The sequence below is a fragment of the Tamandua tetradactyla genome, chromosome 8 (genome assembly GCF_023851605.1).
Source record: "Tamandua tetradactyla isolate mTamTet1 chromosome 8, mTamTet1.pri, whole genome shotgun sequence".
Taxonomy (NCBI): Eukaryota; Metazoa; Chordata; class Mammalia; order Pilosa; family Myrmecophagidae; genus Tamandua; species Tamandua tetradactyla.
The window spans coordinates 43,893,753-43,965,841 of NC_135334.1; positions in this window are offsets into that span (position 1 = coordinate 43,893,753).

The window sequence follows — 72,089 nt, forward strand, 5'->3', positions numbered from 1 at the left end:
ACAGTATTACTCATTATGGAAAAACAAATCAGTACTGCAATAAGATATTACTTCACACCCACAAGGGTGGCTATTATTTAAAAAGCGAAAATTAACAAGACTGACAAGGTTGCATAGAATTGGAAACTAGTGCCTTGTTGGTGGTATGTAAAATGCTGTAGCCCCTGTGGAAACAGCTTAGTCATTCCTCAAATACTTAAGCATACAATTAGCACATAACATAGCAATTCCACTCCTAGATATACACCCAAAGGAAATGAAAACAGGGACTTTAAGAGAGATACTCTGAACCATAAAAATGAAGTTTAGGCCCTTGATAATGATCATTTCCCAGATTTATTGTAAGCAGTTCATTAGGGCACAAGACTGCTAGGTATGAACGATATAGTGTAAAGAACCTCACTCATGCACAAGGGATCTTATTATTATATTAATTCAACCTCCAAATCTACTTATTAAAGTAGTAGTAAGCCTTATCATATTTAATAAAATAGGAAATGTTTCATTTTGTGATGTCACTTTTGGTCATTTTTGAAAACCAGTAGGTTTTATTACTGAACAAAGAAACAGAATTTTCTTTTGGTATTCTTATTGACAAAGAGAAATATAACCCTATATCTTTTTTCATTAACATTGAGAAACTGCTATTAGTAGACAGGAGCACACCTTTAAGTATAAGTCCTTTCTCGAGGATTCCCTTTCTCAAGGGATTCATTAAGAACTGATCATGGCATATATATTATATGTCTCCTAAAACATGGAACTCTTGTTTCATTTTTGAGGTAAGTCTTTTAAGAAGGTTAAATCAATTAAAGTCAAGCTAATAGGCAGGGATTTGGAAATAAATGCTTGAATTGCTAGCTTAAATATGAGGCCTTTTTAAAAAAATACTCTGGGTATCTAAATATATTTCAAGATCTGTTTCTTAACCTCTATAGAAATGATTAGCAGAAATAATCCATCATCAGTAGCATATTTGAAAAATAAAACTCTGATGTCTTCATATGAATATGACTAATATATAGTCATTAGCTCATTTTTTACTTGCTGGAAGACTCAGAATGTGTAATTAAAAACAACCTCATCTACCATGGTTGCATTTCTGTCAAACAGAAAGCTGGTGGAAAGATTTGGCAGCTGTATAAATAAGATATACTCCAGGAATTGTGCTTCTTTTTTTTTTTTCCTTTTCTGCACAAACTCTTTCAAGAAATATGTATACTACATTTTTTATTAGCATATAAAAGGAGAAAAGCCTTTCTCTTGGAAAATCCACAGTCACACATAGTGGTATTTTTTTACTACCTAATAAAACCCAGGAGATTTGTTTTAAAGGACACATCATTATGGGTTTTTCTTGAAGAAAATGCAACAGTGAGCTTTAGTTAAACAAAGAATTATGCCTCTTCATTTCAAATGGATTTAGTTTAAATATAGTAATGTGAAGTATACATTTAGACAGAATTTAATTAACTTATGGGCCTGGAATGTACTTTTCAGTAATGCCGAGTGTTTTGGGTCTAGACTTGCAGACACTCAGTATTAATTTTAGCATGATAAGCAATCTTGTTTTTCATGCATTTTAAAGTCAAGGAAATAAGGTCCTCACTGAAACTAGTCATTTTGTATTTATTTTATATTTCCTGCATATTATGAACTGATCCACAAGTTAAATAAGATCCACATCACATATGACAAAGTTCCAAGTTAAAAGAAAACTAGAACATGGAGTTGCTAAGAGATAAGTGGTTTTTTTGGCTAACGTATCTCTATATCCAGGGAGAACTAAGATATAAGCATCCCCTCTATTTAAATTCATATGGTGCATTCCAGAGACATGGTGTTAATAAATGGTGATATACTAAGTGATCTATTAAATAAACAATAAGATAACTAACATTTATTGAGTATCCTTTAAATCTTTGTCAATGTGTTAAGTCTTTACACATTGTTTTTCAAATATTCACAAAAGACTTATAGTCTAGCATATTTTACAGGGAAGGAAATGAGACTTAGAATTCTTAAGAAATGCACCTAGACACATTCAGCTACAAAGTGACACATTCAAGAATCTGATTCAAACCTCTCTCTGTTTAGAGTCAAATGTTTAACCTATTTACTCTATTTCCAAATGCTATTTTTTTCAACTTAATATATTACTACTACTAGTAATAGAAAACATTTACTGCACATATACTAGGCACACTTCTAAAGGATTACATTAATTCTTGCATAGATTCTATTAGCCTGCCATCTACTGTCAGAAGGATTTATGGAGTTTATGTTATTAATATACAACTCTAATATATGCCTAACAGAAACATATATATATACACACACATATACACACAAATACACGTGTATCTATATTATACATATATATATTTATACACACATACACATACACACACACATATATTGAGACATAATTATGTGCTACAATGTTTGTAGCAGCCCTATTTGCAGTAGCCGAAAGCTGGAATCTAACTGAATGTCCAGCAATAGTAGAATGGATTAGTGGTTTGTTGCATATTTAAAGAATGGAATTCTATAAAAAACCATGTTGAATTTAAAAAAATAAAAAATATAAAATGAAAGATGCCAGACTCAAAAAAGAATATACTAATCCTGTTTTATGAAAAAGAAAACTAGGCAAAACTAACCTATGCTCTTAAAAGTTAAGATAATGATTACTCTTTAGGGTGGAGAATGTGATACAAGGGGAGGATTTGGAGGTCCTAATAATGTTCTTTTTTTTTAAAATGAGTGGTGGTTATAGAAGTATATTTAGTATGAAGTATTCATTAAGCTGTAAACTTATTTAGGTAGATACATATGCATATACCTATATTACACTATTATTGAATGTTAAAAACATATATAACCTCATATTTTCTCAAAAGACATACTTGAAGGGTGTAAAACAACAGGATCTAATGTTCTCAGAAAGAGAATAACAAAATTGAACCATTGCTACTGCAAGTGTGTATAAACAAAATAGATCAATGTAAAGAAAAGGGCTTTTAGTTAGATTTAGTTGTTTCATTTTCCAAAGTCATGATATAAACTCCTGATATTAGTTTCACATTTAATGGGCTTCATTTTTCTAGGTTTACTTTTTCTTACCCTATCCTCTCCCCATTTCACTTTTATTCTCTTGGTATCTTTGTTAAATTTAGGCACAAACTTTTGCTGGTCTTTAGCATTTTGAAAATATTATGCCTTTCTATTCATAAGGATAACCGAGGGCATTTTGAGAAAATTTTCATAAACATAAGAGGTTTAAAGTATCCCAAATAACTTAAAGTTTAAAAAACATTTAGATTTATATTTGCTTAATGTAATAGAAGGTCTCAAAAAGCATTTTTTACATTTTTACCACTCTCTTCAGTGTTGATTCTTCAGTTAAAGTTCATTTACTTTCATTCACTCTCTAACCCTTCATTCTTTCTTTAGCCATATCAGCAAAATAAAAATTTTATCAGCTTTCAGGAATTTGTTGTACAGATATCCCAGCTCCAAAGCATCTTTTAAAGACAGACGTGCATTTACACTAATAAACTGTAGAAGTACTATAATTATGTTTTTGGTTTTTTTTTTGGTAGCTTCTCTTTCTTTTCTGATTTTTTTTTATTCTCTCGCTCGTTTCGAAAGAACTTGTAATTGTTGAAACATTTTTTGTGACAGCTGCTTTAAAATCCTTTCCAGATAATTTCAGCATCTGATTCATTTGCTTCATCTTGGTATTGGCATAGTTACTTGTTTTTTTTCATTCAAGTTGTGGGTTTCTTGGTTTTTAGTTGATGGCTGATTTTTTATTATATCCTATACATTTCGTGTATTGTTTGGGAACTCTGAGTTCTGTTTCAGTCTTTTACTTTAGCAGAGTATCAATTTGTTTAGGTTGAACACACAGGTCTTTGCCTGCCCTTGTGGTATGGTTTCAATGGCAGTTTAATTTCAGAACTTTTGCAGTGTTATTTTTTTATTTTATTTTTTTACATGGCAGGCACTGAGAATCAAACCTGGGTCCTCTGGCATGGCAGGCAAGCATTCTTGCCTGCTGAGCCACTGTGGCCCACCCTTATAATTACGTTTTTAATCTTGCTAAGTTGCCGAAATGCTAGCATTACCATTTAGCTTACTGTTCTGCCATATCTTAAGCATTTTTGTTACTGGAGAAAAAAGTGGTGGATTCTTTGTCTGATGCACTCAGTGAGTAATTCCTGAAACACTGGGGCTTCAAAGGCAGAAAGAGTTTATTGCTAGGTGCAAAGCAGGAGATCAGATGGCCTATGGGGCCAAAAGTCTATCTCCCCAAACTGCAGTAATTCTGATAGTTTTACAGTTTCAAAAGATGGGCAGGAGGCGGCACAACAGTGGCTCAGGTGCAAAATCTTGTCTGCCATGCTGGAAACTGGGGTTCGTTTCCTGGTGCCTGCCTATGCAAAAAAAAAAAGAACAGGTTTTGGTACTATAAAATGGCCCCAGATGATGCAATCAGAGGTGATCTTATTATTGAGCATGCCCAGATTGTTTACAGCTTAGTGACAGGAAATATGTAAGAAAATAGCAGTCTTAACATGATGATGGGCATGATTTTTAATATTATAATGAGGGGTGATTTACAGATTCAAGCCTGAGATTCTGCTCATGTTTAAGAGGGCCTATTTTGTTAGATTCAGCTTCAGATATGGAGATAATTTTGGAATTGGGGTTGGTTAGTTCGGGGCTGACCCAAAACCTTTCACTAATATACATTATTGGCTGTCTGGTGATCACAAAACTCCGAGAGTGGAGAAACCAGATAAAATGGGTACAAGTGAGGATCAGTTACAAGGTCTTTACAATTACAAGGACACAAGGTAGAGATTATATAATAATTATCAGATGTCATGGTCAGGTTCGTGTGTCAGCTTGGCCAGGTGGTGTTACCTGTTTGTCTGGTTGGGCAAGTGCAGGCCTGTCTTTTGCTATGAGGACATTTCATAGAATTAAATCATGATCACATTGGCTGCATCCACAGCTGATTCCATTTGTAATCAGCCAAGGGAGTGTCTTCTTTAATGAGTGATCTTAATCTCATCACTGGAAGCCTTTTAAGGAGGATTCAGAAGAGCAGGCTCTCTTCCTGCTTCGGCCAGGGAGCCTCTCCTGGGAAGTTCGTCCAGACCCTCCATCGGAATCGTCGGCTTCACAGTCTGCCCTGCAGATTTGGGACTCTACGTCCCATGGTTACGTGAGACACTTGAGGCAGTTGGGTTACAGTTCAAAGATTTCAAGTATTTCCCTCTGTCTTCTCCAATAAACCGGAAAGCAAAAAGGAACATCTATATAATGATTCAGCAACCTTAATCATTTCTTAAATCCTAATTTCTCAGTTACATTTTTTTGTTATGATCTATGACCTTCCTCCAGGTTAAAAAAATATTAATTCAAAATATTTATTCCATGCAAAATAGGTGTCAGGCTGTCTTCTAATCAATGTTGAATAGTGAATAAAAGATACCAAAATCCCCGCCCTCTAGGACCTGGTAATATAATATGTGAGTGAATACATAATATTTCAGATATTAATAAGTACACTGGATAAAAATACAGCAGGAATTAGGAAGTAATAGGGTGAGAAAGGATTGCTATTTTAATATGGTGTTCAAGAAAGGCTACCTTAGTAAGGTGGAATTTTGGTAGAGACCAGGAGGAAATGAGGCCAGAACTAGGTAAATATTTGTGAGAAAAGAAATCAGAGGCAAGAGCAAGAAAAAAGCTTCAAATTGAGAGATAGGTTGGGAAGAGTTTTAGGATATGAGTTTAAGAAAGTAGCAAGTTGGCCAAATCTTTTAAGGCCTTATAGGCAATTATAAATACTTTGTCTTTTATTTTCTGAATTAAGCAGGAAAACAGAGGGGTTTGAACTGTAGATTGGCATGACTTGGATAATATTTTAAAAGGATCACTTAGGTTTTAATATGAGAATAGACCATGTGTGTGTGGTGGTGGTGGGACAGGATATTGTAGGCACAAATCATGGAGATAAATTGACACAATTGTTATAATCCGGTAAAGAAGAGGTGGTGGTGACTGGGACTTGCATATTTTAACAGTGAAGGAGGGAAGCGGTCAGATATTGAAAGCATTTTAAAAGCAGAATGTGTTAAATTTATCATTGTCTACCAAGAACTTTATATAATACGTATAAACTTCTCAGAAGACTTGACAAATGAAAACAAAATAGCCCTTCTCACAATTCTCTTCTTTTTAGTTGCCCCCAGTTGTGCTCTCAGGTCACTGTACATTTTAGAAATTTCCTTGCCATTACTCTGAGTTAATTTCCCTCGTGTGTATTTCTTCAGGATCTTGTGCATACTTTGATTAAAGTTCTTATCATTATGTCCTGGGTGCTAAGGGCAAAGTTGGAGAATCTAGAGCAGGGCTGTCCAATAGAAATACAGTGCAAGCTTCGCATAGCTATTCAATTTTCTGGAAACCACATTAAAGAATAAATAGAAAGAAACATAGTTAAATTTATAATATATTTTATTTAAGCCAATGCATCCAAAAATTATTTCTTTCAAAATGTAATCGATAAAAAGATATCAATGCTGTATTTTATGTCTTTTTTGTACTGTCATACAATCTGCCGTATTTTAACTTACAGCATACTTCAATTCAAATGCCAAATTATCATCCAATACACTTGATTTTATTTAGATTTAATAGAAGTTACAGTTGTAAAAGTAGATTTGAATAATCAACTTGTTTTGAGCATACTTAAAATTTCCTAATAACTGAATTAAGAAATAATTTTTAACTGCAAATTTTTCTTAAAAATATTAAATTCAAGCAAAATTTAAAACTCAGTTCCTCAGACACTCTAGGCATGTGTCAAGTGATCAGTAGCCACAGGTGCCTAGTGGTTGTCATATTGGCCACTGCAAGTCTAGGGAATCAGCTCCTGAACCTTCACACATAACATAAGTCCAGGAAAATAGCCAGGACAACACAGCAGAAAGAAACATGGTGATGTATGTGAGAAGCATGGGAGAACAGAATACCTGCTAGCTGAGTTTGTCAGTTATTTAAAAATTTTTTTTTTCCCAACCACACTTTATACAAATAAAATCATGCAGTAGGCAGAAAGATGGTTTTAATTAGGACTAGGGTTTTGCCTGGGTTGTGAAATGGAGAAGAAAAGCAAAGGATTTGAGTGGATAAGCAAGGCTGCAGTGGTAAAAACAGACCACAGGTTATTCTGGGTAAATGTGTAATACTCATGCCAAAATTATATAATCTAATGAGGAAACAATAGATCAATCTGATTCAGAAGACATTTGACAAAATAATTGCCCTATGCCATTTGAAACTTAAAGGTCATATAAGGCAAAGAAAGACTGAGAAAATGTCCCCAACTGAAGGACACTAAATAAACACAATATCAATATGTAATGTGTCATCCCAGATCGGATCTTGGATTGGTGAAAATTAGCTGTAATGGCCATTATTGGGAGAAGTAATGAAAAATTGGTATCTATTATAGATTGAGTATCAAATCAATTGTAAATCTCCTGATTTTGATCATTATACTACATTATACAAGAGAATCTCTTTGTTGTTAAAAATAAGGAATAAAGGAACACAGTGTCTGCAATTACTCTCAAATGGTTCAGAAAGAAAATGGAGCAAACAAGAGTCTGGCAGAGACAGCAAGAGTAAGAAACAAATGCTAAAGCAAATGAGGGAACTTGTTACTTGCTGATCTAGTTCAAGAGTATATGGGACTTATTTGTTATATTCTTGTAAAGTTTTGTGCATTTGAAAACCATATTAAATAAAATCATACAAAATTCAGAAAGAGTATCATTCACTCATTTATTCATTTAAGATACTTTCATTGCGTGATTATTTTGTGTCTGGTTCTGGTATGAATAGAGATACTATGTTACATCAGACACACATAGACAACTTTCTTACAGATTTTATAGTTTACTTTATCAACTGGACTTTATATTATTATTTATGATTTTTAATTTTGAATGAGAAAGTCACGATAGCCCAATAGGTAAGAAATATTAAGGTGTTATATAAGTGAGATAATTCTTTATAATAATGCTTATAAATAGAATGAAATTGATGCTAGGCAATAAAAATCCTCCTTTTAGAATAGATGCATTTATGCTTTATATATAATATTGATATGGTTGTTTTCTTCTTTTACTCAAATCTATCCCACGTACTACAGATTTACTAATGAGAATTCAGTTAATTAGACAGCCTGGCCCTTCTGCACTACTGTTCATAGATTGGATGTTAAAAACAAAAGCTAGCCTTAACATAGCACACATGTTGTGCAAGTACATGTATGTACTATTAGACAAGTTTGGCAATGTTTTCAGCCTGAGTATCCTGGCTTATAAAATAGAAATAACAATTCTTATCTTGCAGGAGTGTATAAGGAGTCAAGTGATTATACATATAATCCATCTAGCCTGTCACGGGATAGCTATTTATTTTATGGCAGTTCTTGTGGTATAAGGAAGGGCATGGATGACAGAAATGCATATCTGGAATCATAATTTCCCAAAGAAAGCAATGTATTCAAAGTGTGCCCTATGAAACACCAATCCAAGAGATATGGTTAGGCAACATAGATTACTGAGGAAAACACATCTGCTGCATATTACATTGGTTTATTGGATATTCATGGTGGAAATTCTCTTGATAAAGCTAATCAAAAGGCCTGAAATAAAGAAACCTGCTTAACCTTGTTCAGAGCAACATGTTTTTAAACATTTGGCCAAAGAATCCCCCCTTTTTTTTTTTGGTGGGGGTTGGAAGCGTTACATGGTCCGGAAATGAATCCCATTTTATAGTGATATTTTCTAGTGCTGTATCCATGGATACCTACAATGAAGAAATAATTCCTCCAAACCGTGGTTAAATTTGTAACTATTTGAAAAGTTTTGCACTTGGTAATCGTGTGCCTTTTTCAGGAAAGGAATTACTCGTTTTCAATATTGCATTAACATTGCTCCTCAAAATTGGAACAAATTACCATACAGTTTCAGTTTTGGTTCTTTCAGAGAAAATGTTGGGTTAGTTTGATGATATAGGAATCTGCAAAAATAAATTTTCTTTGGTTAATGTTCGATCACTTGACCTGCATACTATTTATGATCACTCTAGCAAATTTGTTGAATACAGAAAGATTGGATTAGACTTTCCTTTGTTAATAAGAGAAAACACACATACAAGCATAAATGTATGTATGTGTATTTGTGCACATTAATATATATATATATATATATATATATTTCTGAGTGCTTAATATAGTATTTGTTTTATGAATGAACTGAGTATATTTTAAGGAGTGTGAATTTATATGATCTAATGCCTCTACACTCGACATTTTTTTTTACTTAAGCAGTTGCCTATCTAGAAATAACTAGCAATTGATTCCTCTCTTGAATTTTCTTCACAGTTTCACTTCCTGTATTTTCTACTGGTACTGGGGTGAATTTGAGCATGAGAATTTTAGACACTCTGGCCTCCTAAAATGATTGAGGTGATTACAAGTTATATTTATATTAAATGATTTTTTAAAAATTCCATAAATAAGATACGAAAACCAATAATCAAATAAAATTTGACTGAACACACATAATACACAAACACAGTATTGCATTCCTCACAGAATGCTTTGAAACAGGAATATAAAAAACACAGCAAGTCTCTAATAAGAGATGATGAATATTTAGAAAAGATTTTCTTGAAAGAAATAAAAATAATTTATTTAAACAATTTATCATGAAAACTTGTAATATATATTCTTGCAATATATAATATTTAGGCATTGTAATACAACTTGCAATGTATATTCTTGCAATATAATATTTAGGCATTGACTTGAGGGATTTAATATATTAAATAAACTTTCCAGGTACTTGGAGTTAGAATGATCTATCCATACTACCTGAAACAGAAGGGATAAACTATTCCACATAACTCTAATAACCCTAAAGACAGTGTTTGTGACGTTTTCCAGACTAACTTGTAGATGAGAATTAGAGCCCCACCCCCACCCCAGAAGCAGAACCTAAAACAAGGATTCAAGTGGGAACAATTTAATTTGGAAGGTGAATAACAAAGGCTAGGGGAGTGGGAAAGTGAGGCAGGGGAAGGGAAAGGAACCAATATGAATGCGTTATTGAACCCGTTCTAACTCTGGGTCACTGAGCTTAATCATACTGAGATCCCCATGGGGCTGGCATAGAGCTTATATTTCAGATCTATCCTACCTGCAGACTAAGAGAGTTTGTGTTTGTATACCAACTCCCACCAGTCATTGACAAGGATTGCTCTTAGGTGGCATTAATTTCCTAGCACTTCTCGCCTAGAACACAGGAAGGCAAAGGGTGCTTAAGTGGATATAGAAAGATTTCGGACAAAGAAATACAGATCCTGGTGGAAGAAGTTTGGGCTCTGTGCACTAAAGTGATAAGGACAAACAGATTTATTGGACCATCTGCTACAGTTATTGACACCTTGTCAACTCTAGTGTTGGCGAATCATCATTGTTCTTTATTCTATTGTTATTATCATTATAGTAGAGTATATTATAGGATAGTCCATATTATATGTTAGAGAATGTAGGATGGAGAGAGATGCATTTATGTCTTTTGTTGAAGAAAACCAATAGCAGTATCATGCATAAGACAAAAAAAAATTTTAAAGTTTTTCTGATAAAGTTTAACAATTTGAATTGACAACATTTCTTATTTTCCTTTCAAAGGGCTCAGAATACAAATTAGAATTTTTCTGTTTTCCAACAAGAGAGACTGGAGATAGCTATAGATTGCATTCCCCAGAGAGGAAGCCCCACATAGATCTAGTGGATCAAACTGATGCCTGTAGGCGTTGGAGGCTTCAAGTAGATCTTAACAGGAGCAGACAGTTAATCTGGACTGTGATTTGCTTACCCAATAGAAGATGTAAAGGCTCAAAGTACATAAAGGACGTGAACAGAGATTCTGCTGTTTCAGCCTAAGAAACATCCTTTACAGTCCCTGATGTTCAACAATAGGCAAAGAATCTCCTCAAATGATTGAGAGACTATAGTAATGGATATTTGAAACACTTGTTGCCCAAAATGGAGATGATAAAGGCATGCAGGGCTGGCTTACATGCAGTCATGATTACGTTCTCACACTCAACGTGAGGGACGCCAAGGGAGGGTCCCCAATAAATAGATTCCTCTGCTTTTCTGGGAAATAGAGGGTTGGGGCATGATGATGGTATGACAATATCCAATGGGGGAAGATGGTGGTACAAGTATGCTTCTTTTTTCCCTTTTTCCCCCATATTATTATTATTTTCTCCCCCCCCTATTACCTCAACTTCTTTTTTACCCCTATCTTACACAGTGATCCCAGGAATAGGGCTGCAATTGTGGGAGCCAGATGCAAAGATGAATCCTAATCAACTATGCCTTTAAATATTTATATTAGTATCCTAAGTTCCTGATGGGATGGATAAAGAACAATTAAAATAGCAAAATAATAAATATCTGATTGATCCAAAAGCAAAAGGCAAGAACTGTGGTATAAAGTGAACGGAGAAAGAAAAATATAGTAATAACTAGAGTAATTGCATTCCAGGTAAATGGACTAACCACTATAATCACAAGTCAAACATTTTTAAAGTGTAAAACAACCAAAGCCAAAATATGTTATTTAAGAGAAACACTTCAAATATAAGGATGAAGAAGAAAGACTCAACATAAAGAAGGTGGTGGGAGAAACAAATATGCAAACACTAACAAATGAAAGCAAGTAAACCTTTATTAATATTCAGTAATGCAGATTTTTAAGGTTAGAAATGTAACTAGTGATAAATGGGACACTTCAAGAGAAGGGCGCATTTAAATAAAATATACGAAATTCTTAAATCTGCCTGTCCTAAACAACTAAGATTGAAAATATGTAAATAACTACATAAAATAAATATAATAATAAAGAAATCCATAATCATGTTGGAAATTTTAGCACATTTCTTTTAGTAACTAATAGAACAAATACTCAACAAGTGCAGAACAGATGCAACACGACAATATAGAGTATACAATATTTTCAAGGGCATATTAAGTATTTACCAAAATATATTCTCTGATCACAGTGGAATTAGATTAGAAGCCAACATTAGAGCAATATTGATAGAAAATCACATTTAAAAAATTCAGGCAAAAAAAATTCTAAATGGCCTTTGGTTCCAAGAAAAATAAAGAATATAAAACAGTATTTTGAGTTGATGTATAATGAAGCTTTCTTTTATCAATATCTTTGGGATGCAACTAAATAAGTGGAATTTATAGGTTTGCATATATATATCTTTTTTCATACATAATTTTTTAAACTTTTTTTATTGTATAGCATAACATATATACAAAGCAAAGAAAGAAAAAAAGCAACACTTTTCAAAGTATTCTTCACTAAATAGTTACAGGACTGATCACAGAGTTTGTCATGGGCTACATACAATCCTCTCCTATTTTTCCTTTTAGCTGCTCCAGAATATAGGAGGCTAGAAGGAAGAAATACATATTTTTTTATCATCACAATTGACTTTTTTTCCTTTCTTTGCAAAAAATAACATATATACAAAAAAGCAATAAATTTCAAAGCACAGCATCATAGTTAGTTGTAGAACATATTGCGGACTTTGACATGGGTTACAATTTCACAATTTTAGGTTTTTACTTCTAGCTGCTCTAAAATACTGGAGACTACAAGAGATATCAATTTAATGATTTGGCATTCACATTCATTTGTTAAGTCCTATCTTCTATGTATAATTCCACCATCACCCTTGATCTTTCTATATCTCTCTTTGGGTTGGTTGAGCTATGGAAATTCTAAATGTTTGCTATTGTAAGGATCTGTCACTAATATGGGTTTGGAAGAGGAACTATCTGGTATTCTGGAAAGGCTGGACTAGGTTTCAGGACTAATCTGGAGCAGGAACCCATCTGGATGTTGTAGGTTTCTGGAAAGTTACTCTAGTGCCTGGAACACTTGTGGAATCTTATGTACTGCCCTAGGTGTTCTTTAGGATTGGCTGGAATGGTCCTGGTTGGCGGTTGGCAGGTTATGACAGGTAGCAAGGTCTACCTGAAGCTTGCATAAGAGCAACTTCCAGAGTAGCCTCTCAACTCTATTTGAACTCTCTCTGTACTGATACTTTATTAATTACACATCTTTTTCCCCTCTTGGTCAGGATGTAACTGTTGATCCCAAGGTGCCAGGTCTGGATTCATCCCTGGGAAGTCACCAGGGAAACTTTCACCCCTGGATGTTGTGTTGCACACAGTAGGGAGGGCAATGATTCCACTTGCAGAGTTGGGCTTAGAGAGACTGAGGCCACATCTGAGCAACAGAGGTCCTCCAGAAGTAACTCTTAGGCATGCCTATAGGTAGTCTAAACTTCTCCGCTACCTACATAACTTTCATAAGAGTAAACCTCTTGATCGAGGGCATGGCCTATTGATTTGTGTATGCCTAAGGTTTGCTACAGTATCAGGGGATACCATGATGGTAAGGTTTAATAGTTCCATAGTCTTTCTCCCCTCCCTCAGGGGACTTTTCCAATATTTTTTGATTATCTGCTTAATTTACTTTAGGATATTTCCAGGCATTATGATAATCTATACAGGATTATTCTGTGCTTCCTGTGTTTCAGTTGTTCAAATAAGCTATAGAGATAGGTTGAATTAGATTACATGCTACAGAAAATTTCAGTTCCAGATCAAATAAACCTTTCTTCCATTAGTCTCAAAGAGTATATGTGGTTCTAAAATATAGACACTCTCTCCACCTTCACCAGCTCCTCTGCCACCGTCCTCGACAGCCTTGCCACCCTCACCTTTCCTCCTCCAGAACAGCTACTGGGGGAGTAGAGATGATACAGAGCAGCTCCCGGAGCCACGGCGGAGATCAAAGGGACGGCGTACCCCATCCTGGAATGGCTGACTGTCTGGGAGAACCAGCTCCGGTGAGATCGCCAAGGGGCGTGGGCTTTCCTGGGTGGGACGGCAAGCGGCCGGAGTCCCTCCCTTCCTCCTTCCCAGGCCAGCTGGCAGAATTGGGCAGGCGGTCCCCTTGGGCCGCGGCGGCTGGCGCCCCCACCACGCGAGGCCCCCCGGACCAACTGAGAGAGTTGGGTCGGAAATCCCCAGCCCGCGGAGAATGGTGACCGGGGGGGTCCCTTCCAAACACGTAACTCCCTGTCCGGCTGGGAACAGTGCACTCTCCCAGGCTGTGGTGGCTGGCACCCTCCCGCCACGCTTGGCACCCTGGGCCGACTAGGAAATTCGGTCGGGCGCTCTCCCAGGCTGCAGCGGCCGGCGACCCTCCACGTGTTCAGACCCCCGGGCTGGCTGGCACTCTTCCAAGCCGCTTCGGCTGGTGAACCTCCCCCACGGTGAGAGTTTTCCAAAGTTAAAGGACCCACAGCACCTTTTACTGGTGGAGCCCACAGAAAAACGTGTGCCATGAGCGCCACCTACTGGGCAGGATAAGAAAAACAGAACCCAGAGATTTCACAGAAAATTCTTTCAACCTGTTGGGTCCAACACCCAGGGAAATCTGACTAAATGTCCAGATGCCAGCAGCAGAAGATAAATGTCCACGCTCAGAAAATTGAAAATATGGCCCAGTCAAAGGAACAAACCAATAGTTCAAATGAGATACAGGAGCTGAAACAACTAATGCTGAATATACGAACAGAAATGGAAAACCTCTTCAAAAAAGAAATCGATAAATTGAGGGAGGACATGAAGAAGAAATGGGCTGAACAAAAAGAAGAAATACAAAAACTGAAAAAACAAATCATAGAGATTATGGAAGTGAAGGATAAAGTAGAAAAGATGGAAAAAAAAAATGAATGCCTACAATGATAGATTTAAAGAGACAGACAGAAGATAGAATTAGTGATTTGGAGGATGGAACATCTGAATTCCAAAAAGAAACAGAAACTATCAGGAAAAGAATGGAAAAATTTGAACAGGGTGTCAGGGAACTCAAGGACAATATGAACGGAACAAATATACGTGTTGTGGGTGTCCCAGAAGAAGAAGAGAAGGGAAAAGGAGGAGAAAAACTAATGGAAGAAATTATCACTGAAAATTTCCCAACTCTTATGAAAGACCTAAAATTACAGATCCAAGAAGTGCAGTGCACCCCAAAGAGATTAGACCCAAATAGGCGTTCTCCAAGACACTTACTAGTTAGAATGTCAGAGGTCAAAGAGAAAAGAGAGGATCTTGAAAGCAGGAAGAGAAAAACAATCCATCACATACAAGGGAAACCCAATAAGACTATGTGTAGATTTCTCAGCAGAAACCATGGAAGCTAGAAGACAGTGGGATGATATATTTAAATTAATAAAAGAGAAAAACTACCAAGCAAGACTCCTATATCCAGCAAAATTATCCTTCAAAAATGAGGGATAGATTAAAACATTCTCAGACAAAAAATCACTGAGAGAATTTGTGACCAAGAGACCAGCTCTACAAGAAATACTAAAGGGAGCACTAGAGTCAGATACGAAAAGACAGAAGAGAGAGGTATGGAGAAGAGTGTAGAAAGAAGGAAAGTCAGATATGATATATATAATACAAAAGGCAAAATGGTAGAGGAAAATATTATCCAAACAGTAATAACACTAAAAGTTAATGGACTGAATTCCCCAATCAAAAGACATAGACTGGCAGAATGGATTAAAAAACAGGATCTTTCTATATGCTGTCTACAGGAAACACATCTTAGACCCAAAGATAAACATAGGTTGAAAGTGAAAGGTTAGGAAAAGATATTTCATGCAAATAACAACCAGAAAAGAGCAGGAGTGGCTATACTAATATCCGACAAATTAGACTTCAAATGTGAAACAGTTAAAAGAGACAAAGAAGGACACTATATACTAATAAAAGGAGCAATTAAACAAGAAGACATAACAATCATAAATATTTATGCACCGAACCAGAATGCCCCAAAATACGTGAGGAATACACTGCAAACACTGAAAAGGGAAATAGACACATATACCATAATAGTTGGAGACTTCAATTCACCACTCTCATCAATGGACAGAACATCTAGACAGAGGATCAATAAAGAAATAGAGAATCTGAATATTACTATAAATGAGCTAGACTTAACAGACATTTATAGGACATTACATCCCACAACAGCAGGATACACCTTTTTCTCAAGTGCTCATGAATCATTCTCAAAGATAGACCATATGCTGGGTCACAAAGCAATTCTTAAAAAAAATTAAGAAGATTGAAATCATACACAACACTTTCTTGGATCATAAAGGAATGAAGTTGGAAATCAATAATAGGCGGAGTGCCAGAAAATTCACAAATATGTGGAGGCTCAACAACACACTCTTAAACAACAAGTGGGTCAAAGAAGAAATTGCAAGAGAAATTAGTAAATACCTAGAGGTGAATGAAAATGAAAACACAACATATCAAAACTTATGGGATGCAGCAAAGGCAGTGCTAAGAGGGAAATTTATTGCCCTAAATGCCTATATCAGAAAAGAAGAAAAGGCAAAAATGCAGGAATTAACTGTCCACTTGGAAGAACTGGAGAAAGAACAGCAAACTAATCCCAAAGCAAGCAAAAGGAAAGAAATAACAAAGATTAGAGCAGAAATAAATGAAACTGAAAACATGAAAACAATAGAGAAAATCAATAAGACCAGAAGTTGGTTCTATCAGAAAAACAATAAGATTGATGGGCCCTTAGCAAAATTGACAAAAAGAGGAAGAGAGAGGATGCAAATAAATAAGATCAGAAATGGAAGAGGAGACATAACTACTGACCTCACAGAAATAAAGGAGGTAATAACAGGATACTATGAACAACTTTATGCTAATAAATACAACAATTTAGATGAAATGGATGGGTTCTTGGAAAGACATGAACAACCAACTTTGACTCAAGAAGAAATAGATGACCTCAAAAAACTAATCACAAGTAAAGAAATTGAATTAGTCATTCAAAAGCTCCCTAAAAAGAAAAGTCCAGGACCAGACGGCTTCACATGTGAATTCTATCAAACATTCCAGAAAGAATTAGTACCAACTCTCCTCAAACTCTTCAAAAAAATCGAAGTGGAGGGAAAACTACCTAATTCATTCTATGAAGCCAACATCACCCTCATACCAAAACCAGGCAAAGATATTACAAAAAAAGAAAACTACAGACCAATCTCTCTAATGAATATAGATGCAAAAATCCTTAACAAAATTCTAGCAAATCGTATCCAACAACACATTAAAAGAATTATACATCATGACCAAGTAGGATTCATCCCAGTTATGCAAGGATGGTTCAACATAAAAAAATCAATTAATGTAATACACCATATCAACCAATCAAAGCAGAAAAATCACATGGTCATCTCAATTGATGCAGAGAAGGCATTTGACAAGATTCAACATCCTTTCCTGTTGAAAACACTTCAAAAGATAGGAATACAAGGGAACTTCCTTAAAATGATAGAGGGAATATATGAAAAACCCACAGCTAATGTCATCCTCAATGGGGAAAAATTGAAAACTTTCCCCCTAAGATCAGGAACAAGACAAGGATGTCCACTATCACCACTATTATTCAACATTGTGTTGGAGGTTCTAGCCAGAGCAATTAGACAAGAAAAAGAAATACAAGGCATCAAAATTGGAAAGGAAGAAGTAAAACTATCACTGTTTGCAGATGATATGATACTATACGTAGAAAACCCGTAAAAATCCACAACAAAACTACTAGAGCTAATAAATGAGTACAGCAAAGTAGCAGGTTACAAGATCAACATTCAAACATCTGTAGCATTTCTATACACTAGTAATGAACAAGCTGAGGGGGAAATCAAGAAACGAATCCCATTTACAATTGCAACTAAAAGAATAAAATACCTAGGAATAAATTTAACTAAAGAGACAAAAAGCCTATATAAAGAAAACTACAAAAAACTGCTAAAAGAAATCACAGAAGACCTAAATAGATGGAAGGGCATACCGTGTTCATGGATTGGGAGACTAAATATAGTTAAGATGTCAATCCTACCTAAATTGATCTACAGATTCAATGCAATACCAATCAAAATCCCAACAACTTATTTTTCAGAAACAGAAAAACCAATAAGCAAATTTATCTGGAAGGGCAGGGTGCCCCGAATTACTAAAAACATCTTGAGGAAAAAAAATGAAGCTGGAGGTTTCGCGCTGCCAGACTTTAAGGCATATTATGAAGCCACAGTGGTCAAAACAGCATGGTATTGGCATATAGATAGATATATTGACCAATGGAATCAAATAGAGTGCTCAGATATAGACCCTCTCATCTATGGACATTTGATCTTTGATAAGGCAGTCAAGCCAACTCACCTGGGACAGAACAGTCTCTTCAATAAATGGTGCCTAGAGAACTGGATATTCATATGCAAAAGAATGAAAGAAGACCCATATCTCACACCTTATACAAAAGTTAACTCAAAATGGATCAAAGATCTAAACATTAGGTCTAAGACCATAAAACAGTTAGAGAAAAATCTAGGGAGATATCTTATGAAACTTACAATTGGAGGCAATTTTATGGACCTTAAACCTAAAGCAAGAGCACTGAAGAAGGAAATAAATAAATGGGAGCTCCTCAAAATTAAACACTTTTGTGCATCAAAGAACTTCATCAAGAAAGTAGAAAGACAGCCTACACAATGGGAGATAATATTTGGAAATGACATATCAGATAAAGGACTAGTATCCAGAATTTATAAAGAGATTGTTCATCTCAACAACAAAAAGACAGCCAATCCAATTACAAAATGGGAAAAAGACTTGAACAGACACCTACCAGAAGAGGAAATACGGATGGCCAAGAGGCACATGAAGAGATGCTCAATGTCCCTGGCCATTAGAGAAATGCAAATCAAAACCACAATGAGATATCATCTCACACCCACCAGAATGGCCATTATCAACAAAACAGAAAATGACAAGTGCTGGAGAGGATGCGGAGAAAGAGGCACACTTATCCACTGTTGGTGGGAATGTCAAATGGTGCAACCACTGTGGAAGGCAGTTTGGCGGTTCCTCAAAAAGCTGAATATAGAATTGCCATACGACCCAGCAATACCATTGCTAGGTATCTACTCAAAGGACTTGAGGGCAAAGACACAAACGGACATTTGCACACCAATGTTTATAGCAGCGTTATTTACAATTGCAAAGAGATGGAAACAGCCAAAATGTCCATCAACAGAAGAATGGCTAAACAAACTGTGGTATATACATACGATGGAATATTATGCAGCTTTAAGACAAGATAAATTTATGAAGCATGTAATAACATGGATGGACCTAGAGAACATTATGCTGAGTGAGACTAGCCAAAAACTAAAGGACAAATACTGTATGGTCCCACTGATGTGAACGGACATTTGAGAATAAACTTGGAATATGTCATTGGTAACAGAGACCAGCAGGAGTTAGAAACAGGGTAAGATAATGGGTAATTGGAGCTGAAGGGATACAGACTGTGCAACAGGACTAGATACAAAAACTCAAAAATGGACAGCACAATAATACCTAAGTGTAAAGTAATCATGTTAAAATACTGAATGAAGCTGCATCTGAGCTATAAATATATATATATATATATATATATATATATATATATATATATATATATATATACACTCTCTTATTTACCCCTATGTTCTGAATTACTTTAGCCCCAAACTGTTCGGCTTCATTCTTATCTCTAAATATCAGGTTATATATATAAAACAGCCTCTCAAAATCCAGAAACAATAATCACCACTCTGGACTTAATGTGTCTGCTCTAAAAGCTTACAATCTAGGCTCCTGTTTTCTTATAAGCATTTTCTAAAGATGATCATACCATTGTTGTGTTTTTTTGTTCCTGGCTTATTTTGTCTCACCAAATAGCCCATATGTTCATTCACATCGTTGCATGCCTCACAAATTTGTTCCTTTTTGTAGCAGCACAACCTTCATTCATAAGTATATATCATCGTTTGCCAATCTACTTGTCCATCAGTGCATCCTTCAGCCACCTGCATTCATTGGTCATCGTGTAGAGGGTCCAAAGTCCACAGTCTATCAACATTATCATTTTAGATAATTTCATTATTCCCAAGAGACAGAAAACCATTAAACACACCCTCACCAAATGGGAAATCTAACCCTTCTCTTACCTCTTGTCCCTCACCCCATTATTTACCACTGCTGTTGCTGTGGTAGTGCTGATGGTTTCCTTTTGAACATAGCCCATAGCATGCAATAGCAACTTTCTCCCTGTACTCTGGACTTAAATGCTCTTTATATAAGAATCATATCTTCAAAGCAATTCTTACAAGAACTCATTGATATTTCTAGTGTGAGTCAGTGGGAAATGTAGGTCTATACAACCCCTTTCAATCTTGTTCATCTTCAACATCGTAATATTACTTCTAGACCCAATACAGAATCACCTTCACTCCTATCTATTCCCTTACATTGGAGTTCAACCTCTTTAGCTAACAGTTCACATACCTGTAGCTTCTATGTATCTCCAAGTCCCCTATATTCTGTATTATAAGTCTTTTATTGTATGTTTATGCTGGTCATAAAAGTGGAATCATATAGTATCTGTCCTTTTGTATCTGGCTAATTTGGCTCAGCATCATGTCCTCAAGGCTCATTCACCTCGTCGTGTGCTTCAGGACATCATTTTTTCTTACTGCTGCATATATTCCATCATATGTATATGCCACATTATGTTGATCTACTCATCTGTTGATGAGCATTTGATTAGTTTCCATCTTTTGGCAATTATGAATAATGACGCTATGAACCTCAGTGTGCAAATGTCTGTTTGTGTCGTTGCTTTCAGCTCTTCTGCGTATATACCAAGTAGTGTTATTGCTGGGTCACAGGGCAACATGATATTTAGTTTCCGAAGGAACCGCCAAACAGTCTTTCACAGTGGCTGCACCATTATACATTCCCACCAGCAGTGCATAAGTGTCCCAATTTCTCCACATCCTCTCCAACATTTATAGTTTCCTGTTTGTTTAATAGCAGCCATTCTTATAGGTGTGAGGTGGTATCTCATTGTAGTCTTGATCTGCATTTCCCTTATAGCCGGTGAAAATGAACCTCTTCATGTGCTTTTGAGCCATCTGTATTTGTTCTTCAGAAAAATGCCTATTCATATGTTTAGCCCATTTTATAATTGGGTTGTTTGTTCTTTTGTTGTTGAGTTGTATGATTTCTTTGTATATACAGGAAATCAAACCTTTGTCTGATATGTGATTTCCAAATATTTTCTCCCATTGAGTTGGCTACCTCTTCACCTTTTTGACAAGGTCTTTTGAGGTGCAGAAGCATTTGATTTTGAGGCATTCCAATTTTTCTATTTTTTTCTTTTGTTGCTTGTGCTTTGGGTGTAAAGTTTAGGAAGCTATCCTCCTCCTACTAGGTTTGAAGAAGTTTTACTACATTTTCTTCTAGAAGTGTTATGGTGCTAGTTCTTATATTTAGGTGTTCGATCCACTTTGAGTTAATTTTTGTGTAGGGTATAAGATACAGGTCCTTTTTCATTCTCTTGGTTATTAATATCCAGTTCTTCCATGCCCAATTATTGAAAAGACTATTGTGTTCCAGTTCAGGGATTTGGGAGCCTTGTCAAAAATCAGTTGATCACAGACTTGGTGGTCTATTTCTGGATTCTTGATTCGATTCCATTGGCCAATACTTCTGTCTTTGTGCCAGTACAATGCTGTTTTGACCACTGTTGCTTTATAATAGGTTTTAAAGTCAGGGTGTGAAACTTCCCTCTTCATTCTTCTTTTTTAGCATGCTTTTAGGTACTCAGGGTCTCTTTCCCTTCCAGATAAATTTGGTGGTTAGCTTTTCCAAATCTTCAAAGTAGGTTGTGGAATTTTGATTGGTACTGTGTTGAATCTGTAAATCAATTTTGGGAGAACTGACATCTTAACTATATTTAGCCTTCCTATCCATGAGTAGGGAATGTCTTTCTACCTATTTAGATTCGCTTTGATTTCTTTTAGAAATGTTACGTAGTTTTGTGTACAAGTCCTTTACATCCCTAGTTAAGTTCATTCCTAAGTATTTGATTCTTTTAGTTGCTATTTTGAATGGAATTTTTCTCCTTAACTGACTCCTGAGCCAGGGCATTGCTTGTGTGTAGAACTGTTGCTGATTTTTGCACATTAATTTTAATGTGCAATTAAATTTATCATTATTATCAATTATTAATTATTATTAAATTAATTCATTTTAATGTGCAAATCTTTTCCAATTTGGATGCCTTTTATTTCTTTGTCTTGCCTGATTCCTCTAGCTAGAATTCCTAGCACAATGTTGAATAATAGTGGTGACAGTGGGCATCCTTGTCTTGTATCTGATCTTAGGAGGAAGGCTTTCAGTCTCTCTCCATTGAGTATGATGCTGGCTGTCAGTTTTTCAAATATTCCCTTTATCATATTGAGATGCTTAACATTGATTCCTATCTTTTGGAGTGTTTTTGTCAGAAAAGGCTGCTGAATTTTGTCAAATGCTTTTTCAGCATCAATTGAGTTGATTGTGTAATTTTTCCCTTTTGATTTGTTAATGTGCTGTATTACATCAATTGATTTTCTTGTGTTGAAGCATCCTTGCAATCCTGGTGTAAACCCCACTTCGTTATGGTGTATAATTCTTTTAATGTGGTGTTGTATTCAATTTGCTAATATATTATTGAGAATTTTTGCATCTGTGTTCATTAGGGAGATTGGTCTTTAATTTTCCTTTCTTATAGCATCTTTACCCAGTTTTGGTATTAAAATGATATTAGCTTCATAAAATGAGATAAATAAAATTCGTTTTTCCTCAATTTTTTGGAAAAGTTTGAGCAGGATTGGTGTTAGTTCTTCATGGAATGTTTGATAAAATTCCCCTGTGAAGCCATCTGGCCCTGGGCTTTTCTTTGCAGGAAGATTTTTCATGACTGACTGAATCTCTTTACTTGTGATTGAGATCTTCTATTTTGTCCTGAGTCAGTGTCGTTTGTTTGTGTATCTCCAGGAATTTGTCCATTTCATCTAAGTTGTCTAGTTTGTTGACATATAGTTGTTCAAAGTATCCTCTTAATGATTTCCTTTATTTCTTCAGGGTCTGTAGTAATGCATCCCTTCTCTTTTCTAATTTTGTTTATTTGCATCCTTTCTCTTTTTTTCTTTGTCCGTCTTGCTAATGGCCCATTAGTTCTATTGATTTTCTCAAAGAACCAAGTTTTGGTTTTATTGATTCTTTCTATTGTTCTTTTGTTCTCCCATTCATTTATCTTTGCTTTAATTTTTGTCATTTCTCTCTCCAATTTACTATGGTGTTAGTTTGTTGCACTTTCTCAAGTTCCTCTAGGTTTGCTATTAAGTTTCTCAATTTTTTCTCTTTCTTGTTTTTTAATATAGGCATTTAGTACAACAAATTTCCCTCTTAAAACAGCCTTTACCACATCCCATAAGTTCTGATAAGTTATATTCTCATTTTCATTCATCTCCAGATAGCTACTGATTTCTCTAGCAATTTCTTCTTTGACTCACTGGTTGTTTAAGAGTATATTATTTAATTTCCATATTATTTGCGAATGTCCTTGGTCTTTGGTGCTTATTGAGATCCAGCTTCAACCCACTGTGATCAGAGAAAGGGCTTTGAATAATTTTAATATTTTTAAATTTATAAAGACCTATTTTGTGCCCCCAGCATATGATCTATCCTGGAGAATGTTCCATGAGCACTAAAGGGGAATGTATAACATTGTGCTTTGGGATGAAATGACCTACATATGTCTGTTAGGTCTAATTCATTTATTAAGTTATTTAACTTCTCTATTTCCTTGTTGATCTTCTGTCTGGTTGTTCTATCTATAGAGGAGAGTGGTTTATTGAAGTCTCCTATTGTTATTGTTGAAACATCTATTGCTCCCTTCAGTTTTGCCAATGTCTGTCTCATGTACTTTGGAGCTCCTTGATTAGGAGCATAAACATATGATTGTTATATCTTCTTAGTGAATTGACACTTTAATTGTATATAGGGACCTTCTTTGTCTCTTATGATGTCTTTACATTTGAAGCCTATTTTGTCTGATATTAGTATAGTTACTCCTGCTTTACTTTGGTTATAATTTGCAAGGAAAGTCTTTTTCAATCCTTTCACTTTCAATCTATTTGTATCCTTGTGTCTAAAATGAGTCTCTTGTATGCAGCATGTAACTGTATTATGTTTCTTAATTGATTTTGCCAATCTGTATCTTTTAATTGGTAAATTTAGTCCATTAACATTCAAAGTTATTACTGAAAATGTGTTTCTTGATTCCACCATCTTATCTTTTTAAATTTATTTGTCAGACCTATGTATTCTTTTCCCTTGTCTCTTTGTATTCTTTAAATTACCCTTAGTGGCACTCTCCAATTCTGTGCCCTCCTCCAGACCTCCCTCTCCTGTCTTTGTTTTTCAACCAGCAGAATTCCTTTTGGTATTTCTTTTAGGGCCAGTCTATTGTTGACAAATTCTTTCAGGACTTCTTTGTCTGTGAAAATTTTAATCTCTCCCTCAATTTTAAAGGACAAGTTGGCTGGGTACAGAATTCTTGGCTGAAGTCTTTCTCTTTCAGGATCTTGAATTTATCATACTACTGCCTTCTTGCCTCCAGAGTGCTAGTTGAGTAGTCTGAACTCAGTCTTATTTGATTTCCCTAGTATGTAGTAGGTTGTATTCTCTTGCTGCCTTCAGGATTTTCTGCTTCTCTTTGACATTTGACAGACTGATTAGTATGTGCCTTGTGGAAGGTCTATTTGGATTTATTATGTTTGGAGTTCTTTGGGCTTCTTTGACTTGTTTATTTATGTCCTTTATGAGGGTTGGGAGGTTTCCCTCCATTATATCCTCAACTACTCTTCCTAGCCCTCTACTCCTCTCTTCTTCTGGGACGCCAGGGATTCTTATATTTGCGTGCTTTGTTTGGCCTATAATTTCCCTGAGTTCCCATTCAATTTTTTTCCATCTTTTTTGTCATTTGCTCTTTTGAGTCTTCAAAGTCAATTATCCTGTCCTCTATATCACTTATTCTTTATTCTGTCTCTTCAAATCTGGTGTTGCATGCCTCTAGTATGTTTTTTATTTGGTCAACAGAGTCTTTAATCTGTGATTTCTGCTATTTTTCTATTTATTCTTTCAAATTCCTCTTTGTGCTCTTCTACTGTCTTCTTGATCTTGTTTATGTCATTTGCTATCCCACTTGTTTTATTAACTAGAGTTGTACGAGCATCTTTGATTCCAGCGTCTGTGTCTCCTCTGGTGCTTTGATTTGGTCATTAGGCAGGACTATATCTGTATGCATTGTGATATGCTTAGCGATCTTCTGCTGTCATCGTGGCATGTAAATATCTTGATTGACTTACTTTGGAAGTTGATTTTTTTTAGTAGTCTAAGGCCTAGTTTTTCAGGATGGTTGTACAGCAGGGAGCAGGACAAGGGGTGGTCACTTAGTGTGGTGACTTCTTTCAGGGCAGATATAGGTGCATGCCCAGGATGTTATGCTGATGCTTGTGAATTTGGGAACCCAGCGGCCAGGGAAGATAGAGCTGTGTGGGTGCACCAGTTTGAGGGGTGTTACCCTGGTGTGCACTGGTTTAAGGTATGGGGTGCTTTGTGTGCATGCATAGAGCTATGGCAGCAGGTCAGAATTATGCCTTCATGGATTGGGGCAGATATGATCCAACTGCACAGGTCAGCACTTTCTCAGAGCTAAGAAATGTGGCTGAGGGCCGGGTTCTAGGACTGCTGTAAAGAGTGGTTCCCAGAGCTGAATGATGTGCTCGGGGGCCTGTATGCAAGAGTCGACCTGGGAGTGACTTAAAGGGATGCACAGAGCTCAGGTGAGGCGAGGTAAGTCTGTGCAACACTATGGGGGTGGGGACAGAGATAGCCTAGATATGGAGTGCCACAGTCTTTATGTGCTGGCAACAGCCTGCAGGGAACAGGGAGGGGGAGGTAGTGCTCAGGAAGGGTATAGGAGAGGTGGGTTGGGCTGCACTTGGGGTGGAGGAGGGGGGCAGGTATGTGCTCTGGGGGCTGGTGGGATGCGGTCACCTGGAACATGGGAAATGGAAGTGGATGATGGGTTTGGGTGTGTGGGGTGTGGAGTGAGTCGCCGATCAAGGAGCTGCACTGGTAAGGGCAGTGCACCTAAGGAATGCAGCCTGGCTTACTTCCTCATCCCAGGCTCATGTCTGTGCACTCCAGCGGGTTCTGTGGCCCCATCCCTCCATGCCAGGCTCCAGCTTTCTGCCTCTCAGATCCTAGTCCTCTGCAACCAGGTCAGCTACACTCCTGAATTGCCACCTCAGTCGCCCTCCTTTCCCTTCTCTAACTTTTCTGTGGAGCGGCTCTAAGCTTGAGCTATTCTATTTTGCCATCTTCCTGGAAGCCCATACGTAACTTTTAAAAATGAAAAATCATCAAACTGCAAATAGAAGGAACATCCCTTAATCTGATAAGGATTACCTACCAGACATAATTTAATGAAGGCTACCTAATGTTTGAGCTTCCTCATTGGTAAAGCACAAACCATGCAGTCAGTTGGCTTAAACAATGTGATTTTATTGTCTCACTTGAAAGTCCAAAATCAAGGCATCATGAAGGTGATGCTTCCAGAAGACTACAGTATTCTGGGGCTGCCTACCAGTGATTCCTGGACTGTGACTTTTCTGTTAAATGGTAATGTGCATGGTGGTTTCTCCTGTCTTCTTCTTGATTCCATTGACTTCCAGTTTCTGCTGCTCCCTGTGGTTCTCCCTCTCTCTCTGGCTTTCCTTATAAGGCCTTTAGTAACAGAATTAGGATTCATCCTGATCATATTATACTACTGAAGTAACCTCATCAAAAGGTCCCATTCACAATGGGTTCACAGTCACAGGATTGGATTAATTTTAAGAACATATTTTTCTGGGGTACACAACTCCAAATCACTGAAAACAATTGTAACTACTTGGGGAAATATTTAATGGTTTCTTCCCAATTTTAGGAAAAACACAAGATGTCCACTGGCAGCACTGCTATTCAATATGTTTCTAGAAATACTGGAATGCTTCATAAGGTAAAAAGGAAATAAAGAGTATAGAAAGTGGAAAGAAAGAACTAAAACTATCATTATTTGTAAATGATACTGCTGGGGAAGTTACAGATATATACTCTCTGGCCATCTTCCAGCCTTCACCTACCTACTCTCTCTTTCTTTTCTATTGCTTCAGTCTGTTTCCATTCTGTGGCCTGGGAGTCTAATGAAAGGGCCTGATAATACCTTGAACCCAAAAACTGAAAACCAGCAACCCCAGCTGTTTCTCAATCAGGATATCCCAGTAGCCATCTCCCCCTTCCCCCGGCTTATATACATACCCACCCTTGGCAGCACAAATTTGTTTCTCCTCTACCACAAGAAGTGGGGTACATGGAGTTTCCATCCACTGATCCTGACCCAAGTGGTTTGGCCTCCCTTGGAGACCAGCCATAATGACATCTCTTCCCCTGCTCTTTTGGACCCTTTGTGCTGTGTAAATAATAAAGGGGTCATTTGCTGAAAGTTTCTGTTGTGCGTGAGCCTGTATTCTCATAACAGACCATGTAGCAACTTGCTTCACAGATCTGACAATATAATTAGATACTCCATGAGCTAATTAACAAAATGTTCATTTTTCATGATTACTGGACTAAACATACAAACAAAATTGTGTTCCTATATACTAGCAAAAACACTTGAAAATAACAATTCCCTATTGCTGTTAGAAAATATCAATCACCCTAATATCGAAAGGCACCAAATATCTAGGAATATATCTAACAAAGATATGAAAGATCTTTACTTTGAAAACAGTAAAAAGTTTCTGAGAGAAATGAAAGAGGACCTCAACAGAGTATGTAATAGTTCATAGGTTGGGAAACTCAAGGTCATAAAGAATTCAATTCTCTCCAAGTACATCTACAGATGCAATGCAATCATGTCAAAATACCAGAATGTTGTGGGTATGTGTGTGAATTATCTCCATATGACATTTGGACATTGAAAATTTGATATTTAAAAAAATTATTTAATGAACCCATAAAAGGAGATTTCTCTAAAAACAAATTGTTTAAATGTAAAGGGACTAGACTATCCAAGTCAATTATGGTGAGGAGGAAGAAAAACAAAGCTGGAAGATTTGACACTATCAAATATCAAGGTCTATTTTAAAGCTATACTATTGGCTAATTGTTGATACAAAATGTCACATAGTAAGGATACAAATAATATCAGTGACATACAAAATAATCATTTATTTAGCTCACACATCTATCTGTCTGCAAGGGTTGGAATGACCCATGCTCAGCTTGCTTGGAAAGTTCCGCTGATCTTGGCACAGCTCATTCTTGTATCTACGGGTCTGTTGTTAAAGACTTGGCCCAACTCAGGTGGACTGGGACAGCTCCTCTGCATCTCTCTCTCATCTTCTTTCTGGTAGTGAAAGGTTGGTTGGGGAACATTTCTATCGTGGCAATGGAGGAAGTACAAGATAGAAAAAGTACAAGAGAAATAGTCCAAGTGGAAAATATATATCCATCCTTTGCTTATGATATGCCTACTATCATCTTATAATAGGGAAAGTAGAGCCCCTAAAATGAGAATAAAATCCCTTCAAAATTATCTGCTAATATATGATTTTAATCTAAAACAATTACACCACTGATTTTCAGTGGGTAAAGATTGGTCTTTTCAGTAAATATGTTGGGTCACTTGTATATCTACATGAGGGTGGGGCTTGCCCTCTAGCTTATAATCAACACAAAATCACTTCAAACTGGATCATAATCCTATGTGTGACAGGTAATATGCTAAAGTTTACAAAAGAAAACACTGGAAAATAATGTCACGTTTTCAAAGCTAGGAAATAGTCATTTAACATGGAAAAAAATCTCTATCACAAAATAAAATATTGATAATTTTTATGTAATTAAAATTAATAAATTTTGTTTTCAAAAGGAAATCATTAAAAGAGCCAAAAGCCAAGCCACATACCAAAAAAAAGTCAGAGATTTTAAACAGAATATATAGAGAATTTCTACAAATAAGAAAGGTAACAGCTAAAAATGGCCGAAAAGACTTGAAGCATTGTTGACTCAAGAGTTATTCAAATGGTCAATACACCTATGAAAAACTGCTGGGCATCATTAGTCATCAAGAATATACAAATTAAACAATTATTTGTCACAACCCCTAAACAAGAATGGCTAATATTAAGAGGACTGATTAAACCAAAGTTTGATAAGGATGAGGAATGAGTGGAACTTTCTTTCATGGTTGGTAGAAGTGGAAATGAGAAGAAACTGTATCAGAAACTTATAGTATCTACTAAATTGTGTGTGTGTGTGTATACACACACACATATATATGACTATATACACATATATAATTAAATTTACATAATTATATATGTATGTATATATGCATATGTCTGCCTGTCTGTCTTATAATTTATCAATTCCACTCACAGTATCTACTGAACAGAACAGTGTTTATATTCACTGAAAGAGACATATATGAGTTCTCAAAACCACTTTGTAGATATTAGCCCAAACTGGAAACATCTCAAATATCCATCCAGAGTAGGAAAGGTAAAAATATTGTTGTATATCTGTATAATGAATTGTTACCCAGCAATGAAAAGACTAAATTATTTTAAAATCACTGCTACTAAAGCAACATGGAGGAATTTCAGAGATGAAGGTTTGACCCCAAAGAACCAAACATAAAATAGTAGCTATTGTACAATTCTAGTACAAAAAGAAGCAAATTATTTTATTATGAATGAAGTCTGAAATAATAGTTATCTTCAGGGTAAAGGGGTTGACTGGGAGGGGACATGGAGAAGTCTTCTTTGGAGTTTAAACTACTCTTTATCTTGATTATTATACAGGTAAATAACAATATATATAAATGTATAGAAGGTATGTCAATAAAATTTGGAAATTTATTGTACCTAATTTGTGTATAAATTACACACAAATAAGAACACTGAAATTATTTATAATTTTCTGATTATTTCACATTGCAATATGGGAAAAAATCCTCTGAACACAAAGATTAATATAGACTTTTCCCTTGAAATAATATCTAATATCATAAAACATTTGAAGTTCAATTGTATAACTTGTGTTTTATAAAGCCAAAATTTAAAATTATATAAACTCTCCTTGAGCTTAAATTATAGTAGGAAATGTTACAGTCTTTTAACAATTGAAAATAAAAGAATTAAATCCATAGTGACAGATTTCTCTTTCTCGTTCCTGTAAGTTTTTAAAAAATCCATTAATGATAAAAACAAAAAAATTTAATTTTGCTTATAAAACTAAAATCATTAAAGATAAGCTATGATCAATGGTACAACTTTACAACTTTTTTATATATGTTAAATCAAAAGCTAAAGAATTCTGTATTTCCATTTTCTGAATAAGTGATAAAAGTTCATAAATTACTTCTGGTTAACTGAGAGTTTGAAGAGGATAGGATTATTTTTTATTTGCTGGGAAAACATATTAATACGAACTGCTAGTATTTCTTCAACCCTCAAATTATAATAATACTGCAGCTATACTTGCAGGGCTGTTAATGATGATACATCATCACTGAGTACAACTCTGTTCAGTCAGGGGATGTGAATTTGAATTTGGAGTATATTACTTTTCAATTTAATAACTTGAATGGTCCAATTAGCCTCACCATGTCATATTTTGAAATATGGATGCTTACTAGGTATGTTTTTTATTTGGGGGTGGGAGGAGAGGAGGGATGGTATTTCAGTTTGCTACAGCTGCTGGAATACAATATACCAGAAATGGAATGTTGTTTTGACAAAAGGGATTTACTAGATTACAAATTTACAGTTCTAAGGCCATGAAATGTTTGAATTAAGACGTCATCAAGATGATACCTGGTGAAAAAAGGCCACTGGCATCTGAAACACTTCTGTCAGCTGGCAAGGCATGTGGCTGGCATCTGCTGGTCCTTGCTCTCAATTTGCTGCTTTCAGCTTCTGATTTTGTGGCTGGCTCTTTGTGTCCTGTGGGTCTTCTCTTAGGATTTCTGGTGCATTTCTCTCTCTAAGCACCCGTGGGTCCTCTCAGCTTCTCTGGGACAAACTCTCGATCTCATCTTTTAATTTAGCATCTCCCAGGGCATTTTCTGTCTCCAAGCATTTATCCTCTCTCCAAAATCTCTCCCCCTTAAAGGACACCAGTAAATGGATTAAGACCCACCTTAAATGGGTAGGGCCACATCTCCATGGAAACAACCTAATCAAAAGTTTCTACCCAGCAATGGGTCTGCACCCCCCACAAGAATAGAACATGGCTTTTCTGGGGTACATAAAAGTTGAAACAAGCACAGGGGATGATGAAAATATTCTAAATCATGACATAGTTGTATACCTCTGTGAATATACAGTGAATATATTAAAAAAATTGAATTCTGTATTTGACATGTGTGAATTGTATGGTATGTGAATTATATTTCAATAAAACTGCTATATAAAAAATATGTATGCTATTAATACCAACCTAATAGTCTTGATGCAAAGATCAAGTAAAGCAGTAGTCAACATATTTTCACTTTTTTAAAATCTACTCTAAAAAGTTCAAGGACATGATCCCACTTTCATTTCTGGGATATCATGTTGTTATTTTACAGATAACCCTTTCAAAGCAGACCCATTAAGAGAATCTTAAATTTTTAGAATTTCAGAGCCCTCTTTCTCCAGCATCTTTTCTTCTCACTTCAACTTTTTCTTTAATCTGTGAAATTTTACATTTTGTACACCAACACTAAAACAAGTTTCAATAAACTTCATGGGAGGCTGGCTTTGTTATAGAAGTTTTTGAGATGTGGAAAAATATAGGATATGATATCTAATTACAGTCTCTACTTTCAAGGAGCTTATTTTATAGATAATTATATCCCAAAAATGAGCTTAATGAACAAAAAATAACCATCTATTAGTTTAAAAATATTTTTTGGCATTATTTCATATAGCACTAACCTGAGAACAATAGAGGAACGAAACAAGAAAATGTATCTTCAGAAATTTTAATGAAATAATTCATCAAAACCCATTTGTTATTCATTCCCAAAGTGAGCATGTAATACGCATACCTAATGTTTTATAAAAAAAGAAGTGACTTCCTCTTCATTTATGTATTATTTTTATTTGACTCTCTTTCCTTGTTCCTTTTCATTTGCAAACTTTTTTTTGTGAAATATATCTCAGATGATAATATTGAGCTACATGTGTTTTGCCATGTATTCATAAAGCCTCACATTACCTCTTTCTAGCAATTATCATTAGGTATGGTCATCATTTAATTTTCCTTTCTGTTTCCCACATTAAATCTCATTGAAGCAAGACCTGGTCTATGTGTTTTTTCTTTTTTTGCTATTCATCATTTGTGTCTAATATAAAGCACTTAATAAGGACTTTTAAAAAATTAATGAATAAGCTTTATGGTTCATTATGTGGTTTCTCATCTCCTTTGTTAAAATGTACTGTTCACTATAACTAAAATGATTCCATTTGACTCGTTATTTGTTAAATTCCATCTCTTCATTTGGACATTTCCAGAATCCTTTGACTATAAGTCCTTTACGACTAATTTCTTTCCTAATCACTGAGTAAATTTTCCCACTTGCCCTTTTTTGTTCATACAACAGTTCATTGTAATTAGCTTTTTCCTTTTAAATTAGACTTTGTTCCCTGAAGGCATGTTTTCTGACTTTTAGAACTTTATTTCTTGCAGACCTGGGATAGAGCCTTGTAGGTGAAAGATAATCAATATATTTTCTTAGACGAATGATGAATAAATGAAATGGTAAGGAAAGAAAATGAAGATAGGATGTAAAGATACCTTTAATAATATTCAAGTGATTCATTAACTTCCATGTTAATTTAAAATGGTTTCAAATTTATCAGAAAGCACTATAAATTTTTGAATAAATAACACATTCCCCTATAGAAAACAGGTCCCTTCAGACTGACTTGATACTTTTCCATTTGAAATTGCATCCCAGATTGCCCCCTCTGTCACTTTTCCAGAACATTGGAATGCTTCTCTTTTTCATAATTCTCATAACATTTTTTTTTTTTTAGATTATAGAATCCAAATTACATTTTATTTGTTCTCTTCTGAGAACTGCTTAATGGGAAATTTTCTGGGTTTTTTTCCTACAAAAATCTTTAATTCTTGGCAAATCTAAATCTTTAGGTCAGTTTTATCTTTAACCCTCTTTCTGTGTTTCTTTTTGTCTTTTTGTTTTGTTTTGTTTTCCAGCTTCAGGCTCTGAGTCAGAATGTGTATCCTACTCAGGGCCTAAGACCCTCTTCTATCTTCAATTGATTCTCTCATATCTCTCTTAAATTTGGGATACATTTTCTCAGTGTGTTGATATCAATAGGATTACTTTAATATTAATTATTCAGAACCGTCCCTTGACTTGATTTTTATGCCAACTCTTCAGTAGCAACAGTTGAGATTTGTAGATTCAGAATAGCCTCAGTTTGGCTGTTCTTTCCTACTTTCTACCTCTTTCTGTCTCCTTTTTTTTTCACCAATAAAAACAATATGTATACATTATGCCAAGTGCAGAAGATTAAAAAATGAGTAAAATGTGGATATGTCCTAATCTCAAGGTCTGATTCTGAATATATGGTAGATTAGGAAATATCCACATCACCGAAAGTTAAATCAAAGTCTAATTTGAGACACTGTCTCAGACACAGAAGAATTTAGTATCTTGTTTTATTCATAATAGCGAGAGTCAGGATTGACAGCTGGGTTAGCTAACTTTTAGCTGTTAACATCTCCAGGCATCCCATAGATGTTATGCTTGCAGAGCAAGCTGGGAAAAGAAGTGCTGTAAGATTTGGATCTTAAAGCATCTTAAAGGAAGATCATCTTCTTTCCTGGTTTCTCCTACATGTGACTGTCTTACTTTAAATACTGTGACCCCTTAACCCTAGAGTTTGGGCCTCCTATTAGCAGAAAAGATTGGTGTTTAATTTCATCTTTTTCTTATTGGATATAGTTTTAATGAAGAGTAATTTGTCCTTCAATTCATTGTCAGACATTTAAGCATACTTTGAGGTATAAAGAGCTTTTAAAAAAATATACCCAAAAATATAGTAAGGTTTTTCTTCATATTATTGACCATAATGCTGTATTATATTAGAGCTATTATTTCTCATTAGTCTGAGCTGACACAATGGGAGTATTAAAAATCTTCACTTTCAAGTTATAAGTATCTATCTATATCTATAATCAATCTATCTATCCATCTATCTTCCCATCCATCCATCCATCTAATCATTCATCCATCCATATATCTATCTGTATGTATGTATAATGGAGAAAATTCATTATAACTTTAGATATAAAGATTTAACTTTAATTAATTTTTATTAAAATTAATGCTAAATTAATGCAATAGCAGGTCAAGAAGTAATATAAAATGTTCAAATGTATAAATATATACTAACAATTATCAAATTATTGTATAATTTTATGACCTTAAGTTTTAGCTTTTCTGTTCAGAAATAAATTACTTGTCTCACAGTTTAACAGTAATTTGAGCCTCTTTAATTTTGTAAAGTTACTATTTTTAAGATACAGGTTTCATCTTGTTTATTCAAGCTGTTAGATATTTTTCCCTTATTTTTAATCTTAAATTCAAGCTCTCAAAGCACAAACTATATACTAAAACCTTCTGTCCTTTAATTCCCCTATGATATTCATTATCCTTATCTAAAAGCTTATTATAACTTTTAGAAGATGATTTTATTGCATTGCCATCATAGGTAACTTAGTCTGAATGTTTGCATTAGCAAAGTAATATCATGGAAGTTGTCTCTGGATCATTTGGAAACTATTGACATCATGTTATTAAGATGACTGCCCTGTCAGAAAGTTTTACTTCTAGTCACAATAGTGCATGACCTGTCTTTCCAAGCTAACATATATTCAATCAATGTACCATCAGCAAGAGATACATGTCTTGTTTTAAGTCACAGAAAATTAATTTTTGTTAGTTTTACTTCTACTGTAGCCTATTGATTAAAAAAAAATTTTTTTTCCTGGGGCTTTGTAGATAAATAATGGCTACTGGAGCTTCCCTGGATTTATGTTAGTTCTTTGTAAACTTTTTTCAGGTAATAGCAAGGCTTTTTTTTTTTTTTTTCTGAATTAGTATGGAATATTTTTAACATCATGAAACTTGAGGAAACTAAAGTTTAAACATAATTTATTAGGTTATGTTTTGTAATAAAATATACTTCCAAATTATTTTATGCATTCATTATATATAGCCTTTATGTTATTTGAATGGTTTTATAAATATGTTAATATGATATTATAGAGTACGATATAGATTCATATACACTATTTGATTCCCCACTACAATCTCTGTGGGGTAAAAAGCATGTATTGTTTTGTTAATTTAACCAATAGTTGCTTGGGAAACCCCAGGTCCTCAGAATACATTATAGATAAAATATTATTTAATTGAAAATGGCTTTAAAGCACATTAAATCTATGGTGGGGAAACCCAGTGCCTTTTTACTCCAATATCTCCCAGAATTCTCAAAAAGCTTGAATGTCTCCTACTTACTGCTGTCCAAAATTTCTAACCTCCACTGAATGCTGGATTTTATTATAGCTCATATCCTGTGGTTACTTACTTCTCTTTGCCCTGCAGTAATTCTGAAGGGAAAATACAGGGTGTTTTTGTTTGGTTGACTTATTGAAGCTTTAAGGACAATAGTTATAAAGCATCGTTACACAGCAGCAACTTAAAGTAAAATATTCAACATCCTTGTTTTTAAAAGTCCTTTGGCCATTTTTGTTCTCTTAACTTAATTTTCCTTTTAGCCCATGTTGTCCTGGTGTCTTGCCCTCGCTTTCTCTTTTCACCTTTTCTCTCTCATTTACCTCCTGTTCCTTAAGGAATACCTTCCTGAACCCACTTTATTTTTTTAAACTTTTTTATTGTATAGTATAGCATATATACAAAGCAAAGAAATGAAAAAGCAATAGTTTCCAAATCACTCTACAATAAGTAGTCACAGGACAGATCCAAGAATTTTTCATGGGCTACCATACAATCTTCTCCATTTATTTTTTTTATGAGGAAATTTTGAGCTTCTACTTCTTGGCTCACAACCTTTCTTTGCATATCAAATGGTTAATAAATATACTCTAGTGAAAAGAGAGTCATTTACCCCAGGTCTAACAGTTCAGCACACAGAAGATCTGGCAAAGACTTTGGAATTTTGGTCTTCCCTTTCTCCTCCTCTACCAGTAAGTGGAATGGAGCAATAGAGAGATTTATTTTCTCACTGCTATGAAGTATGCCTATCCTGTTAGCAAGAAGAAACAAAGGTGATCTTTTTATTAGCCACAGTTTTTATCTTTCAGCTATATCCAATTTTAGTTTGAAGAAATGATGGAACTAGATTAAATTGAAAGACATTGTAAAAAGTATTTGGATATAAATCTTAGTGCCTTTCCCATTGGATCTTTCTTCCTGTTTAACTCTTAAAATTGACTTTCATGGACACTAATACAGATAGAAAAGTGCCATGCATATTTAGATCTTCGTAAATATAACATACACAAAAATAATGTTAAATATGCGTAAGAAAGTGCACTTTTTTGTATCATTACTTTAAAATTATGTGGAAAATGCTTCAAATTTTCCCAAAGCAGCTTTTGTCCATTTAAAAATAATTGCTATCACTATCAGTCTGGTAGACAGTGCAAGTGCTTCCTTACACTCCCTTACAGAATCAGAAGGATGTGAACTGTTTCTATCATGTGTGACATTGATTTGAATTGCTGAAGAAAAAAAGGGTCTAGAAATCTTTCTTTCATGTAGTAAAGCAATATAAATAAGGGAACCAGGGGAGATGTACCGGAGAGGCCAGGGACATTTGTATATTCTCTTGCTATTCAATAACTTGTTTCTCTGAATGATTAGTGGAAAGCAATCATGAGAAGAGTTGGTGGCAAGGATCATCTGCATTTTCACTGGTCTTTGGAAAGCTAAATCACAGTGGAGAATCATCCATCTTATCCTGACTCACTTTTTCCAAGTCAAGAAATACCACTAGGACTCAAGTGAAGTATGATGAAATCTGCCAGGAGGCTGGATCCAGAGAAGAGTACGCAAGGAGAGCTGTCTTGAATTTTGAACTAATTCCCAAGGTTGGCTACAGTGGTCTAGACTGTGCGTTTGGATGAGGGACTCCGTGTTTTTTGAAGAGGAGTCCAAGGCATTTTGTATCATTGGACTTGGAAGATTTAAAAAATGTACATTTCTGGCTCAGAAACACATCTTTCTAATCCAGAATCTATACATACAAGGGATCTACACTTTTAGAATGATTTCTATGTACTAAAATGTGAGGACCACTGATGTAAGTAAAGTTTCTGAATTGCAGTTGAGCAGAGCTGAAGAAAGCTAATTTTTGTAACTTCAGAGAGAAGTATAAAGATGTTAGTAAATAACTGAGACTTAGATTTTAACAAAGTTAAGGCAGCTAGGCTAGCAGATTAAAACATCAGAATTCCTGAGTGTGAGAAAGCAGCGAGTCCCTAAGTTAAAAAGTGATGCATGTGCAAACTCGAAAATAAAAATCCAAGTGATATTTGGAGGGAGAATGAATGTAAATAGGATCATGTGAACACACCCATATGTAGATGAGATGTTCTAAGGAATTCCTTAACCAGAGAATACAAAACATTGCTTACCTGATGACATCAGGCTGATGCATTATTGATGAGATCATGAATATACATAGACAACAGAGACAGAAACACCAAGTGGAAAGGTGGTTCAGCCACCTTTCCACTTGGGAAGTAACCAAAACAAACAAAGATACAGGAAACAATGGCACAACAAGCGAGAGAGCACTTCATTATTAGCTTACAATTTGACAATTTTTGTATGCTACTCTGGCATCTGGAGAGAATTTTCTTAAAAAGTCTAGTGGGTATAATCAACCTGAAACCAAAATAGACTGTAAAGTCTCCTCCAAGTCCTTTACTTATTTTGACATGCTGCTAAGTGGAAAATAGCTGATTCAAATAATCAGCTAAAGGAGGAAAAAAGAGTTTGTTTCAATGCTTAATATCTAAAGCGAAGGTAGGTCAGGACTACAGTTTTCAAGCTTTAAAAATCAAAATCTAGGAAGAACAGTATCTCCAGCATAGAGGATGTTTGAAATTTTCCTGTAGGGAATGAACTAGAAGGCTAGAACCGGGCATTGAGAATAAAGGTATGGGGTTGAATGGAAGAAAAATAAGTGGCCTCTTTAGATGAAATCATGGAAAAAATAAGTGAAAGCAGATCCATGGTCACTTTGTGAATACTGTTAGTGAATATAATTACAAACATTTCCATTTTTCCGGAGAGGTAAAATAAGTATTTTCCATCAGAATTTTCTATCTTTTGGAAAGCTGTGGAGTAACATTTTAATATGTTACTTAATGATTCTTATATACAAATCTGCATGATCAATATAGGCTAAAATTGGTGTTAGGAAATAAATATCTGTTCTAGTTTGCAAGCTGCCAGAATGCAATACACCAGAATCAGAATGGCTTTTGAAAAGGGGAATTTATTAAGTTGTTAGTTTACAGTTCTAAGGCTGTGAAAATGTCCAAATTAAGGGAAGGCTAGGGAAATGTCCAATCTAAGGCATCCAGGGAAAGATACCTTGGTCCAAGTAGGCCAATGAAGTTTGGGGGTTCTCTCTCAAGCTATAAGGGCACATGGTGAACATGGCTATGATGTCTGCTAGCTTTCTGCCCAGGCTTCTTATTTCTTGAAGTTCCCCCAGGGACATTTTCCTTTTGCATCTCTAAAGGTCTCACTTTGAGGCCACTGTGTGGCCTCTGAAGCTCTTTCCCAAATGGTTCCCTCTTACAGGGCTCCAGTAAGCAGCCCCACCTTGAATGGGTGAAGACACATATCCATGGAAACCCTCTAATCAAACGTTACCACACATAATTGGGTGGGTCTCATCTCCATGGAAACAATCAAAAAGCTCCCACTCAGAAATAATGAATGAGGATTAAAGGATATGGCTTTTCTGGGGTACACAACAGACTCAAACCAGCACAATATCCTTGCAGAAAAAAATGCCATGGTTTGTTGTTTGGAAAATAATAACAATATATATGCCTCTGTTTTTCTTTTTTTACCTTAGTTCACTTGAAGCTATAACTTTACAAATGTGCTAATTTATATTCACTTTCTTCATAAATACCTGAATAACATTTTTTACTTACATTTAATATTTATTTAAACATTATAAGTCTCTAGTATTTTTGAGTTAAAAGTGAACCATTTTATTTTTAAGTAATGATAATCAATTAAGATCTTTTTTCTTAGTTAAGCACATTCAATTGTCATGTCATTGATATTTTACTTTCTTTCTGCTTCAGCTGCTTGGTTTATGAGGAGGAGTAATGCATCTGAGTGTTGGTTCAGAGCCACTCTGATTAGATAAAAAACCAGTAATGATCACCACTGATAACTTACCTAGATGAAATTTCAACTTGTGAAGACAATGCAGTTTAATGAGTTAGTAGGACAAAGGCTCTCATGGTAGATTTTCTCCATTCAATCTTGACTATAATAATAATTTGTGTATGTGATTTACTTAACCTCTCTACACTTGTTTCCCATTCAGAAAAATGGTAATGGAAAAATAGCACTTGTCACTAAAGGTTGTTGTGAGAATAAATATAAACCCATGCAAAGCACTTAGCACTGGGTCTGGCATTTATCAGCTTGGGAAAATTATGGGGAAGTCTCACAATCGGTTAGTGAGAACATCTACATGAAGTCTCAATGTAATTACAAATCATATTTAACTTCTTTATATAACCACATTTCTTTTATAAATTGAACATTTTGAGGGTAGGACTAAAATTTTTCTCTGACTTAAAAAAATGCTCATTTCAATAGATAAATTTGGGAACTATAGAACAAACTGACCAATGATAATTATCTTTCCCATCTCTCAGAGATAATTAGTGTTACTAGTTGGTGTTTTTACTTTAGTTTTATTTTCTATGTAAATGGAAGATTATATATATGTATATATATATATAAACTATATATATAAATTGAAAGCCTACTGAACAAATGGTCTAATGTATGCCGTCACTGATGATGCATGATGAAAGGACAGGTAGACAGGGCCCTTGCTCTCCTGTTCCTTAAAAACCTATAGCTAGTCTTCAGCCAGCACACACGGGGCTTTTAGCTTGAGCATTTCTCCTGAAATCACCCTCAAAGCCACACATGTAGATGCAATACTTTCAGGTATCTACCACCACCACTATTGTGTTTCCTCAATATGTCCTGTTTCACTTTTTGCATCTATATGCTGTTATTTTCTTACCCAGAATATCTTTTCCACTCTTCTCTACTTACACGTGCTATAGGGTAGACTTTATGAAATATTTTGTAACTTCATCTTTCCAGTTAAGATGCCCTCAACCTCCCAGAGCTTCTCTTAAATCCCATGTCTATGCCTACCATGGAGTCTGATACATTCCATTGCAATTATCTGTAGCCTGGGTTAATATATGAAAGCAGGGCATATAAAATACTTCTAATGGATTCTATTTTTGGCAGATTAGATATAAAGTCCCTGCAGCAGCATATTACCTAAAAACCCTGAATTAAATTGCAAGATTATAGAAGTGCCTGTCACGTCAAGTTCAGATTGTGGATGGAACTGATTAGACACAGTAGGTTTACTTAGCCCTAAGTTTACTTTGCCTTAAGAAAAGATACAAGAAAGGAGTGTGTGAGCATAATAGAATGAAATCAGCAAGCTTTCAGTGTCTTAATTACATAGTATGCAATTTGAAATCGAGAGCTGAAAAACTTAAGTTCAAGCAGATCATTTCAGACCAAGTAAATTCCAACACAAAAATGATGCAGCTTGAATATGGTGTTACTTTTACAGTATTTGGAAGGCAGCATGCCTAACTCTCATTATTTGGCATAGTTATGGTCCATTTATTATAGTTTTTACAATAAACACTCTTAACACTTCTTAACCTTAGCATAAAAAAAAAATCTTGAACCATCAATCAGTATATAGTTATCTTAGTAAGATTTTCACAAACCCCAGTGTACACGCTCTTTGAACTAATATTGTAAAAAGTTCAATATAAGGGTTGTATTTTCCTCATTTATCCATGGGTGAAACAAAAAAGATTTTAAATTCAGATGTTAGTCCTTTTCTTCTAAAACAAGATCCTCAGGTGCCAAAATTGAAATAAAAATCAGATTGAGATGGCTAAATGTGCACTGAGGGTAGAGACATTTCTTAGGGTATTTGCCCATACCCAGTGACAGTCTAAATTTTAAAAGCAGTGTATAGGGCAGACAAAAAGGTTAGGTGCTGCACAAAGTGAGAAATCTGGTCAGAGACCTCACAAAACTGGGACTCCTGAAAATTTACATCATTATGTGAAAGAGAAATAGAAAAAAAGTTGTGGTATCTCTAATAATTTGATACCACATGAGCTTGTGGTGTGAGTTTTTATTCCACCTAAGCCATCTAAAATAATAGAAGTTGTGGGTGGGCCACGGTGGCTCAGCAGGCAAGAATGCTTGCCTGCCATGCCAGAGGACCCGGGTTCGATTCCCAGTGCCTGCCCATGTGAAAAAAAAAAAAAAGAGTAAAATAATAGAAGTTGTGAATGCAGATTAAAATTCTGCCTGGAAAAACCAATACCCTCTTAGGAATGTACCATCAGATCAGATATCACAAAAAATACCACAGTTAAATGCTGAATGAATTAATGATATATATATTTAAATTAATGAATATGTAAATAAATAAATACAATTTCATAATAAAAACATAATCAAATGAAACATGGGGCACAAATGAAACCAGAAGGAAAGATAGATGATAAAGACTGAGATGGTATAAACACACACTATTTTTAAACTATCCAGAAAGAAAAGATAGATTATCTACAAAGAAGTAATTTGATGGATGGGCTGATTTGCAAAAGTGAAAAACAAAAAAAAATAAGAAAAGTTTTGAAAGACAAAATAATATTGTACAAAATGAAATTATCTTTCAAAGACAAGGGAGTTATTAAAACATTTGCAAAAAAAGTAAACCTATTGTTTTATCTATTATGAAAATAGGAAACACTGAAAAACTAATACAAGTTTTAAAAAGTATAATCATATGCATTTAACAAATAGGCAAGAAAGAGAAAAAAGGAAAATGAGTCAAATTGATGGCACAAAATAAGTTGGTACCAATAAATTAAAATGTTATTAATCATATATTATAACTGGTCCTGAGCCTCAGCTGACTACTGTCAGATTAAATAATTTACATTTCATCTATACAATTGTTAAGAATTCAGGGGTCTCTGAGAGAGTCTAGATGTTTTCCTATATGCAAGTAAGCTAACAAGTTGGCCTTCTTATACATGAACACAATCACATACACAAATGTAAATATTAGATATTAATATCCATTTTAGACGATTATATAAAAGTATAACTTATTTATCATATATTCATACAGACCCCTGGACAGACCTTTTATTATCTCACCAAACAATCTTAGTAGTTCTGATTCCCCACCTAGCGGGTCACCGAGAGTGATGTGATGAAGGCCTGATGTTTTTCACCTATTCGTGCAGTGGTGTTTGTACTACAGGGGTGGAATCTCAAATGACCCTCAGAGCTTCTATAGGACAGCTTTCACATCTGCTCCTCCTCCCCTCTAGAGAGAGAAGTTGGGGGGGGTGCGTTGTCACTAAGGAGAAAGAAAGAGAGAGAGAGACAAAGACAGAGACAGCGATAGAAAGACAGAGAAGGAAAGGACAGTCTCTAGGTTTTTATCTTTAGTCTCTAAGCAAAACTTCCATAGTTGAGGGGAAAGGCTTTTTTGGATTTATAATTCCTGGAATATAAGCAAATGCCTTCAGGAAAGATAAAACTTTCTCTGAAGTTTTACTATCTCTATCTTTCAAGGTATGTCTGCCATTCAGTCACCCTTTAAACCAGGTGGCAATGAGCTTTACTCAGAAAGCCCCTATGGTCCAGAAATGTGAAAATATTCATGGAGCATATTCTCCCAACAATAGGTTGAAAGCAAAAGACAAAAATATTTACCAAGAAAATATGAATCAACATAAAATTGACATAATGATGTTAAAATAAGACCACAAAGACTTTAAGGGGAAAGGAAAAAAAGAAAACCAAGAGGACACATTGGCAATAGGTTAAATTCAAAAGAAAGCTGTAGGTAAATATGCATGCAATGACAAACATAAATTAAAAATATATAAAGCAAATACTACCAGACCTACAAGTTGTTAGAAGTGAAGTACTTTAGCATAATCTTTCCGAAAGTGACTAAACAAACCAAATCTCATTAAAGACACAGACTATTCAATAAACTTAATAGAAAAATAAACTCTCATTTAAAAATGTTTGACAATCTGTATAAAATATCCAAAGACTCAACAAAAATGTATTCGAACTAATAAGGAATAATAGCAGTTTCATAAGACATAAGATCCAAAAAAATGAGTCAGATCCATTTCCATGCACTGGAATCAAGAAGATTAAATGTGATTTTTGCAAGATAGCCACAAAAATGGAAACTTTCTAGGAACAAAATTTATCAAGTATGTGAATTCTCTATGCAGAAAATTATAAATATGTATTGAAATATTGTATATAATTTCTACATTTAAAATAGATTTATATATGTAATATTTAATTATATCTTATATAAATTTTAAATAATTTAGGTAAATGGATATACAGGAATACACATGTACATGTGTGTGTGTCTGTGTGTACATACCATATTCAGAGATAAGAAGATGGAGTATAAGAATGTTATTTCTCTACAAATTGATCCATACATTGTACGCAATCTCATTCAAATTATGGTTAATAAGGTATTATAATGATTTTAGTTATTTCATTCTAAAATTTATACTGAGAAAACCCTTACTAATAATCAAGATGGAATAGCTTGAAAGGAACCAATGCCCCCACCAAAAAAAAAAAAAATCTAAGAATACAGACAAAATTTTTTTAAAAATGGTTAAAAGCATTGGAGAAGTAAAACAACTGATGCAATGAGAATTATGGAGGGTCTTCCAGAAGCGAAAGAACTTTGGAAAGGTAAGTTGACTCCTGCAGCTAATTTTACCTTGGATTGCTTGTGAACATGAGCCCCTGAATTCAGGCAGGTTTTACACTGGACAATCATTAATAGTCTGTGGCTTGTGGGAAAGGGGAAAAGGGTCAAGTATATGATTCACTCCCTTAGGATGCTAAGAAGAATGAAAGGATAAAATCCACATAAAAAGCTTTTGAGATCAACCTTGAGGACATTATATTGAGTGACACGAAAGGACAGATATTGTATGATTTCACTGTTATGAACTAATTATAGTAAGCAAACTCATAGGGTTAAAATCTAGAATATAGGTTACCAGGAGATACATTGGAGTTAGAGAATGGGGAGTTGATTCTTAACTTGTACAGAATTTCTGTTTAGGCTGAGAATAAAAGTTTGGAAATAGATAATGGCCATGGTAGCATATTACTGTGACTGCAATCAACAGTACTGAATGTATGGGTGAATGTGGTTAAGGGGAAACTTTAGGATGCATATATTACTAGAATAAAAATTAAAAGATAAAACATAGGACTGTACCACACAGTGAACCCTATTGTAAACAATGGACTAATTTACTAGTATAACCATAAGAATGTGCTTCCATAAGATATAACAAATGTCTAATACCAGTATAAGGTGGTAATAATAGGGTGGCATATATGGACATAACACCTAATGAAAATAATGGATGATAGAACTATTTTAATAATTTTTCATCAATTGTAACAAAGGCAACAACTGTTAAAAAAATTACAATCTAAAAAATGTCCTATCATTAATGACAAGTATTCCACACCAATGCAAGGTGTGTTGGTGGTGGGGTGACACACAGGAATCCTGTATTTTATGCATGATTTTTTTGTATATTCACAACTTCTCTTAAAAAGAAAAAAGCTTCTGAGAAGTAGTGGGGACTTTTCAAAAGTTTCACAATACAAAGATTAGGATATAAAATCTAGATCCACATCTGTAAAGTGCCCTACAGGATGCAACAGGCTTTAAGTTTAAACTTCTTTAGTGCTCGGCATAAGTAAGAAGTAGACTGAACTTGTTCAGAGCTGTAACTTAATTCAGCAAGCAAACGAATGATGAAACTTGGAGATCAGCGTCTGTTCTCATTTTTTTAGTAGATTCAGGTGAGTCCCTACTATTTCGTCTTGGCCCAAAGTGGAGTCCTATGGTAGCACTCTTTTTAATGGCCTCTCTTCTTAAAAAAAAAAATCTGTGACCAACTCAATTTTTCATCAGTAATAGAAAGGATGATTTGTGTTGTATTCATACACTAGCATACTTAAGGTAGTGAAAATGAAAACCAAATAATATCCAGAGACAAACAGGCAAAAATCTCAGAAACAAAGTGCCGAACAGAAAAAGCCAACACAAAAAGATTGTATACTCTGTGATTTAACTTGCACAAATTTCACAACTTACCTATGGTGTTAGAAACCCAATCATTGCTATTCCTAGATGGGGTTAGTGACAAAAATGGGACTTAAGGGGACTTCTGGGATTCTGGGCCACATTCTTTTTCACGGTCGAGGTATTGGTTACATGGTTTGTAATTTTGTGAAAACTTCTTAAGCTGTAGACTTAAAGTCTGTGTAATTTTCAGTGTTACCCTTTATACTCCAATGAATCTTTGTTTAAAATTATTATATAAAAGTACAGCCTAGGAACAAGGCTAAGAACAGACAGAATATTCTTACAATGTTTTTTTAATTGGCAATGACACGTTCTAAAAGATCTCAATACTTATTTTAAGGGTCTAATAATTGAGTGGGTGCAGTATTAGCACAGAGATAGAAACATATATCAAGGGTACAGAAGAGAAAATTCACTCCTACATGAATATTTGGTATATGACATGTAAGAGACAGGTTATTACATATCAGTGGAGAAATTTTTGACAACATTTTGAAGCAATTGGTTCTTCACATGAGCATTAAAAAAAGTAGAAAAAATTAAATTTCATCTTAAAAATGGGTGCATTCAACTTTTTAATACTAGTCATGTTAAGTACTTAACTGTAAAAGGCAAACTTTAAACACTTACAGAAAACAAAGTTGAACAGTTTTTTTAACCTTTGATTTGGAAAATGATTATATGAGTAAAAATGTTTGAAATGTAAATGAGAGTATTTTAAAATTCAACTGTATTAAAATTAAAAGTTGCTGTTCACTAAGAGATTCTAAAAGGAAAGTAAATAAAATCCATAAATTGGGAATATACTTGTAACATATTAGTAGTAGTATCAGACATATAAACATGTCTAACAAGGGATGCGTCAAAATGAACAGTAAAAAATTGGTCAACACAGTTGAAGAGTTATTTCACGAGAGGACTCACAAATAACTAAAAGAACATGGTTTAGTTAGTTAACCACATTAATAATGGATGCATGTTCATGAAGAAATTTACTAACCAACAACCTGCCAAAAATTGGATTTTGGGATAATAGCAAACTTTGTAGAAGATATGAACCAGAAGTATTATATTCTGCTAAAGAAAGAATGAATTTTTCAAATACCTTAGATAACAATATGGCAATATCTAAGCTAAAGATTAATATAACCTAATACTCAACTATTCAACTCAAAGTATATCCCTTTGAGATAACTTTTCACTTGTACATGTACAATGTAGTGTATATAGCATGCAAAACAGCATTGTTCGTGATGAAAAAAAAAAAATACCTAAAAGCCCTCCACATGTTTATTGGGAAGAAAATATATACATTGTGATCTTTTCATACCATGCAATATAAAGCATCAATGGTAATAAAATTACAGCTCTAAGTTAACATGGTGAGTCATGACAACCTAATGTGAGTAAAAAATGCAAGCCACACAAGAATGCAGTGTACTTCTTGCATCATTTCCTTAAAGTTCAATCTTTTAAAAAATTAAGAAATATTTATCTTTAGGACTATAAGAAATGATAAAACAATATATGTATTTTTAAAGTCAAGGGAAGAATAAGGCCAAAATCAGATCAGAAAAGAGTGAGGTTAATATGTTCATAAAGGGTCAAATGATAAGAAATTAGGATTCCTCAATGTCCATTTAAACATGCACCACACCTTATTCCCAGGTTTATCCAGAGTATGGTTTGCTTTTCACCGAAACTTCTCTTGATTGAAATGTCCTAACACATTTTGTCACATTCAAGCGTCCTTATGAATATTGATCAGCACTGGGGACTTAGTATCTTTTTTTATGGGGTCCTAAGGAGACTCTTGAACTAATGATGCCAATATGAAGAAATATTCACTTCCCCACGATCAACATTCTCTTCTTTTCAATGATATGATGGTGATACATGCGAGTCTATAGTGTGGTTTTCAGAAAATTTAGAAATATTTAAGCATGCATAAAGTTTTGGATTTTTTTAGAAACAGAACTCTGTTTAGCTCTTGAACTTCCTCTCCTCCTCAGGGTTCTAAAGTAAGACTAAGTTTCTTGCATCTTATATATTGTCTATTAAATTGTCAAAATTACCACTGTCCTGCCTGACAGAAAAACTGCATGGACAATCCAGTAAATAGTTACTATACATGTAGCTCAGCCCTTTTATTCTATTTCTAAAGCAAAGTTCTAATTTATTGCTTGAATTGACAAACAGGAAGTATATAAAATTCTTTTTTTGTTGTTAACAGTTAACACTCTGCTATTTGTAAAGCTGAAAAGTTATTTTCTGGACTAAAACTTGAAGTGTCCATTCATCATTTCCTTAAAAAATCTGTCTCTTAACAATCTCTCTGCCATTGAGTACACCTAGCATTTCACTTTGAATGGTGCCTGCGTTTGTTTTTGACAGGAATTGGCCTTATTACAAAAAAACATCCATTTAGATCAATATACCTCACATAACAATGGTCAACTAAGCCAGTATCCTCTCCTTGAACTTTGGAATAGAATGCAAGTATTGAATGATTTTACCATCCAGCATTTTAATTTTCTCTGTAGGGAGGAGAAATCATAAATATTTTAAACCAATTTCTTCCACCTTGGGGAATATTTTAGTCACTACAATTTGTTGCTTCAAATATCGGCACAAAGAGGGGTAATTTTTTTTTTAAGCACATTCTCCCCCAAATAGTTCATTCCCAATATTCCCGATATTCTCAATATCTAAACTATGTTTGTAATAACATATGTGCAACGGTTCAAGTGGAAATCTAGAATGCATCTTAAATTCGTATGTTTCCTTCACAAATATCCCAGCACACAAGGATTCACCACACACGCCATCCTCTTAAAAAAGCCTACAAACAATCCATATATCATGGTAGTATTTCTCACAGATGCTTTTATCAGAGCTCACCACCATCATGCTGTGTCACTTGGACAATTAGATTATATAGGCTCCACGCTAGTACTTGTGCTATAATTCTTGTCTCATACACTCTGTTCTCTATAATAATATTAAAAAGAGCTTCCTAAACATAAGTTATTGATTTGCTTTTCCTATCATGCATGTCCTTGATGTGACATAAAATCCACTCTATGCCCCAGAACATGCCCTCATTTCTCACTCCCACCCTTCATACATCTTGATGCATCTTTCAGTCTAGCAACATCAACATCAAGCCATCATCATAAAATATTGACAATATTTATTTAGTACTTACTATATACTACATGTTTTGTTGAGCTTTTTACATTAATTGACTTGGGCAATAATTGCAATAATCTAAGAGATGACATATTTTAAAATCCTTTTAAAAGATGTATGAATGTAAGCTTAAGAAGCCAAGTAACTTACCCAAAGTTGTGAGCTGAGTCGGTAATGAACCTAATGCCTGATTCAAAGCCCACACTCTTATTGGCGATGCTATACTGTTTATCATTTTTATATCTTTCACCCATCTGCTATTATTTTCATCCTCTAGGATTCAGCTTGTGAGAACCTTCCTTCAAAAAGCCTTTTCTGATATATAACGGTGCTAACTTTTGGGGAAAAATATTGAGCAAATATCTTTTGTATAATCTCACTGTATTTTGTTTTTTTGCATGGGCAGGCACTGGGAATCAAATCCAGGTCTCTGGCATGGCAGGGGAGAACTCTGCCTGCTGAGCCACCATAGCCTGCCCAATCTCACTGTATTTCACAACTCTTTTAGTTTTCCAAATTTCAATACAAAAACTGTGATTTCTTATAGGTAAGTTTTCTCAATTTTATGGTAAAATAAGAATGAATAAAATCCATGGTTCTACATACAAAATTGCTAAATCAATAATATACTTCCATGGCAAAGGTTAATTTGCTCTTAAACAATGACAGTCCTTCCTTTTAGATATCAAATTTTCCTTTGTTGTGTGAAATGATAATAAAATTTTAAAATATTCTTAAAAATAAAATTAAACACTATGAACTCCCAAATTAAAATACATGTGATGAAATTATGAACTCTAATAATATGCAAATTCCTGTTCAATGTTGAAGTTTTTACAGAATCTCATATTTATTTTTGTACATGGATAAATACAAATTTCATTAGAGTGGAAGTTCTTCAAAGATAAGAATCATTTGTTATTGATTTTCATAATCTTATCAGTTTTCACAATCCCAGGGCCATTATGTCTAGTTTGCAACATCTTCTTAATTTATGTTGCCTTGAATGGAAAGACACCTAATAAGACTTCTTTCAAAATCTAAATTTTCCGTAAAATGCTGTAAATCTACATGTTTCCTTGCAGAGAGGTTATTTTTTTTATTAGCAGTACTGCTATTATTGCTATAATTACTAACTCTCCTCTCTTACATTAACACAAATATTTCATGTATAGTATTCCTCCTTTCCCTTTATAAACACATGTTGCAGCAGATGGGGCAGGCTTAATTACCTCACTTTAATGGCAGAAGAAAGTGAAGCTGAGGGAGATAAAATATTTGTTAACAATGCTTCAATTATTAAGTTATGGAATTAGAATATTGGAATCAGAACCTGATTATTTTGTCAGTCTAGTTGTTACATGTACATAGTACTGTAAGCATATTCTTCCTTCTATTTCTAATATTTTCACACAGCAGTAGTATAAGCACCCTACACACAAAGTCTATTTTTAAAAAATAATAACCAAGGAGAGTTAGTTTAAGCAGACCAGACTGTAGTTTATTTTTGAAGAGGCCTTAATCAGGATTCTCTTCCAGACTTGTAAGATAACTTTTACTTTGGTAAATACTACATCAAATGGCTGGAATGGTTTCATTTAGAAGTATAATTTGCTGGCTGTTCTTTCATCATCACCCAGAGCTTAATGCATGGATGTTCTGCAAGTTTTCTCAGTTTCTAATTACCCTTCTTCTTTAGAGCTAATTTAAGATCAACTCAGAAGAATAAACAAATGATTGTCAGTACTTTATTATTCCAAAGGAAACAGAGATCCCATTTAAAACCTAGAGAGCTCTCTAAATGCTGATGCAACATAAAATGTCAACAAATGAGAGCGGTATACACCTTTACATAAACTGCAGACTGAATGCATGCAACTTCTCTAAATATATTTTGCCATCTTACAAAACAGTTTTCAAAATTTGTAAACTTCACAGGTCTGAATGGACTCAAAGCAATAAAAGAAATATATAACTATAACAGGTCTTAGAGATCACCTAACTTCACAGATGAGAGGTGACACTATTTTGAGTGGAGTTTACCCTATACCAAAATCAAGAGTAGATTTAGGATTAGATCCCAAGAAGGCTGGCATGTCTTTGAAAATCATATATTATTCACCCTAAACTGTTCTCCTGAGATTCATTCTTATCCTTTGTTACCATACCTGCTTTTCATTTAACCAAAAGGAATTTTAGTTTGTTGTTAATCACACAGAATTAGATTTAGTGGAAAACTGAATAAGAATCCTAAAAGGCAGGAGAGTTTTCAAAAAAAGAAAGACAAGGAAAAAACAGGACAAGAATTCCAGAGTAGCATCAAGGCTGGAAGTTCCAAAAGGTCACTATTAATCTATACAGATTTAGGGCCACATTATAACTTTCACAGGCCCTAGGCACTTTTGCTTTATAGGCCCTTTCCTTCATAAAAAACAGTAAAAGTTATATTTTCATATGGCATTTGTATGAAGATGAATATGATTCAGGCTGGCTTTATTAGTACATATTAATTATTATTATTATTCTATTTATGCTTTACTTCTGATTTTAAAAGAGGTAAAAATTCGAACATTTTCAAGGGCCTCTAACAGTATTATGGAACCTAGATATTCTACCTAATAGATAAATTTTCCCTTTGCATATTAACACACTTTTAAACAGATTAAGACATTTAATTCTTTAACAACCATACAAGGAGGGCCGACTTTTATAATATCTTTTCTGCTACATAATAAATTTCCCCAAAGATTAGTGTTGTAAAACAGTACTTGTTTTATTTTACTCACAATTTTATCTAGAAATTTGGCAAAGGCTCACCTGGGCAGTTCTTGCTTGGGTCTTTCATGCAGTTACAGTTGGATAACACGTAGGGCTGCAGTCATCTGAAGACATAACTGGATGGATTTCCAAAAGGGTTCTCTTAGATGGCTGGCAGTTAATGCTGGCTGTTGGCTAGAACTCAGCTGAAGCTGTTGATCGGCGCTCCTACACGTAGCTCTCAGGGTAGTTGAACTTTTTACACTTGGGCAAAGCAAGCAGAGAAAAACAGATGGAAGCACTAATGGCTTTTTCTGACATACCCTTGGAAGATGGAAAGCATCCCTTCTGCTGCATTCTGCTGGTTACAAGTGAATTACTAAAGCCAGTTCAGAGTGAAGGGGAAGAGACACAGACCATACCTCCCAATGGTAAGAATGCCAAAGAATTTGACTTGTTCTAGACTGCCATAATTTCCCACTGATGGTTGAGAAAATGAAAGAGAGAGGGAAAGTACTTTTTAACAATTACACACTCAGAAAAAGAGAATCTAGATTCAAAATCATGTAGTTCCATCTTCAGAGATGCTACACTTAGCCAAGCTTCTGATGTAGCCACATCAGAGAAAATAGTAACAGAGTATACATATCCACTCTTTGCTAAAATATACTAGCTTGTTTATTTAAACTTATTTCCATTGTTGCTATTCTTTTGGGGAAAAAATCATAAACTGTAAAACAGAAACATAGAATCCATTTAGCCTAACTTGATCATTTAAAAGAGGGGACGGCAAACTAAGGTCTATGGGCCAAATCAGGCAGAGAACCTGGTTTTGTAAATAAAAATTTTATTGGAACACAGCCACACTTAATTTGTTTACATAGGCAGCTTTTGTGCTTTAATGGAAGAGTTGAGCAATTGCTGCAGAGACCAACTGACACCCACACCCCCCTTCCAAATCTTGCTATTTATTATCTGGTCCTATAAGAAAAGCTTGCTGACACCTTATTTTAAGGATCAAGAGAAAACAGGGATTACAGTAAGAGAGGTTAAAGAACTCGCCCAATGTTACTAAGTGAATTAGTGCAGGCGCTTGTAACAGAAAGTGAGTGATGTTCCTAAACTGAACATTCATTCATTTTATATCATCTGTATTTCTTTATTCTAGTGAGGGTTACATTGTGTTGTACAAAAGGGCCATAGAGTATAACAGATAAAAACTACAGAAGCATCATTCTGTTGTGGAAGGCACAAAATTTTGAAATGAAATGCAGAAAACAAAAAGCTGTAACTGTATTTACCAGAAATTTATATTGAGCTTCAGATCCCTCTTCTGTCAAATGAGAATTTTGCTTCTTAATCAATTACTGCATCGAATGTATGTCGGATCTCAATCCATGTTAGTTCTCCTTTTAAAAATTAATTATGGCCTAGTTTACATTATATGCAGAATTGGTGGCTATAACTACATCACATTAAACACATTGTAACAGTCAGTTTCATGTGTCAACTTGGCCAAGTGGTGGTACCTGTTTGTCTGGTTGGGCAAGTGCTGGCCTGTCTGTTGTAATGAGGACATTTCATAGAATTAAATCGTGATCATGTCAGCTGTATCCACAGCTGATTCTATTTGTAATCAGCCAAAGGGAGTGTCTTCTGCAGTGAGTGATGCTTAATCTATTCACTGGAAGCCTTTTAAAGAGGATTCAGAGGAGACAGGCTCTCTTCCTGCTTTGGCTGGCAACCCTCTCCTGTGGAGTTTATCCAGACCTTCAATTGGAATTGTCAACTTCACAGCCTGCCTTGTGAATTTTGGACTCTGCATTCCCACGGTTACGTGAAATACTTCTATAAATTTTATATTTGCAAGTGTTCCCTGTTAATTCTGATTCTCTAGAGAATCCTAACTAATACAGCTTGGTACCAGGAGTGGTTCATAAGAAACAAAATCTTAAAAATGGGTTTTTATGAATGGTTTTCTACTCTGACTGGACTCAAAGGCACTAATTCTGATTCCCATAATCAGAGTGACACTCCCAAACCATGGAGTGAGTTGGCAAAAGAGATAGTCTAAATACCACCATTTGATTCTCCTAATGCTTCACTTGTACAAAATCAGGCTCTGGGGGATAATGTTTTTGACACCTTTACGGAGTTTTGTGGAAATAAGAGGTATAGAGATGTTGGCTGATTGTTGTTAGATACAGTGAATATATTAAGGGGTGAAAAGGATGGGCTAAAGGCTTCAAATGAGAAGCTTAAGCGCCGTCTGACAGATGTAGACATTCCTATGAGTATCCTGAAGGAAAATCTTATTTCCTGTAGCTGTAGACTAGAGACTCCTGAAAACCAGAGTCAAAATCTTATTGGTAGAGCAGCACCTTTACAACATAAACTGAAATCTCAATGCTGCATGGCATCTGCTGTTAAAGTGAGGGCATTGATTGGAAATGAGTGGGACCCTGAAAAATGGAATGGTGACATATGGATTGATAATGATATCAGTGGAAAGGTTGAAACCCTAGGTCATGCTGAGTCTTCTCTAGATAACCCTGTAATAGTCTGCCCAGACAACATAGCTGCCCCACATCCAGCCTGCCTTGAGGAGTTGGCACCCAACCTCCTCCTGAAGGGATTAGCCTTAGAGTAATTAATCCTGTTTCACCAGATGAAACTGCAAATGAAGATCCTGAAGCAAATGGCTTGGAAGATATTTCTAATTCTTTTCATGATTCTCCCCCACCACCCCTCATTTCTTCCAGACCTATAACTAGACTAAAGTCCCAACAGGCCCCTAAAGGTGAGGGACAAAGTATCATGCATGAGGAGATACGTTATACTCCAAAAGAACTGTGTAAGTTTTCCAATTTATATAGACAGAAATCAGGGGAATATGTGTGGCAATGGCTTTTAAGGGTGTGGTATAATGGTGGGAGGAATATAAGTCTGGCTCAGGCTAAATTTATTGGTATGGGCCCACTAAGCAGAGGTTCTGCATTCAATGTTATAGCTCAAGGGATTAGAAAAGGTATTAACAGTTTGGATGGTTGGTTGAAACATGGATCAAAAGGTGGCTGACATTACCTGAGGTTGAAATGCCAGAACTCCCCTGGTATAATGTAGATGAGGGGATCCAGAGGCTTAGAGAGATTGGAATGTTAGAGTGGATTTATCATGCAAAGCGTGCTTTTACACCCCAGGAATGTCCAGAGGATGCACTTTTTACCAGAACAGTGAGAAATAAATTTGTGAGACTACCACCATCATCCCTGAAAAGCTCTGTGATTGTACTTCTCTATAGTTCAGATATTAATGTAGGAACTGCTGTCACTGAACTGGAATCCTTAAACAGAATGGGGATGATAGGTTCCTGAGTTGGCAGAAGCCAGGTAGCAGGACTTAATCGCCAAAGACAGGGTAGACGTGGCTATTATACTAGACAACAGACTCAAAGAAGGAGTCAAAATAATCTGACTCGCAGGGATGTGTGGCATTGGCTAGTAAATCATGGGGTACCAAGAGATACAATAGATGGACAGTCTCCTAAATTCTTGTTCGAGCTGTATAAGCCAAAGATTTCTAGGTCAAGTAAACAGAAGTCTAACCTGAATTACAAAAACACAGAGTCATGGCCCCTTAATCAATTTCCAGACTTGAGACAGTTTACAGACCCAGAGCCCCTTGAATGAAGGGGAGGCCAGGTCCCTTTGGGGGAGAAACCTGTTACACTGCCACAAATTTACAGTTAATCTTCCTCCAAGCCTTCCCCAAGGAGACCGAAAGCCTTTGAACAGGGTAACTATGCATTGGGGAAAAGGAAATAATCAGATATGTCGGGGATTATTAGACACTTGTTCAGACGTGACATTAATTCCAGGGGACCCAAAACGTCATTCTAGTCCACTAGTCAGGGTGAAGGCTTATGCAGGCCAGGTGATCAATGGAGTTTTAGCTCAGGTCTGTCTCACAGTGGGCCCAGTGAGCACCTGGACCCATTCTGTAGTTATTTCCCCAGTTCAAGAATGTATAATTGGTATAGACATACTGAGCAACTGGCAGAATCCCCACATTGCCTCTCTAACTGGTGCAGTGAGGGCTATTATGGTGGGAATGGCCAAGTGGAAGCCACTAGAACTGCCTCTACCTAGCAAAATAGTAAATCAGAAGCAATAGTGGATTCCTGGTGGGATTGCAGAGATTACTGTCACTCTTACAGACTTGAAGGATGCAGAGGTGGTGATTCCCACCATATCCCCATTCAACTCTCCTATTTGGCCTGTGCAGAAAACAGATGGGTCTTCGAGGATGACAGTGGATTATTGTAAACTCAACCAGGTGGTAACTCCAATTGCAGCTGCTGTTCCAGATGTGATATCATTGCTTGAGCAAATCAATATATCCCCTGACCTGGTACGCAGCTATTGATCTAGAAAATGCTTTTTTCTCAGTATCTATTAGTAAGGACCACCAGAAACAGTTTGCTTTTAGCTGACAATGTCAGCAATATACTTTCACTGTCCTACCTCAGGGGTTTATCAACTCTCCAGTCCTATATCATAATCTTGTTCGCAGGGACCTTGATCGTTTCTTTCTCCTACAAGACATCACACTGGCCCATTATGTTAATGATATCATGTTGATTGGACCTAGTGAGCAAGAAGTAGCAACTACCCTAGACTTACTGTTCAGGCATTTGTGTGTCAGAGGATGGGAGATAAATCCAACAAAAATACAGGGGCCTTCCACCTCAGTAAAATTTCTAGGTGTCCAGTGGTGTGGGGCATGTTGAGATATCCCTTCTAAGGTGAAGGATAAATTGCTGCATCTGGCCCCTCCCTATGACCAAAAAAGAGGCACAATGCCTAGTTGGTCTTTTTGGATTTTGGCAACAACATATTCCACATTTGGGTGTGCTACTCCAGCCCATTTATTGAGTGACCAGAAAAGCTCCTAGTTTTGAGTGGGGACCTGAATAAGAGGAGGGTCTGGGACAGGTCCAGGCTGCTGTACAAGCTTGCTCTGCCATTTGGACCATATGATCCAGCAGATCCAATGGTGCTGGAAGTGTCAGTGGCAAATAGGGATGCTGTCTGGAGACTTTGGCAGGCCCCTATAGGAGAATCACAACGCAGACCCTTAGATTTGGAGCAAAGCCTTACCATCTGCTGCAGGTAACTCCTCTCCTTTTGAGAAACAGCTTTTGGCCTGCTACTGGGTCTTAGTAGAGACTGAATGCTTAACCATGGGCTACCAAGTTACCATGAGACCTGAGTTGCCTATCATGAGTTGGGTGTTGTCTGACCCACCAACCACAAAGTTGGGCATGTACAACAGTACTCTATTGTAAAATGGAAATGGTATATATGAGATAGGGCCAGAGCAGGTCCTGAAGGCACAAGTAAGTTACATGAAGAAGTGGCCCAAATGCCCATGGTCTCCACTCCTGCTGCCACATTACCTTCTCTTTCCCAGACCAGAGCTATGGCCTCTTGGGGACTTCCTTATAGTGAATTGACTGAGGAAGAGAAAACTCCCACCTGGTTTACATGTGGTTTAGCACAATATGCAGGTACCACCCAAAAGTGGACAGCTGCAGCATTACAACCCCTTTCTGGGGTGTCCTTGAAGGACAGTGGTGAAAAGAAATGCTCCCAGTGGGCAGAACTTCGAGTAGTGCACCTGGTTGTTCATTTTGCTTGAAAGAAGGGTGGCCAGAAGTGCATCTGTATACTGACTCATGGGCTGTTGCTAAGGTTTGGCTGCATCAGGGACTTGGAAAGACCATAATTGGAAAATTGGTGACAAAGAGGTCTGGGGATGAGGTATGTGGATAGATCTTTCTGAGTGGGCTAAAAACATGAACATATTTGTGTCCCATGTGAATGCGCACCAGAGGGTGACTTCAGCAGAGAAAGGTTTTAATAATCAAGTGGATATGATGACCCGTTCTGTGAATATCAGTCAGCCTCTTTCCCCAGCAAATCCTGTCATTGCCCAATGGGCTCATGAGCAAAGTGGTCATGGTGGTAGGGAGGGAGGTTATGCATTGTCTCAGCAACATGGACTTCCATTCACTAAGGCTGACTTGGCTACAGCCACTGCTGACTGCCCAATCTGCCAGCAGCAGAGATCCACACTCAGCCCCCCGATATGGCACCATTCCCCAAGGTGACCAGCCAGCTACATGGTGGCAGGTTGATTACATTGGACCACTCCCTTCATGGAAGGGGCAGTTATTTGTTCTAACTATAAAAGACACATACTCTGGATATGGGTTTGCTTTCCCTGCATGCAATGCTTCTGCCAAAACTACCATCCGTCAGCTTACAGAATGCCTTATCCATCATCATGGTATTCCACATAGCATTGCTGCTGATCAAGGAACACACCTCACAGAAAATGAAGTGTGGGATTGGGCACATGCTCATGGAATTCTCTGGTCTTACCATGTTCCCCATCATCCAGAAGCAGCTGGATTGATAGAACAATGGAATGGCCCTTTGAAAACTCAATTACAGTGCTAACTAGGTGGCGATACCTTGAAAAGCTGGAGTAATATTCTCCAGGAAGCTGTATATGCTCTGAATCAGCATCTGCTATGTGGTGCTGTTTCTCCCATAGTCTGGATCCATTGGTCCAGGGATCAAGAGGTAGAATTGGTGTGGTACCACTCACTATTACCACTAGTGATCCACTAGGAAAATTTTTGATTCCTGTCTCTGCGACCCTGAGCTCTGCTGGTCTACAGGTTGTAGTTCCAAAAGGGGTAGTGGTTCCACCAGGAGAAACAAAAATTATTCCATTGAACTGGAATCTAAGATTGCTACCTGGTCACTTTGGGCTGGCCACCTTTTCATCCATGTTTCAACTAACCATCCAAACAAACTGTTAATACCCTTTCTAACCCTTCAAGCTATAACATTGAATGCAAAATCTCTGCTTAGTAGGACCATATCAATAAATTCAACCTGATCCAGCCTTATATTCCTCCCACCATTATCCCACACCCTTAAAAGCCATTGCCATACATATTCCCCTGATTTCTGTCTATATAAATTGGAAAACTCACACATTTCTTTTGGAGTATAACGTATCTCCTCATGCATGATACTTTGTACCTCACCTTTAGGGACCTGTTTAGTCTAGTTATAGGTCTGGAAGAAATGAGGGGTGGTGGGGGTGGGTCAAGAAAAGAATCAGAAGTATCTTATAAGCCATTTCCTTCAGGGCCTTCATTTGCAGTTTTATCTGGTGAAACAGGATTAAGCACCTAGGGCTTATCCCTTCAGCAGGGGTCCAGTGGCCAACTCCTCAAGGCAGGCTAGAGGTGGGTCAGCTAGGTCCTCAGGGCAGACTATTACAAGGTTATCTAGAGAAGACTCAGTATGACCTAGGATTTCAACCTCACCTCCGACATCATTATCAATCCTTAAGTCATCATTCCATTTTTCAGGGTCCCACTCCTTTCCAATCAATGCCCTAACTTTAATGGCAGATACCATGCAACATTGAGATTTCAGTTTATGTTGTAAAGTTGCTACTCTAACAATAAGATTCTGAGTCTGAGTTCCAGAGCTCTCAAGTCTACTGCTACAGGGAATAAAATCTTCCTTCAGGATGCTCATAGAAACGTCTACATCTGTCAGATGGTGCTTAAGCCTCTCGTTTGAAGCCTTAAGCCCATCCCTTTCACTCCTTAATGTAGCCAGCATATTTAACAACCAGCCAATATCTCTATAGCTCTTATTTCCACAAAACTCTATTAAGCTCTCATAAACTTTTTTTCTCAGAGCCTGGCTTCATCAAGTGAAGCATTAGGATAATCAAATGGTGATATTTTGACTATCTCTTTTGCCAACTCACTCCATGGATTGGGAGTGTCATTCCGATTATGGTAATCAGAGTCCTTAGTGCTTTTGAGCCCAGTCAGAGTAGAAAACCATTCATAAAAACCCATTTTTAAGATTCTGTTTCTTAAGAACCACTCCTCGTCCCAAGATGTATTATTAGTTAGTGTTCCTTAGAGAAACAGAATCAATAGGGAACACTCGCAAATATAAAATTTATAAAAGTGTTTCATGTTACTGCGGGAGTGCAGAGTCTGAAATCCACAGGGCAGGCTGTGAAGTCAATAATTCTGATTGAGAGTCTGGATGAACTCCACAGGAGAGGCTCGCCAGCCGAAAGAGGAAGAGCCTGTCTCTTCTGAATCCTCCTGAAAAGGATTTCAGTTATCAGATTAAGCATTACTCATTGCAGAAGACACTACCCTTTGGCTGATTACAAATGGAATTAGCTATGGATGTAGCTGACATGATCATGATTTAATTCTATGAAATATCCTCATTGCAACAGACAGGCCAGCACTTGCCCAACCATATAAACAGGTACCACCACTTGCCCAAGTTGACACATGAACCCGACCATGACAGGCAGTGAATAAAAAAGTATCTGCAAAGTCTCCTTGGGAAACTTAGGAGAAAGGAGGAGATATCCAATTTTCACATTTGAAGAATTCCTGATATTTTTGAAGATGTGGGGACAACCAATTGAATGCACAATTGAAGATGATTGCATACTGATACAGCCATTACAAAGTGACTGTGTAATTGTGAAAATCTTGTGTCTGATGATTCTTTCACCCAGGGTATGCACAGATATGTAAAAAATAAGGATAATAAATACATAAATAATCAGGGGGGAAGATAAAAAACTGTGTAGATTGAAATACTGATGGCCAGTGATAGGGAAGAGTATGGGGTATGGAATGTATGAGTATTTTCTTTATTCTTTTTTCTTTCTTTTTCTAGATTGATGCAAATGTACTAAAAATAATCATGGTGATGACCATACAACTATGTGATGATATTGTGAGCCATTGATTGTATACTATATATGGACTGTATGTGTAGAAGATTTATCAATAAATAAAAAAGTAATAAGCTTATGTCCAATAGCCACAGGAGTCAGCTGAGGAGGTCCCATTGACCACACCTTTGGAACCATGCAAACAAAAAAAATAGTATTGGATTGTAACCCAAACTAAGAAAATGCGTATCAGTGAGTTCATAAACATATAAATAAATGATTGAATAAATAAATAAATGGGGAAGAAAACACAAATGTCTTATATAGAATATTTCAAAATAATTGATGTTATTATTCTGCCCTTGCAGATGGGACACATCACTTTCCCCCTGCACATAGTGATTCTTTCCAAAGAGATGATATGAAAGAGGTGGGAGGTGATGTCACAGGGGAGAAACTTGACATACACTACCCAACTAGATCATCAAGGTCAGCATCAATAATGATGTCATGCTGATAGCGCCCATCCCTGATACGATGTGATGAAGTACCATTTTACTTCTGTGAAACACATAATCCCAGTCTAATCATGAGAAAACATCAGGAAAATTCCAGTGGAAGAACATCTTACAAAACAAGTAACTGGTATAGTATTTATCAATTGTCAAGGTCATAATGACCAAAGAAAGTCTGGGAAACTGTCACAGCCAAGAAGAACCTAAGGAGACATGACGACTGAATATAATGTAACTGAATGGGATTAAAAACAGGAAAATGATATTAGCTGAAAACTAAGGAAATCTAAATAAAGTACAGATTTTAACTACCAACAGTGTATTGTTTTGGGGTTGTTAATTGAAACAAATGCACCATACTAATGGAAGATGATAATAATAGAGGAAACTAGGAGCAGAATATATGCCAACTACCTGTACTAGCTTTACACTTTTTTTATAAACATGATACTATTCTAAAAAATAATATTTATATTTAAAAATATCTATTGGCTATACATTAGATCTTTTAACAGAACTCCAGAGATTCAAGGGATTGGTTTTCCTGAACTCTGGTTACCTTGAAGATGGTAGTTTGTGGTTTAGAGTCAATTTATAATGAGAAATCTTTAAAGCTGTTATAAAATCTGAAGTATAAAAATATCTTCAGAGGAAACTTACCACATAAATAAAATCATAGAAAGCATAATTATAAAAAAGGTTTGACCATTTTGACCTAACTTCTAAAAATACAAAACCACAAAGTTGGATAGATTTTGATCCAGAAGAATTACCCCTTTTTGTTTAATTAATAATGGAATAAAGGTGACATTATTAATTCGTTGCATATAATATACAGAATAGAATCTACCAACTTTTGTACGTAATTTTAAATTTATGATGGCTCATGTTAAATTGCTGAGATGTTTTGGCATTCTTTCTGAAGTGCCATGGGGAAGAATGATACAAGGAAAACATTCTTCATTTTGCAAAATCTATTTATCATTTTACTCTATTTTGTATGTGTCATGGTTAGGGACAGGTGTCAACTTGGCCAAGTTGTGGTACCTGTTTATCTGATTGGGCAAGCGCTGGCCTGTCTGTTGTAATGAGGACATTTCATAGGATTAGGTCATGATCACGTTAGCTGCATCCACAGCTGATTCCATTTGTAATCAGCCAAAGGGGAGTGTTGCCGCTGATAGCTTCAGCCGGGTTGCGCGACCGGTACACTGGGTGGGTTTGGGGCGAGCTCGCAGGAATTAACCTGGGTAAGCTGGAGCCAGCGCTTTCCCCAGCCGGCGGTCGCGAGAAGTCGTCACTCAGGCCAGATGCGGGTTTTCAGCTTTTATTGTTACACTCCGGGATGGGCCACCCGGGAACCTGAGGAGTGAGACGTCTGGGGTCCGAAGACCCCGGGGCTCGGACGACCCAGAGCGGGGTAAGCGTGGGGCTTAAGTACTCTCGGGGAGGGGTGGAGTCTTGGGCACACACGTCAGGAAGGGACAGCCAATCACACAAGGCAGGAGGCAGTTGCTAGGCTGAGGGCTTAGGTTAGGTATAGAGGAGTGAAGAGAATAACAGGAAGGCTTGCGGTTTAGTGGTGAGCTACGGAAATGGGCGGTTTACAACAAGAGGGGGAAGGGGGGAACAGAGAGGGGGGTTACAGGTACGGAGGGCAGAGAGTGAATGTAGAGAGGGAGAGAAGGATTAAAAATTTTAAGCATGGCTAGGCTCCAGTCCCTGAGAAATATGCCACAATTCCTCTCCTTTTTCTTTTAAAGGCTCACCTGTGTGACAGGTGGTGGGCATTAACCTTTGCTGGGAGGGGTAGGGATGAGATTCCCCTTGCACTTGAGGCTCAGAATTTCAGGGGAAGGGTGTGTGCTGAGCTGACCCTTATGCAAATCTCATGTGCCCCAGAAGAGCCAGAGGAGGCCTGTTAGAGTGGCCCTCTTCTGCGGCTACTTTGTGCCGCACCCAGCGGTACCCATCTGGTAGCCATACGGCGGCCCCAGATGCACGCTCTCTGGTGATGTGCAGCCCCCGTAGGGGAATGGAGAGAGGCAGGGAGTGGCGCAGGCATAGGCAGGCAAGGCCAGAGCCGCAGCAGCGCAGTGCCGACTGCACAAGATGGCCAGTCTTGAGAGCGACACCAACCTCAGGGTGATCAGTCCTGGGGGTGAGCAACACTAGCGAGCCATACCTGAGCCTGGGGACGATTTTCCGCATCTGAGAAGGGGTTCTGGAGCTTTAGAGTTGCAAGAGCTAAGAGCTTTGTTTCTCGTTTATGGCGGGAGATTTTCGAGAAAAGACACTTGAGCAAGAAAAGGATGATAATGAAAATTAGTAGGAGGATGCCGTAGAAGATAAGATTGGAAGGCTGGAAAAGAGAAGAGAATTTATGGAGGAGGTCCGAAAGGAGAGAGCTAGAAAGTTTAGGTACAGATAGGTTTTCTATAGCTAGAATTTGGGTTTGAAGGCTATGAGTATAGTTTTAGAATGAGTTATTATAAGCAGAAAACATCCAATCGCGCAGGGTGAGGCGAGGACGAGAGGTGTTGACAAGTACAGGGGTGACACAGAGACGAGAGAAAGGGTAGCGTCCATCACAAGTGGCGGTGGCTACTTCATACAGGGCTTCAATATTTAAGGCTAGCATGTCAATTTGCTGCTGTAGGTTAAACAGGGCTTGGTGGGTTATGACAGAAGCGGAGGTGGAGGTCTGGGTGAGCGCGATGGCTGCCGTGACCGAAGCTGCAACGGAGGCGATGATGGCTGCAGAGATGGCGGCGGTGATCCCGAAGTCTCGCTTCGCGTGTGGGCTGAGCTGAGTGACGGAGCTGTCCATGGGCAGTGCAGGAGCGACCCACCTGGTCGCATTGAGCGGGATCCACAGGAGTCTAGGTTGAAGTACTATGAAAACTACTGAGAAAGAGGTATTAAGGTAGTTAAGTAGGTGACATGTGTTAGGGTGACTATAGTTTGAGCAGGTAAAGAAATAGAATGGAGGACTTAAAAAGACCGTGGAAGTGAGGTTTTCGCCACCTAAAACATTAAACGCATAGTAGCCCGGACCGGTAACCCTGTTACCCTCAGTTGGGGGCTGCTGGGTGCTGTTGAAGGTGACCAGGCGCCATTGGGATTCGGTTGTTCTGAGGAAGGGGCGTAGGTCTAGGCAGCTGAGGTTTCCACAGAGAGAGAGATGCGTGAAGCCACTGGTACCATAAAGAAAGGGGGGGTTATAGGGAACGAAGAAGTTATATTTGGAAGAGTTGAAAGTTCGAGGGGGAGAATGACACGGAAGCTACGGGATTTCTGTAAAGGAAGTCGAGGGTGTAAAGCTGCCAGGCGAGCAGAGGGGAACTGGGGGCCGTGCCGGTGGGTGTGGGCGAGTTCGGTTATATCCGGGTGCAGTTCCTCTAGCTGGCCAAGGTCCTGTGAAAAGGAGGGCTTTTGGCTTGTTCTCGCGGAGTATACCGGCGCTTATGGTTCGGGAGTAGATAAGGTGGATGCAATTAGGCCATCGAGGAGAACATGGGAGCCCGTCTTCTGCTTGTCCTGAAAGATTAGCGAACGTGAGGTTTAGTAGTTTGTTGTTTGGCTGGGAGACTTCGGGGATGGCTTGCATTGACGAATTCTGCAAAAAGGTAAGGTTAATCGCTAGGGCTTCAGGAGGGGGGGAGAAATTGGGGAATGATGATAGGTTGAGAGACGCACTAGCGGGGAGGACATTGGGATCGCACGGGAGATCTAGTAAGCAATCATTAACAAAAGGTTGTGGGAATGTGGGGGAATCGGGGGTGAGGAACAGTAATCCTGGGGGATATTGGACTGCGGCCCACACTTCGCTTTCAGGAGGTTTTGCAGAAGTGGCTGTGGAGAAAATTAGAAGTGTTACAGGGAGGAGTCGCCAGGTGGGAATTCTGGAGGGGCGTGCTAGGGAGAACATTTTTACTGAAAATAATAAGCAGGTTAGCACCTAGAGGAAGAAAATGAGCAGGTTAAAACGCGATGATGCACAGGAAAATTATGGCAAGTAGGATTCTTTCGAAGAGGCTCCAATCCTTTGGAGCAACTGTTGCTGGGTAGCGTAGGGACCGGTAAGCCCATCCTCTTTGACTGCTTTGCGTAGCCGCTTTATATTTTCCTCACTGTGGGGAACCCACGGGAATGGGCGCTGCGGGGATGGGGTGAGATTAATGGGGAAGAGCGCTGCCTGTGTCGGCGGCAGCGGTCGGACCGGGGGCCAGAGCTGCCCTGGACCCGAGGGGGGGTTGCCACCTGTGGGATTGCAACAGGGCGGCCGGGGTGAACGAGATGGCGATAGCTCTGTGCACGGCCCTGCGTAAGATGGTGGCGGGGGTGTGTAAAATGGCGGTTGCGCTTCCGGAAAGAAGGGGTTGGTGTTGCTAAGGGAAGGAGGACAGGCAGCCGGGGGAGGGGCAGAGGGTAGGGATGGGGGGGCAGGACGTCCCGCCTCCGCGTCCTCAGGGAGGGTGGGGTAAAGGCTGCGGCCCTTTTCCGGTCTGGATGATGGGGAAGAAGGCGGAAGGGTGGAGTTAGTTTTTCCACCCTGAGGCTCTCCGCCATAGTCCTGTAGGGGCGGGTGCCTCTCGAGCCGCTCTTCAAGCTGCTCGAGAAAGGACTCCGCATCTGAGACAGACTCGGAGCCCGATGCGGAAGCTTCTGCGGAGGCAGCAGTTACCGGTTTAGGCCGTAAGCTGCCGGGCAGAAACTTTACATTTGTGGGTATCCAAGAGTGCGGCTAGGGCGCGCACCTGGGGGACCTGGCTTTTAGAGAGAGATTGACCCATAACAAAATTTAGAGGGGACTACTCACTGCTTGTAGAACCTAGGACTGCGTTTATTTAGCAGGAGAGTCTAGTAGGCTTACCTTGGTTCAGAAGAGAGGTCCTAGGATCTCCAGTGTCCAGTCAGCGACGGAAGTGTAGAGGGTTCCTATTCGGGCGCCACTTGCCGCTGATAGCTTCAGCCGGGCTGCGCGACCGGTACACTGGGTGGGTTTGGGGCGAGCTCGCAGGAATTAACCTGGGTAAGCTGGAGCCAGCGCTTTCCCCAGCCGGCGGTCGCGAGAAGTCGTCACTCAGGCCAGATGCGGGTTTTCAGCTTTTATTGTTACACTCCGGGATGGGCCACCCGGGAACCTGAGGAGTGAGACGTCTGGGGTCCGAAGACCCCGGGGCTCGGACGACCCAGAGCGGGGTAAGCGTGGGGCTTAAGTACTCTCGGGGAGGGGTGGAGTCTTGGGCACACACGTCAGGAAGGGACAGCCAATCACACAAGGCAGGAGGCAGTTGCTAGGCTGAGGGCTTAGGTTAGGTATAGAGGAGTGAAGAGAATAACAGGAAGGCTTGCGGTTTAGTGGTGAGCTACGGAAATGGGCGGTTTACAACAAGAGGGGGAAGGGGGGAACAGAGAGGGGGGTTACAGGTACGGAGGGCAGAGAGTGAATGTAGAGAGGGAGAGAAGGATTAAAAATTTTAAGCATGGCTAAGCTCCAGTCCCTGAGAAATATGCCACAGAGTGTCTTCTGAAATTAGTGATGCTAAATCTAATCATGGGAAGCCTTTTAAGGAGGACTCAGAGGAGACAGGTTCCATTCTTGCTTTGGCCGGTGAGCCTCGCCTGTGGAGTTCATCCAGGCCATCCATCAGAGTCATCGGCTTCGCAGCCTACCCTGTGGATTTTGGACTCTGCGATCCTACGGTCACGTGAGACATTTTTCTAAATTTTATATTTGCAAGTGTTCCCTGTTGATTCTGTTTCTCTAGAGAACCCTAACTAATACAGTATGGATTTGAGTTTTGAAAGGCAATTTGAATTGTCAATAACTACGGGCATGATTTAAATGATAGATTTTGCTTAGAAGAGTATGGACTTAAACATTTTAATTTCAAGAAAGGGTTCTCTCTGCAAATTTTAAAAATAATGAAACTTTACAAAAGAAAAACTGTGACAGCATTATTTCAATTACTAAAATATATATGCCTTTGAAAGATACTGCTTATTTTCACTGGAGTGGAAAAAACTTGTTATTACTTTCTTATGGTAAAATCAGTTTGAATCATTGCTTTTCACTAAGAACATGGACCAAAATTGAGCCTTTAAAAATTTTCTCTTGATAATTAGGCATGCATATAGGCATGCCTCATTATTACAAGCTAGTTAGGTACCAGAAAATAGAATATTTCAAAATTAAATGTGGAAAAATTTTGAAAATATTACTATCAGGAGAGTATATACATACATACACACACACTTGTGTATTATGCTGAAATAATAATACTTTTAATTTTCCTCCCTATCCTGGGGCATCGCATAGATTCAGATTTTGCATTTTTTCCCATTTACACTTCCATGCTATTCTTCTGAAGTAAAATTACTTACTGTTATTTTTCATTGTGTTTACTTTCTTAATTTAAGTATCACCCATGCAGCATATCAACTCTATACAGTGTACACTTGGTGGTATAGTTTATGATTGTGGAATCAACTGCCCAGCATCAACGTATTCTTCTGGGAACTATCTCTTTCTGTCCTTACTCTGACCTTGTGAGGATTTGGCATATTCATAAAAGTCACTCCAAACCCTGTAGTGAGTCAAAGATGATGGCCAAAGATGGGCACTTGAAGAATGAGTCCTGCCCTAGGTTTTCTGATCTTCGGTATAAAAGAGTTTATCTATCTCTACTGGCAGAACTTGCAACACGTAACGAACAGAAGTTTTTTTGTGTTGTAAAAAAAGATAATCTAAAGGCAGAAAGGAACGAATTCAGCACATACAGTGGAATCGGGAGACTCAGATACCCATACAAAACATTCAAGACTACAAGTCAGCGTTGTTTTGAAGGCTAAGTTGCACTCTTCTGTAAGTAGGCACTGGTGGTTCCCACCTAGCTGCCCTTGGATCATTTTTCACTGGTTCTGACCCTTAGCTTCTCTGTGCTTTGCTGCTAATCGTTCATGCCTACAACTTTCTTCAAGGGTTATCTTTGGTTCCCAGAGACTCCTGCCCATTTGGAAAGCTTGGAGTGAATGGGAGTGCACAGCAGATACCTGCTATAGTCAATTCCTGACTGATGTTGGGGTGCAAAAGCTCACCTCCTCTGCCTCAGTGGGAAAAAAATTCTGTGGTATAATTTCCACCTTAGAGCTCCCTGAAAGAGCAGCTGGAGTCTGGGGCTTCAGCTGAATTCCCTCCTTTTGTGTAGTTTCTTCTCTGTTCCTGCCCTCTTTTCCTCACCCTCTAACTTGTTTCTCCTGTGTTTCTTTAGCAATCACTTGCACCAAAATTCCTGGCTCAGAGTTTGCTTATAGGAAAACCAGAATTAAAGCATGTCCCTACCATCTTCCTGGTTATTTTATATGTTGTTCATAGTCTTTCAATAGATTCCACCTTCACTTATATTAATTTACATTGGTGTTCTGACATTTGCTTCCAATGAAATTTTAAGTACAGCAAAATACTATAAGGGGTGCTGAATATAATCAAGTGTGTTAAATATGGGGGTTGTATTATTGTTTCATTAATGAAGCAATCTATGTCAACTTGCCGCAGTAGCAGAATGGAATTAATGACCTAACTCTTGACATCAAAATTTTGGGTATTACAAAGATTTGTATGCTAGGTTTTCACTTTAATATTGATATTGAACATCCCTTCCCTCTTCAATTTATGCCACAATATCAGAAAAGGCATTCAAATAGATTTCATTTTCAGAGAGATGCTGTTACACAACTATGAATATACTTGAAATTCAGATGATTCTATAAAATATTTCTCATATGATAAAATTTAATCTAGACAGAGTTACCATGAGATTTGGTAATTATGTGTTGTCTTCATTCGTAAATTAAAGGGCTGAAAATATTAAAATATATAATGCATGTGAATATTGGCACTTGGCATGCAATTAATAAATGTTTGTTTCTTTCTCTTTTACCTCATTCTTTTCCTATTATGATTATTGATTCTAATGTTCTATTTTCTAATAATAGATGCATATTGAAATTTTCTCTTGTTTTCTCTTCTATCTTTAAAAAAGCAGGCATTTTTACCAAAAATAAATGCTCTTAAGTACATTTATTTCTTGTCAAAGTTGGAGAAGTCATCTAAATTTTCCAACACAGTTGTTTGGCTTTTTCTTTCACTCTGAACCAGTGGTTTTCAAATTTGAAAAATGCATCATCTGGAGGCATTGACTAAAGCCCAGATTGCTGGACCCCATCTCCAGAGTTTCTGATTCAGTAGACCTGGATTGGAACCCTAGCATTTGCATTCAAACAGGCTCCCACATGGCAGTGATAAAATGGGTCTGGAGATCACACTTTGAGGGCCACGGCCCGGACCACTGAACATGACCCAGCTGTACTAGGGTCTATTTATATTCCTCTGCTCTGTGTGACCTTTTAGAATTTCCCCTCCTCATAGGTTATAGAAAGCCCATATCTTGCAAGAGAATTGAAACACTTTTCAAATAGTAAAATTTGCTTGAGCAAGAATGTGACTGTCATGTATTACATTAGTGTGGAGTGACTTGCTACCCGGTGCACTGCGAGAGCAGAGGCTCAGGCATAAAAGAAAGTTTTATCAAATGATTGTTTTAGCACTTACACTGCACAAAAGGGTCCGAAAGAGCAGGAAAAGAGAGCTGTCTGTGGCTGGACCCTCTGGGAGACCAACAGCTTGAGACAGATTTAGTGGATAACAGCTCTACATACCCTCATCACACTAGAATTCAGGACACTTATGCTTCTCAAGTGGTATATATATATATGTTATACACCACAGGGCAGAAGCCCCTGCAAATGAGCAAAAAGCATTTATCAAGCAACTTTTCTGTCCAGGTAAGCATCCGGGGCTGGTAGAGATTAAATTTTTCCAATGGGCTGTTCATGGTCTTTTGAGAAAAGTAAACATACTGAATACCTGCACTGAAACAAGCAAAAACAGAAACATGCTAAACACCCCTGAATGCAAACAAGTGAGAGGGAGAAAAGGAGAGTATAGGCAAGGGCTGGGAGATGGCAGCTGAGACACCCATGACTTTCCCAGCAATTGGCCACCATTATTTTTTCTTCAATGTAGTTTTAGATCTAGTCTACTTGTTCAAATGCTCATTCATTTAATGATCACATACTGTGTATTAGCTATCAAAATAATATTCAACTCAGGGAAGTTATGCAATTTGAGTTAACACATGTAATAGCTTAGAAGAGTAGGTCATCAATGAGCTTATTTATTATTTTGTTCTTGATCTTCCTCTTCCTCCCTCTCTTTTGCAAAGCCTTTACTTCTTGAAATTTGCATTAGTGTATAAAAGGAATCCCTTACACTATAAATTCTCAATAACCATTTCTGAACGGATGATAAACCAGTGCTCTCATTTTTGAAAGCCACATATATCCATATTTTTGCTTTGGCTGCTTTTTAAATAGATGTTGTATAAAACAAATAAAACAACATCAGTATTTGCTTTTTTCTTTTCTTCATCCTCTATAAACCATTCCATGGTTTTTACAAAACTGTGAGGGCTGTCAGTGTTTTCTCAGGTGCTGCCTGAATAAATCTCTACCTTCCAGGTTGTCTTCCCCTTAAACTCTTCAATAACCTTATGAATTAGAAAAGGTTATTTTGAATCAAATTTATTTTATACTCTAGAAGTAAATTACAGTTATTAAAGTTTTTCTGGGTGGGTTAGAGAAAATTATTTTTGAACATTTTTAATTTCAAAATCAGTTTTAATACTTTTGCATATTTACTTCCATTTTTAATTTTTTATTTTGTTTGGTTCTAGCATGTAGCCTTTTCATTTTAACAGAAGGGAGATCCTTTAAGAAAATTCAGGTGTAGATTCAGCTTCAGTAAACAATGCAATGCATAACTCAGGTATGTTTCTTCATTGAGAGCACTAATATTCAAACCTATTCAATCATAGGTTCTGCCTCTTTTCTTTGTCCTGATTAAATTTTCAGCTGTCCTTAGTCATTCTTTTATTCCATATCTTCAAAGTGATTGCAAGCACTCAATGCCTTTATGCAAAGTTTTGAAGCTTCGATCTCTAGGTTGTCAGATTTGCGCCTCTGGATAGTATTTTAGTTCTCACATTTCTCCTTTTCTTCATTCGATTTTTTCATAACCCATATCAATCACCATGTTTTTGATGAGCATGTTTCAATTGTTGAACAGCATCCTAGAAGTGGAAACACTTTGAAATACTATACAGATAGACATGAATTTGAATTTCAGTTTTGCAGTGTATTACCTAAAGAGTGAGCTAAGGCAATCTCTTCAACCTCTCTGAAAGCCTATCTATGAAATAAATACAGTATTACATGCCTCATAATATTGTTGTGAGGATTGAATGATATGCAAAAACCAAGCATGGTACACATGCCAAAAGTTATATAATATCTCCCTTATCACAAACCACATGAACTGCACCAACATAAATTCCTCACCTCTTTAGACTCCGTCAATATTTTCAGCAGGTTCTTCTGTATTTATATTTTCATTATGAACATCATTGGTGGGTATGTCCTCTCCTTAGCATACTCTATCCACCACCATATAGATTTAGCTCTTATGGTTCCCTTGAGGGCAAGTTTTTCCCTCTCACTGTGGTGTGCTTTTATTTCTTTTGTCCTAGCTAAAATATCAATAATGAGATATGATGTGATTGTGGTCCATATCAAATACTTGAAATGGAAAGAATATTTATTAGTAAAAAATCCATTTGAGAAATACCTCAATAAAAGAAACTGCATTCTGTTCAAAAAGTGAATAGAAATGACAAGCAATCATGTAGCTTTAAGCTAATCATTAAAGATGAAAAAATATTTTCCTCACAGGCAATGCAAAAAGGAAAGAAACAAAGAATAATGGCAATTATTATAATGTCCTGTTGGTCAGTAATCTACTTCAAATAAAATGCAGAATATGAAAATTTAGCCTTATTTTTTTATTTTTCAGATATTAAAATGACT